Raw genomic sequence first — 72,089 nt, 5'->3', positions numbered from 1 at the left:
GTGCTTCTGATCAGGTAGGTTGAAGTGGAGCCTAAGAACTTGTATTTTTAACAAGTTCTCACATGATGCTGATGTTGCCAGTCCCGAGACCATGCTTTGAGAAACACAGATTTAAAGTGTAGGTAATTATAAAGAACACATGTTAAATTAAAGAAGGCTACAGGGTCATGAGAGAACAGATGGCTTTTTAATTTTCTATCTCTCTTTCCTCATATTTTCTGGCTTTTGATTATTAGGGACTTTTTTTTTTTCCAAATGAAGTTGTCAAGGCAAGCTCTGGCCCCAGTGAGCACAGTTCCCAAGAAATCTCAGTTTTATAAGCTAACAGGCCAGAGAAGCATATAATAGAACAATACCAGCCAGCCTTTGCCTGCAACTTGCCCTGTCCTAGCCCCATGATGTCACACAAAAACCTTCCTTCTGGAGATACCTCTACTTGATCTCTCTTGTCCAGAAGCCAGTAGAACAGAGAGTATAATCCTGCATGTCCTAAAATTGGGTTGGCATCTTGGCTCTGACATGGACAGGCTGTGTCCTTGGAGATCTTTTGCCCTTCTGAACCTCAGCTCTACCACCTGCAAAATGGGAACAATGGTAGCTATAGACCTCATTATGTTGTTATGGAGAGTAGGAGCCTGAGTGGAGTTCTGACATGTAGAATGTTCAAAAATTCCTGTTCCCTTCTCTCTTTCTCTTTTCTCTCTCTCTCCATCCCTCTCTTTCTCCTCCCTTCCTGTCTCTTAGTAGAGATATGAGATGAAAACTACAATCTCTCTCTCCAGAAACAAATGGAAATATGCCAACATTATATAAAGTTGAGGGTGTTTTCCCATCCCGTAGCATTCATCCATGAATTCCAGATTGGAAACTACTGTGACTCCCAGTCACTCTTTGCCCCTGTCCACTACTGTCCACTCTTTGCCCCTGCCTTTCTAGCTGCCCCCAGCACTGGTCTTTACTCAGTTCTTCCAGCATATGATGCTCCAGCCCATCCTTCCTTTTCCAGTCCACCATGAGGTCTTTCCTCTGCTGTTTCTCTGCCTAAAACACATTCACATCGTCTCCTTCCAGTAAGTTAGTCCCAGATGTCCTTCAGATTTCACTCTGGTATGGTATGTCAGATCACAGACATGGGTAAAATGTCTCAGGGGAACCTATGGGAAGTTGCAGAAGTAGCTTTCCCAGAGGAAGAGACATTTGATGAGCACCTTGATGAATAGAATTTTGTGAGACGAACCTAAAGCAGGGGAGAGTCTTTCATTCAGATCAAGAATCATGTGTAAAGGAACACAGTTGAGCAAGTGTCTGCATGGCTGGGGGATACAAAGGCATTCAGTGGTGGCAGGAAATCAGGATGCCTGGGGCAGGGAGGTGGAGATGAAGCCAGACAGTATAATACAGTCAGGCTGTCAAGGACTTTAAACCACTCTACCTTGGTCAAAAGCCCATAGGTCAGGGGTTAAAAACTCAAATGCCTTCACAGTCTGGGCAAAGAAGATCAGTAAACAATAGGACTGAAATAAAATAGAAGGCAAGAAGTAAACTCGGTTAGTAAATGAAGTTTAAAAATACTCAGCTTGAAAATTAAATATGACAATATTTTAAAATCTAAATTTGGCCCATGAAGAGTGGAGTGTCTTTAGGCCGGTCTCTAGAGGTGGATTCTGAGGTGAGGATTCGTATGCAAGTGGGTTATTAAGAAGGTGTTCCCAGGAGAAGCCAGTCTGGGAATGGGGGACGATGTGGGACAGGCCAGGGTGGGAAAGGCAGGAGTGTGTTTGTAGGGAAGGCCTGTGAACAGGAGTTTCAGGCTGTTCCTGCAGAGGAGCTCTGAGTGGAAGTGGTACTTCAGAGTTGTCCTGACCTGAGGCAAGGGGGCTCGCTTTTAGGCTTTCATACTCCATGCCCATTAGTTACTGGCTTAGAGCTGTCCCACAGGATGGAAACCTCTAGGTGCTCCCTGTGCTACTAGGTGAAGGGGCTCCAGTCCCAACTGTAGGGGCAAAAGCACAGGGAAGACAAGATAGGGTCAAGCAGAAACTGCAAAAAGACATGCAAAAACCTGGGGAGAGTACCATCAGCTCCCCTGTAGGCACCCTGCTTGTAAACTCTGCTTCAGATAATGGAGACTACTAAAGATTTTACAAATAGGTATGTCAAGCTCAACTCCATTTTGGAGCTTTGATTGTGGACAGTGCAAAGAACAGCCCGGAAATGGATTAGAATGAAGGCAGTGTGACCCCAAGGAAGGCTGCTTTGCACATCCAGGGTAGAGATGTCTAGGGATAGAATTAAGGCAGGCCAGCGAGTGTTGGCAGAAGAGTGCATTCTGAGCCAGAATTAGCAGCACTTTGTCAGTAGAGCTGAGGGGATGAGGAGATGAATCGTGCCTTGCTCCCTGATTTTTTTTTATTAAAACATTTGTTTCTGAGAAGTAGAAAGACACAAAAATGGAATTGATAAACGAAAGACAAGTGGAAATTCCAAATTAGAAAGTCCCATTGAAGTTTCATTAGGGTTGGGGATCAGGCTTAAGACATCTCCTCAATGGATGGAACATTTCTTAACTGCTGACCCCACCCTGGACCCTGTCTGGCTTATAGCCTTGAGTTCCAGCTTCCACATTTGTGAGGAAAAAAAAAAAAAAAAAGTGTGGCTCTAACCCTACTAGGCAGTGAAAAAATTTTCTTCTAGGTTTTTGGTCTCCCTTGCAAATAGGCAGGAAATACAACCTAGGCAGAGTTCCCATTAGTGTAACAGAAGCCACTGTCCTTCTGCAATGAAGACCAGAGACCCAGCCCTGGACCCCTGGACTGTACTGAGGCTGCTGTGTCATATTTTTGTCACACTGTAACTCTTTAACACACCATTTCTTATCAGAAGTTATATAATTCTCTCAGGCCTTACATTAAAACTAATATTTACAGAGCAATGCCCCAGCGCTAAGCACTCTCTGAGACCATTTCACAAAATGCTGATTGCTTTTCTTTCTGATAACATCATTAACTGAGGCATGTCTTCTTCTTAAGAGTTAGATAAATTCAGTGGTGGCTGGGTGTCTCAGTTGGTTAAGTGTCTGACTCCTGATTTTGGCTCAGGTCAGGATCTCATGGTTCCTGAGTTTGAGCCCCGCATTGGGCTCTGTGCTGACAGCATGGAGCCTGATGGGGATTCTCTCTCTCTGCCCCTCCCCCACTCACACTCTATCTGTCGCTGTCAAAATAAATAAGTAAATAAATCATTTAAAAAGAGTTAGATAAATTCGGGTGTGACCCCAATCCATGATTCTAGGACAGCCCAATTGCCTCTTCAGATTTTCTTAGATTCCTTGAGAGCTATGTTTTCATTGCCAACTTTGACTCAGAGCACTGATATTGGGTCTATTCTTTGTTACACACTGTGTCATTGCATACTTTGATTTTCGCAAAACAAAACCTAAATTCAAGAAAATGGTACATGTGTGTTTCTGTAGCAGGTTTTGATGAGGAATATATAAAACCAACCAAAGCCAACAAGTTATAATTGAATGTTAGAGATTCCTGTTACAAAAGCCTTTTGGATAGCCATTACAAGAGAATTCCCATGGGCTACAGCATCTTGGTATTTCTAAGACCTTTCCCTAGATTATTAATGTCTCTTTTCCAGCTCCTCATCCTCATCTTGCTGCAGTAGTCATTCATGCTGCCGGACATGTATTTCTAACTCTGCTTTCTGAGCAAATAAAAGGACTATGCTTCTTAGCTTCCTTTGAGCAAGTTCCTACCAATGAGTTTTAATGGCCAGGTATCTTGTGACATTTCCAGATCTGAGTATGTATGTATGTATGTATGCATGCATGTATTTTTTAAGTAAGTTCTACGCCCAATGTGGGGCTTGAACTCATGACCCTGGGATCAGGAGTCGCATGCTCTTCCAACTGAGCCAGCCAGGTGCCCTCAGACTTGAACATTTAAATGCCAGTACGAGATCCTCCTAATTCTCCTGCTTGATAGTGGCTGTTCCTACAGCCTGGACTATAAGCAAAACCCTCCTGTTAACTCATGATGGACACACGATATGAGCAAGAAATAAATTCTTGTCTAAGCCACCGAGATTATGAGGTTATTAATTACCACAACACAGCATAGCCTATCCTAATGGACTGACTCATTCCTACCCTATTAGACTTCCCCTTCCCTTATCTGGGCACAAATAGAATCATACAGTATTTACTGGCCTGTTGGGTTTATTTCACTTAACATAACATTTTAAAGATTTGCCCATCTTGTTAAGCATATTAGAGAGCTTGTTCTTTGTCATGACTAACTAGTATTCCAGGATTTCCACTGTATGAATATACCAAAATTCATTTATTCATCTTTCTACTGATGGGAACACTTGGTTGTTTGTAGTTTTGGGCTAATATGAATAAAGATTCCATAGAGCATGCTTGTACACGTCTCTTTAAGGGCGTATGTACTCTTTTCTCTTAACTACCTAGAAGTGGAATGACTGACTCATAGGTTATTTTGCCAGAAACTGCCAGTTTCCAAAGTGGTACATCCATTAGCAATGTATGAGAGTTCTAGCTGGTTTGCATCCTCACCAACACCTGGTATTATCAGACTTCAAAATTTTAGCCATGCTGTGGGGTACCGTGTATTAATGCCCCATGGTGGGTTTAATGCTGAATATTTTCTTTTGTCTTTTGGTTTTATTTCTGAATATTAATTTAACTTAATTTAATTGTTTAATTTTATGTTTCCCTGATGATTAATGGCATTGAACCACTTTTCCTATCCTTATTGACTCTTTTTCTCTCTCAATTTCTCTCTCTCTTTTTTTCCTTTTACATTTAGGCCTCTTGTCTATCTCAAAAAAAAGTATGTATGGTGTTAAGTAAGGGTTAAGACATTTTTTTCCTATGTGAATACCCAGTTACTCCAGCATCATTTACTGAAAAGATCTCCTTTCTATATTGAATCAGGTTGGTATATTTGTATATGTAAACCTACATACATGTGGGTTTATTTCTAAAGTTCCTTCCCAGCTTAATTCATTTGTCTTTTCTCACACTTAGTGAGCACTGTCTTAATTATTGTAGTGTCAACAGTACATTTTAAATTTAAAAGAGTAATTTGTTCCCTTTCTTTTTTAAGAGAGAAAGAAAAAGAGAGCAGGGAAGAGGGGCAGAGGGAGACAGAGAGAGAATCTTAGGCAGGCTCCACACTCAGCATGGAGCCTGATGTGGGACTCAATCTCACGATCCTGGGATGATGACCTGGACCTGAGCTGAAACCAAGAGTCAGATGTTCAACTGACTGAACCACCCAGGCATCCTTAATTGTGTTCACTTTAAATATTGTATTGGCTATTCTAGGTTCTTTGCATTTCTTTGCATTTGTATATAGTTAATTTCTATAAAAAATGTACTGGATTTTGAGTGAAACAATTAATTATAGAGCAATTTGGGGAAAATGATATTTTCAATATCAGGTTATTCTATCCTTGAACATGATATATCTCTGTTCATTTAATTATGTCTCCTTTAATGTGTCTCAATAAATTTAGATTTTAATTTCCCAATTTTTTGTTCCTGTTACATAAGAACACAATTTGTTTTTATATTTTGACCTTCCATGCAGTGACCTTACTAATTTCACTTATTATAGTCTAGTAGTTTATTTGTTGCCTTTTGATTTTTCTATGTACCTAATCATGTCATCTGTAAATAAAAAGATCAACCTCTTATTTTTATAATGGTATGTTTTATATCTTTTTCTTACCTTATTTTCACTGACTGGAGCCTCCAGTACAATGTTGAGTTAAGAGTGAACATATTTGTCTTATTTCTTGTGTAGAGGAGAAAGCATTCAATATTTACTATTAAGTATTATGTTAGCTGTAGTTTGTCTAATGCCTTTTATCAGATTAAGTGATTTACCTCATTCCTAGTCTTCTGAGAGATTTTTTCCCTTATAATGAATGAGTATTGACTTTAACAGAAGTATTTTATGCATTTATTGAAATGTTCGTATATTTTTTCTTCTTTTATTCTGTTAAAATGGTGAATTTAATTGACTGAATACATGGTGACTGACCTATTATAATGGCTTATTTTTCCTTCTAAATTATAGGGTATTTGAACATAGATACAAATATTTAAAAAAGCAATCAGATATTACTATGCCTATTGACCACACTTTTAAAAATTTTTTTGCAGTATTTATTTTTATTTATTTTTTGAGAGAGAGAGAGAGAGAGAGAGAGAGAGAGAGCGTGAGTGCACACAGAGGAAGAGAATCTTAAGCAGGCTCCATGCTCAGTGCAGAGCCTGACACGGGGTTTGATCTCACAACCATGAGATCATGACCTGAGCCAAATCAAGAGTCGGGCACTTAACCAACTGAGCCACCCAGGCGCTGGGCCACATTTTAAACTGTTAATATTCTGCCATGTTTACCTTACCTTTTCTAAAAAGAGATAAAATATTAGAGATACAGCTAAAGACCTACCCACTCTCATTTCATTCTCCTTCCACAGCCCTAAAATTGATGAGAAATCCTCCCATGAATGCTCTCACACTTCAACTTCATATATATGTCCTTACAACTATATTTAGGATTGTTTTAACATGGAGAGTAGTGGCATCAGTCTTTGACGTTGTGTACCTCTGGAAGTTATTTTTGCGTGTTCAGTGTGAGGCAAGTATCTAAATGTATTTGATTTTGTATATGGATGACAATCTGGAACTCCCCTCCCTAACTCAATGCCATTTATTAGACTGTATATCCATGCTCACTCATTATAAAGCCAAATATGAAATATAGCACATACCCATTTATACATGGCCATGCTTTGGGACTCTGTAATTACAACAGTATATTATTCGTACATAGGTAGACTGATCTATTTGTCCATTGCTGCACCAGCCACTATGAAATAATTATTACAGATTCATACTAAATGTTGTTAATTTTTAATCCTCTTTTTGTTTCTCTGTCCTCTATATATATACATATATGTGTGTGTGTGTTTGTGTATGTATATGTGTACATGTATATATATATATATATATATATATATATATATATATATGTAGGTTATTTTGGGTTAAGCTTATCCAGTTTCTCAAGAGAAACCCTTTGGTAGTATTTGATGGGGGTAAAGAATATGTTTTAGCATAAGACTCACATCAGGTTAATTTAAGAAAAATTGGTATATTTAAAATATCAAATCTTTTCATATATTACCATGGTATGTTTCACCTTTTACTTAGGTCTTACTTCACCTCCTTCTATAAGTTTTTAACAAATCTCACATAGTGTTTTATATTTTTGCTTCTACTGTGAATCTTTAAAAATTAAATTTTCTAATTTGTTTCTATTAGTTATAAGAAACTAGTTTTTTAATGTGCATTTTTACATTGATTACTTAACAGTACTGATAAACACTCTCATTAGTTCCAGTAAATTGCCTGTAAATATTCATATTTTCAACAAAGGCAATATCATTTGTGAACACTTTTGATTCTTCCCTTTCAGTGACTTCCATTCCTCCCTTTCTTTCCTTCCTTCCTTCCTTCTTTTGCTGGCTAAGATATGCAGAACAAGGTTGATGTAAAAATGGGAATTCACATCTTGGCCTTGAGTGTAATGGAAAAGTTTCTAAATTTTCATTTACTTTTTATTGGGTTAAAGGAGTCCCCTTCCACTGCTAATTTCCTAAAAGTATTTTTTATTGTTTAAATCATGAATAGGTGTTAAATTTTATTTAATTTTTTTCTGTATCTCTTGGAAAGATTATATAATTTTTCTCCATGAATCATGTAATATGGAGAATTACATTAGCTTGTCTAACATTTAACCATTGTTTCATCCTTCAATACATCCTGTTTGGTCATAACAATCTTGTATTCCTTCTGTTAACGTGTTATGTAGTATCTTTACACCTATATTATTGAGTAAGATCAGCCTATCATTTCTCCTTTAATTGAATTACTGGAAACAGAAATGTATGTATCTTTAATGTTATTACAAATATGAAATAAAAGGTGTATCATGTAACTAGGTGCCCTGTGACTAAATTGCTGATGTATTTCTAAAATTTTTATGGCTAAAAATGGGGTCAGACTTGAAGTTAAAAATCAGTACCATAATTTTTAATTTTTTCTCTATTGCTCTGGAGAAGTAAGTCTGACAAGATTTCCCTTTGTAAGGGCTTCAGGAAAATGTGGGTACAGATTCTGAGAGGGATAAGGAAATAATTAAATAGTTTCTTCCAGTGGTATTGGCGGGGTGGGGGGGTGGTTCCCTAATCTGGCCTCTGCAATATGGCATCAGGCCAGAGGCTGGGTGGAAAGATGGGGAGGGGGTATTCCCCTGTAGAAGCATGGGACCAGTAATTCAATTAAAGGAGTCCAGAGTACACAATCTAGCTTTGAGTTTTATATGCCTTTATGATATTGTCTGCATTATGACCTGAGGTCACAGGCTTATTTTCAGTCTGGTTTCAACTGTGCTTTAGCAGATTAAGAGAGAGTCAACATCTACTCCTTAGGCTCACAGGAATGGGCAGAGCAGCACCATGAAGGAACAGTGAGAAGTGGGTAACAGGTGATCTCTCAGGACAGGAACAGATGTCCAGGAGTGCTGAGGCAAACAGCAAAACAAGAGACTGAAAAGTGTCAGCTGATGCAGGATTGAGCAGAAAACACTGGAGTGTCCATTAGGTCTCTGATAGAAAATCTAATTCTGCTCTCCTCCATGATGGATTATTCTCATACAACACCTGGTGGCAGAATGGCTGCCAGCACTTTAAGGCTCACATCTTTTCAAGTTCTTTTTTTTTTTTTGAAATTGATTGTCAGATTGGTTTCCATACAACACCCAGTGCTCATCCCAACAGGTGCCCTCCTCAATACCCATCACCCACCCTCCCCACCCTCCCACCTCCCATCAACCCTCAGTTTGTTCTCAGTTTTTAACAGTCTCTTCTTATGCTTTGGCTCTCTCACACTCTAACCTCTTTTTTTTTTTCCTTCCCCTCCCCCATGGGTTTCTGTTAAGTTTCTCAGGATCCACATAAGAGTGAAACCATATGGTATCTGTCTTTCTCTGTATGGCTGATTTCACTTAGCATAACACTCTCCAGTTCCATCCATGTTGCTACAAAGGGCCATATTTCATTCTTTCTCATTGACACGTAGTACTCCATTGTGTATATCAACCACAATTTTTTTTATCCATTCATCAGTTGATGGACATTTAGGCTCTTTCCATAATTTGGCTATTGTTGAGAGTGCTGTTATAAACATTGGGGTACAAGTGCCCCTATGCATCAGTACTCCTGTATCCCTTGGGTAAATTCCTAGCAGTGCTACTGCTGGGTCATAGGGTAGGTCTATTTTTAATTTTTTGAGGACCCTCCACACTATTTTCCAGAGCGGCTGCACCAATTTGCATTCCCACCAAAAGTGCAAGAGGGTTCCCGTTTCTCCGCATCCTCTCCAGCATCTATAGTCTCCTGATTTGTTCATTTTGGCCATTCTGACTGGCGCTTTTCAAGTTTTTAAAGAGGACATCTCACCCTAGAAATCCTGGGATTGAAAAGAAGGTTACATGCTGACTTTTGAATCCATGACTGTGGCCTAGGAGTCCACCTGGGTTGATCCTGGAGACCTGGGTTCACACCTGACACTGGAGATGAGATGTAGATAATGTCAACCAAAGCATGTAGACTTCGGCGTTTAACACAATGGGGATGTAGCGTGGTTTCAAAGGAAAGTTGTCGACTTTTTAAAGCTGGGAATTCAGTCTTTTGGATGTTATAAAGAGTTTTACTGCCAAAAACATGCCATAGAGTCAACAAATTATAAAAGTTTAGAAGACCCATTGCAAGGAGATAGGTGGGATCAAATGGTTAAAAAAATCATGAAATAACTGAAGGCTGAGAAGAAACCATTACGTTTGGAAGAGACAGTGACTTGCAATCCTTGAGATAAAGAATTTAAAGATTACAGAGAGAGCACACACTAGATTGAAAAGGTTGTTGAGTGATAACGTGCTATCACTACCCCACATTTTGCTGAATTCCTGGGGGTAATTCTAGTCTGAAAATAATTCCATTAGTGGCATGGGCTTCCTCCACCAAGGTCAGTGGTGTTCGTAGGTCTATTCATAGATGCAAACTGAAAACAACATTGTACCACTGGGACTCAGAGGAGAAAAATAAGGTCCAGCCAAACCAGACTGAATAATAGGCTGAAGAATAGAAATAAGACCATTCTTTTGAGAATAAAGTTCTAGAAGACATGTAAACAAATTGTGCTCTTCACGTGTACAAATGCACTGCCTCTGCTCTGAGGTTTAACTTTTCCTCTGAGCCTTTAATTCAAGGTCTTAACATTACAATGTGCTTCAAAATGGGTTATTAGGGAGAACATAGTGTTAGGGTCATGGGAATTTTTTTTTTTTGGAGCCAACTCAATTGTTTGAGTTCCATAGGAAACTTTATGTACCGTTCTTAAAGAAAACAAACAAAAACCCCCCCAAAAGCCCCCACTTTTTAAAAATTATCTCTCTCTGCCTCTGTCTGTCCCTTCCTGCCTTTCTCCCTGTCTTTGTTTATAGTATATTTTTCCTTTCTTCTGGGTAGGATAAATTTAAAATGGAACATATAGGCTGGAGAAAGCCTGTTTATATTTGAATTTTAGCTAGCTACCTGGTGCTGTTTGACCTTGAACAGTTGGTTTAATGGCTGATAAAAATCTCTGTTTTCTCACTTGTAAAGTGGAGGTCAGATATTCCTTGCCTCCAATGTTTTGAGGATTAAATAAGATTCATATGTGAAATTCTTAGTGCACTGCCTCTCATGTAAGAACTGAATTTGTATATGTTACTGTCTACAGACTCACTCTTACTCTCTTTTTTGATAATTGTTTTGACCATTATCTTTCTGGATAAAGATTGTCTTTTACTCTCAGCTTTGACTTGTCAAAGTATCTCACTTTATGGGTATAAAAGAATTTGTGTAAGGTTGGAGAGAGAGAGATTCTTAAGTAGGCACTGTGGAGTTAACAATAATTTATGGGTAATAATATCCAAATGACTCCAGGGATAATGCTGTTTTGGGTGGGGAAAAAACAACTTGGACGAGCTTTGCTCGTCTGTCTGTAATGCCACCTTTCTCTCCTCCAAACTCTGCAAAAGTTACTCAACTGGCTTTGGGATCATGAAAATATATGTGAGAACTATCATGTATTAGAAGCCAAATATGCATTAGAAGATATGTTTTTTTTTAATTTTATAACATACTCACTTTCCCCCAACCCTGTGAGTTGTATATAACCCTACTGGTTATGTATAATTAGCTTCCTTTTCTGAATAAGAAATTGTTACTTAAAGGGTTTCTTACCCAAAGTTACTGAGTTAGAAACTGGAGTCTTGAGATATTTGACTGCCAAGTCTCTGCTTTATCTACTTCAAATATTGTACTGTCAGTGTTGTTGGTTTGTACTATTATTATCATTATTGTAATAATTATTATTGCTGTTGTTGAAGGTGGTGATGATTCATATTGGTTGTACCAGTATTACTTTTGTCACCATAAGGTTGACAGGTACTTCTTCAAGAAATTAAATATTTCCATATCAACTAGTTCAACTGACAGGAAAAATAGGTGGTCATATCACTGTAAACAGTATTTAAAAATCCACAAAGAGGGCACCTGGGTGGCTCAGTTGGTCTGAGCGTCTGACTTTTAATTTCAGCTCAGGTCATGATCTCACACTTCCTGAGATGGAGAACAGTGTCGTGGTCTAAACTGATAGTATGGATTCTGTCTCTGCTTGGGATTCTCTCTCTCTCTCTCTCTCTCTCTCTCTCTCTCTCTCTCTCCCCCTCTTCCTCTCTCTCTCCCTCTCTCTCTGTTCCTCCCATGCTCACACATGCACACGAATGAATGTGCATGCTCTCACTCTCTCTCTCCCTCTCAAAGTAAATGGACGTAAAAAATCCACAAAGAAAACAGGGGTAGGAGAAATAGTTTTTAGTTTATCAAGACATTACATAAAATATTTGTAATAATGTCTCCTCTTAAAAAAGTATAAAAAGAAAAAAAAATATTTGTGTAGAACTTATCCTCTCCTACGCAAAGAAATGGTCCTAACAACCTTCCAATGACATTTCAGTCTTTCATTCAATATTTTTTGAGAAATATGTATGTGTTATTGCCCTGCTGGCTCCTGTCCTTGCCAACACTGTGCTTTGAAACAAGACCAACCCACCCACGTCCCACTCAGTCAGCATCAGTGCAATGGCACATGGGCCCTTAAGGACATCTAAGTGCACATCCAAGACACATGTGTTTTATTTATTCCCTGTCCCCAACTTCTCTAGCCCTTACTGATTTCTACAACCAGGCAACTCCTGAGTCCTTGCCTTGTTTTCATTACTCACTACTCACTGATTCTCCTTGCAACCAAAGTCTACATTTGAATTATCTGATTTTACAACTGATGTTCCTTTTGACAGGGAAAACACCTTAGGCCTTTCTGGCCATGACTGGTCAAAAAAAAATTAGCCCAGTGCTGGACCCTTGAACGCCTCCCTTAGAATACCACGTGTAGCTGTATAACAGATGCCCAGGTTAAGCTTAGACTTGGTGCCCCATGCTGCCCTCACCTCCTAAATGCCTAAGGGAGAATTAGAAAGCTGTCTCAGTTGACAAAATATTTGTGAATAGCTCAAAAGTGAGTGAAGATATTTCTAATAGTGTTTTCATGTCAGTTCAACCAAAATCACAGCAGGTGGTTTGTTGTGCTGAAGCAGTACAAATATTAATTGTGTGTACGTGTGTGTGCTCTGCTTCAATTTTTACTCCTTGAAAACCCAAAGACTAAATGGACCTCTCTAAAAACATAATTTTTGTTCCTTTACTCTTTTCTACAATTATATATTAATTATAGGTGTTTGTTTGTTTCCAGTTGTAAACATCCAGTCCTCTCTATTGTTTAGTAGACAGGGTCTGAAAGAATGCTTACTTCTTATAAGTTAAAGAGGGCTCACATGTTATTTCCATTTCTCACTTACTGTCTGTCATATTTCTCAGGCCCCAAAGTCTGGGGTTGTGATGAATTGTGGTTTTTCATACTCAACAGGTAGAAGCCAAATAAATCACAAGTACAAGAGTCTGATGATTAGAAATGAAGTTGTCCTACACCTACATAAAACTCAGTTTATGCTCCTTTTCTATGTAGAGCTATTTCAACATGAATTTTGGACACTGGCTCTGGCAGTTGATAATCTTAAAATAGGAGTTCTCAAATGGATGGCCAAAATCTATGGGATGATGGTAAAATGTTGTTTTCCCATTATATCACAGGAACAGGCTTCGAGCCAATTTTTATTTGAGATATCAATAGAAAAGCTGACCCTGAAGGCTAGATAATGTGGTGATCTCTGCAAGTTATAAAGTGAAAGTATAAATAAATGGTGAAATTAAAAGGTGCCCAGTATTCAAAGACAAAGAAGTTCAAGGCAGTAACAAGCTTCACAGAGAGAGTGATGACGGATATCAAATGGTTCAGCAAGTTCCAGGAACATGATGGCTGAGAAGAGGCCATTGATTTTGGTGAGCAAAGGGTCATTTGTGATCTTTGAGAAAGGTATTTCAAGGTTGTGGTAGGAAAAGATAAACAATTGCAAGTGATTGCAGAAAGATTGCATACCATCTGTACTCATAGCTTTGCTGAACTCCTGGTAGGGTAAGAAATAATTGCATTAGTAGGGCTACTTTGAATGCCAAGGCCTGTGGTATATATGGATCTATTCATAAACCTGAACAGAAAACATCCCATAGAGATGAAAGAGACATAATGGTCAGCCATGCCATCATGGCTATGCAATTAATAATATCATTTTGAACACACACACACAACCCCACAAATTATACATAATTTGTCATTGAGGAGAAGTTCAGCCTTTTCTCAGGGGAATTTTAATCAAGTGCTTAGCATTTCAAGGCACTTTGAATAGATATTATTGAAAACAATGAGCTTGAAAGAAAAGTATGGATAGAACAGCTTAAGTATACTGTTCAGGAAATGATGTCCCTGTCTTGTTTTCTCCGTACTGGTCTTTTTCTCTTCCCATTTATCACTTTATATGTCTCTGTGTGCCTCTTAGTAAAGACACACAGTTGAAGTCTGAAGGCCCTAGAGATAGCTTGCATGGCTCTGAACACCAAGTTTACTACTTCCTAGCCAGGTAACATTGGGTAAGCTTCTAATATCTCTAAGCCTTGGTTTTTCTGCACCTGTGAAATAAAATAACAAGTGTTCTTACCTCATAGGGTGTTGTAAGCTCCTAAATGACTAAATCTATGTACAATGTACATAAAAGTCTGGGGCACCTGGATGGCTCATTGGTTGAGCGTCTGATTTTGGCTCAAGTAATAATCTCACGATTCGTGAGTTCAAGCCCCGTGTCAGGCTCTGTGCTGACGGCTTGGAGCCTGCTTCGGATTCTGTGTCTCCCCCTCTCTCTCTGCCCCGCTCATGCTCTTTCTCTCTCTCTCTCAAAAATACATAAACATTAAAAAAATTAAAAAATGTATATTGGTTTGCCTGACATAAATTCAGGACCCAGTGATGGTCCCTTGAACTGCACCAAAATTCACAGTAAAACCACACATGCGTGACAAGTGCAGGTGGCCAAGTAGGAACCACTATAACATTTTGCGCTTTTTTTTGTGGTTATTATTATAATTGGTCCAATCTTTTAGGAAGGTGAGATTAGACCTGGAATTTCTGAATTATACTTACTCTTTTATTCCTTGGTTCATCCAATCATTTTTTGAGTATCTCTTTTGTTCCTCTGTGATAGGCATTAACTCATCTTTTTGGTACAGTGTCCCTCATATTTCCCAAGCAGAGCTCACTGCCAAGTTATAATGACCCATAAATGACTTGTCTGTGCCTCAGTTTCTTCCAAAGTAAGGGCCATAATAGTAGATTCTTTCTGAAATTATTGTGAAGACTAAATATGTAATACATGTGAGGTGCCTGGCAGAAGTGCCCAGTCATAGTGAGTATTTGTTACATCAAATCTATTTATTAGTGCTATTATTCTTTGCTATCATTATCCTAAATGACTAAAACAAAATGTGACAAGAGCTAGTGAATACATATGCATAAAGAATCAAGCAAATTAACAGGCAGAAATAATTAATTCAGGCTCAAACATTTGAGAAATATTTCTCAGGTAATGGTATCTTTGGACTGGGATTTTAACAACGAGAAGCAATTTTCCTGATGGGAAAGGGTATTTCGGGGTTGGTAATAAGCAAGAACAAAAAAATGAAGGATAGATCATGAAAGATCTGGAAGATAGAGAGACACTTGATGATTTGAAATAATTTTATAATCTTACTAATCCATGGTGCGCAGCCCAGTGTCTGACATATAGTTGTTGGATGAATGAATGGATGGATGGAGGGAGGGACAGATGGAGGGAAGGGAAGGGCAGGTGGAGGGATGGAGGAAGAGATGAATGGGGGATGGATGGATGGATGGATGGATGAACTTTACACTGGCCTCAGCCTCCTTTTCATTGATGGTTACTGGAGGCAAATCTGAGATGACTTTTTTGTACCTCAGACTGGGTTAAACATCCCTTCCTAAGGCTTCCTGCACTTTGTTCAAAAGGGCCACATATAATCGATGAGCAAACTTGATCCTACAACCCTCAAGAGGCAACTGTGTGAAGAGTGCCTTTGAATTTGTGGTAATACTACAGACCTCAAGATTCCCATAATGAATCTGGCTGTCAAATTTTAGAGGTTGCCAGAACTAATGGGAGAAGAGAATCCTCACTTGCAAGGAGCCTCACCTAAGTGTTTTCTACCTTCTGGGAGTCAGCCAAACACTGACAGTATAAAACTATGGATTCAGATCCCTGTCCTTTGGTGTTGCTTCTAGCCTTAAACTGCCTCCTCCATTTACGAAGGCCGTCAAGGGAAGAGCCCTGGCTTTGATACATTTTGGAGCATAAGCCCTTAAATGCCTTGCACGATGGACAATGCTAAATGCTTCAGTTGGGTACATTTTTTTCCCTTCTTGTTTCTCTCCCCTTTTGATTTTTTTTTAAACTGCCTGTTGGATGTTTGGTGCCAAGTTAAAAAAAAATCAATAAGCCCAAACATTACAGCAGCAAGTTTAATATAGCTTACCTTCCTGGAACAGGCCTCAGGGAAAGCGAGAAGCATCACGTTAAAACGGTGCTGAGCTCACATCTCAAAAGATACCTGGGATGGAAGGGACTAGCTCAGCAAGATTTTGATACCTTCAGATGCAAATGAGACAGCCCCTGCAGGACCAGGCTTGGTGTAAGAGCATGTTGAGATATTGTGGGGAAATGATTCTCCAATAAGCTCCAATGGCCATCCTGGGAGAAGAAAGATGGCACAGAATGCAGGCAGCTCATAACGTCAGAGTCACTGGAGGCCAGCTGGAAGGTTAAAGACAGATCCTGTGGCTGGAGCCCTGTGAAGACCTGTCCTGCCACAGAGAACAAACTGCCACAGGTTTTACAACACCACAGTTCACTTTACGAGTAACACACCATCATCTGAGTTTCTGCTTTTCTTTCCTTCTTTTGAAGAACGTAGAATTAGAGGGCCAAATATGTTGGCCATTTTGAATAAGGAAGAACAATAACGACTCCGTTCATCCATTCATTGCTTAAACAAATATTGACCGAAAGCCAATATTGTGGTCGCTTTTACTACCATGTGCTGGAGACCCGATGGTGAGCAAACCCAGCTCTGGTGCTGCCTTCACAGGCCTTGTGGTCCGGTTTGGAAGAAAGTGAGTGATCAGGTGATCATCCAACTCAGTGCAACATTACAACTGTGATAAAGAGATAAGGAGGATTGCGGTCAACATTTGTTTAGTATTTACTCCATCACGCTCTTAATAGGCATCATCTTACTTAAATCTCACAAAGACACTTGCACTTGATGTGTTCATACACACCGTAAGTCCGTAAGTCCGTACAAAATGCAGAATTCATTGCAGCCAACCTTCCAACCTAGGTGTTGAAAGGTGCAGACATCATTGACATTGTTGCCTTTCATTCCTGTGCTCCTCACAGTTGCTCTGTATCTCAGCAGCAAATCTGACTATGTGCAAATCATGATTCGCTGATTCTGACTATGTGTTGCTGGGGATGCAACCTCCCACTTCTTGACTGGTCCCGGCCCTTTTGGCCCTCACAAGCTAACAGAGACAGTGTCTAGCATCTGGGGAAGGAGGTGAACAAAAATCAAGCAAAGAAACCATTGCTCTTGGTTATTCCATCTGAGTCTCTGGGTCTCCGCTGAATAGAAATTAAATAGGTGTGACTTAAACACTATGACCATCATGTTTTCAAAATCCTATCACTTTAGCCCACGAGTGATTATTAATTTTTATTAAAAGGGTATGTAGATATCTGATTTATTCTGCAACAGGATATTTACACAGTTTGAAAAGAGAAAACACTTTGTAAATAGGAAGCTCCATCACTGCACTGATTAGCTTGTCCAGCACTCTGTGCAATGGGTGTTTAACAAGTCATATTATAAATCATCTTCTGAAATGTTAATTAAGTGGTAAAACATTTGCTGACAGTTAAAAGTTACCAAGAATTTAATTATAACCTTGCGGACGCCATTTCCAGTTAATTATATACCCTTCTTATATTCTTGATAAACCACGGAATGCATGCTGTTAATGATCAATTGGTATTAAATTAGCTGGAATTAGTTTTTATTAAATCTAAATTAGATTTTTATTTGCGATACAATAAAATAGTGCACCCAGCCCTTGCCACTATGATTTGGGATATTTCTGTAGAGAGCGATTACCAGATGTCTAATTGGGCAATTAATAGATACAGTTTCCAAATTAACATAATTGGGGGACCTAAAAAGAAAACAAAATGACTATTCAGCCAGCAGACCATCTTTTTTGCATCCTGCCATTCAGTCAGGGATGTCAACCAACCCCTCGTTCTTTCGGAAAATTGTGCTTCCCAGAGCTGGCTTCCCACCAAAAAGGGTCATTGTGACCCTAAAGTGAACAGCGTCAAAGTGTTCCAACATAGAGACAGCAACTGCCAAGGCCACCCGGACAGGCACCTTTACCATAACAGGCATTTTTGTTTTGTTTTGCTTTCAGGGTGGGGGGCTGCATCCGTGGGCAGGTACAGGGAGCCTGCATGGGGCTTTCAGGACCGCGGAGATAACCAGCTAGATAATGGGGTGTTTACACAGCTGACAGGAGTCCAAATGCACAAGCTCATCTCTTTCCCAAAACAATTTGCCAGATGAGTTTAGTTTGATGTTCCAAAGCTTTTTCATTTTACCATTTAATATACCACAGAAGAGATCAAGACTTAACCTCTCAATTTTTGCCATCTACTTAAATCCCTTCATAATTGCTTTCCCAACATGTTCGGCGCATAGTTTCAAACTGTGTCCTCCACCATCTGTGTTCTTTTAAGGGATGGTTCTGCCCCGTACATGTAAGTAGGCTCTCTTCAGATCCAATCTGTAATAAGGAACGTCGGCTGCTCTGATCACTCTGGGTACCCAGGCTTCACTTTGATTTTGTTGGTCCAACAGTTTTCTTAAACTCAGGATATTATGTTAATAACAATAACATGAAGATCAATAAATAAACAAAGATTGGTGAGAATTACTGAAAACAAAAAGTATAAACTCTATATATTTTATTTTATATATATTTTAAAAAGAAAGAGAATTCACACTAATGAGTTGCATACAGTTTATAAAGAGGTACTGAGGAGTACATCATTGTCCATTAGTACTCAGACCTCATAAGGACACCCTGCCATTCACTTCTTCCAGGGGCACTGGTGAAATCCTGGGCAGGATGGACTATTACACATCAGTGCTGCTTTTATTGTTAGTACTTTGCTCTTACCTGCTTCCCAACTATATATTGGTCTACCCCCTCCTGCACTCATTCAATGGATCTGTGTTTTCAATCACTTCTCCCTTTCAGAGCTCATTCATTCATTTAGCAAACAGACATGAAGTCACTACCATGCTCAGCTGTTCATCTAGACACTGGAATACAGAAGTAGATAAGGCTGATCACCATTCCTGTACTCATGCGGTGCCATCCGAGCGGGAGAAACAGACTGAAAGGATAAATATATGTAATTATAAATTGTCATAAGTGTTACACAAGGCCAGAAGTGAGAGCTATATGAAAAATAACAAGGAAGTCTTCTTTAATTAGGTGGATAAGAAAGGGGTGTTTGAAGACAGGTGATTTAAGTTGAAGAAAGTGTGCCGGGGGCAGGAGGAACACGGTTCAGAGGCCTCGGGGTAGAAAGGAGCTTGGTTTTTGAAGAAACCTAAGTTAACTGGAAGAATAAGGTGATGGTGGCATGGTGAGAAAGGGCAAGGTGGACCAGTTGAGAATTGGGAGGAAACAGAAAGTGGCAGACAACACAGGTGACTGGGGAGCATGAAAGGAGGTGGATCGCTGGAGAAATTCGAAGTTAAGCAACAGAATGACTTGATATGTCAGTGGAGAATGCACAGGAAGAGGGCCAGAGATGGTGAAGCAGACAGGAGGTTGTTTGAATTCTCCAGACAAGAGAGATGCTGGCCTGGAGTGAGGGATGGGTGGTGGAAGTTGGGGGGGGGGGGACAACTGGAGACACATTAAGGCGGAACTAAAAGGATGGACTAGATATGGGGCTGAGGCTAGAGAAGACTCAAGAAGGCTCCTAGGATCTGGCTTGAGCAACTGACTTGATTTGTTCACTTAACACGTATTCCTTGAGCACTTAGGATAAGCCACATGTTGGCTATTAGGAAGGTGGACCTGACAGCAAATGTGTCATGTTCTTGCAAAGCTAACGTCCCTTGAGTGGGGAGTTGATAGGCTAATTGCAAAGAATTCCTTCTCTTTCCAGTCATTCAGGAACTGGTTTTTGGAGTATAGAACTTTCATCAGCTACAATTCTGACACAATTGGCTTTGGCAACGATTGTGACTTGCTCTCATCCAATATGAATTTAGTTTCCTCCAAAATGACTGCTTCTCTCCTGCAGGTAGAGGGAGGATTTCAGAGGCTTATGTGGCACTGTCATATTACAAATGATTACTAGGTGAGGGTCACCTCTATGAGTGTGATTGGGGTGGTACCATCAAATAACTTCCACTTCCCCCCCCCCCCAAACTGCTAAAGCCACACATAAGACTCTTCATTTGGGGCCTCACTGATGATCTATCATATAAGGACTTCACAATGGATTCTACATTTTTGTTTTAAATAGTTTCTTCCTAATTAATTCAGTGATATGGACTGCCTATATAAAATCTAGAAAATTAAAAAAAAAACCTGAAAAGAAGCGTGATCACTTATGATCCCAATCAAGGTTTTGTAAAATAGTTTTAGAATTCTGATGCATTCTTTATATGCATATTTCAAGGAAGTTTTGATTCTAAAAAAAATCAGTTTGAATCTAACAATAACAAAATTTGTTTTTAAGATATCTTTCATAGATACAACTTTAATTCTCTGGATGTGTAAGGTCTTTTCAGTGGATCACTATCATAAGTATAATTTCCATAAAGGTCTTTATTCATGAACTTCTTATGTTCATTTTTACGTGTATCCTGGAAGTAGAATTAATGGGTCAAAAGGTAGGAGTGTTTTAAAGGCACATGATACATATTGCTAAAATGTTCCTAAAAGGGTTGTGCTAATTAACACTCCCTAGTGAAACGGAGAAAGGAAGTTAAGCCAAACACTTTCAAGCATCATTTTCTCTTCTCTCCTGTCTTTTAAATTTCTCATGTGTGTTAATTAGATGGGTGAAAAACCGCCTCTCATTTTTGCAATTGCCTCCTTTTTTAATTTTTATTAGAGAGTTTGAAAATCCTCCCCTCAGCCCGCAATTGCCTGTTAATGATTTCAAATTCCTCTTTTGTGAATTGTTTTCTTTATGTCCTTTACTTCTCTATTAGGGGCTTAGTTTTAGTTTTTCTTTCCTTATTTGTTTATATGAAATCTTTATATATGTGGCATCACAGAGTTCTTTTCTCATTTACCAGCTTTTTCCTTCCTAGCCTCGCCCCTGGTGAAGAGGAGTATGTTTAAATGTCCTGGCACATTGATATCTATAACAATGATCAATGTAAGCAAGAGAAAGTTTTCTTTTTTTCAATAAATTAATCTACTCTTTAAAAAACTCTGAAAGTTAAAAGTCTATCCCACCAAGAACAGGAGGGAAGCACATGCAGTAATATGACGTGGATCCCATCCTGGGATCCAGGACGACACTGCACTGCTCTGGGGCACACCCTCTCCGTCACTGACGATGGAGGGAGGCAGGTGGAATACACAAGCACTGGATATTTGCAGGAGGAACAAAACCAGGCAACTGAGTTTGACACCTGACACAGAGTTTCTGGAGATTAAATGATCTTGTGATATACCTGTGGTTCCTAAGCATCCTGATGCTGTTGCTTAATTTTGGCATGTATGTGCACAATGACCCAGTTAGCTTGCAAATGACCGAGAATGAACCCTCCACTGGGGGTGCTAGAGGACTCTTAGCAGATCTGGATTGTATATGGAGTATCTGCAAGAGGAAAATCAGACTGCGCCTGTGCACAGTAGCTAACGTCAAGCATGCATAATATCATGCAGAGTTCACAGGAAACACCACTTATTCCCAGAACCCCACATGAATATTTTGTGCCCAAATTATAACCACCCTTAAGAACTGGAGCCCCCATATCTGCCCTGGGTGACTCAGAAACTCTGAGTGCACTTCCTCTTCTGGAGTGTGCGCTTTCCACTTGGCAATAAAGCTTCCTCTGCTGTACTTTACTCTGACTCATCTTTGAATGCTTCCTTGGGCAAAGTCAAGAACCTGGTACCTGCTGGTGGTTAATGACTCAAACACCAAGAACTCCCCCCACTCTCCGGTATCAGGAGGGCACTATTAGGGTTGAGGCCAGGGCTTGTAATGATCCAGAGAATATGGCCTCAGGAACTGTACCTCTCCGAAACCAATGAAAAGCAGTAAGAATTCAAATAAGCAAACACAGTCAACAAAATGCACACACACACATAAACTAAGAGCTATTAACATGTCTTTTAAAGACTAAGTCATTTAATGACTAGCCACCAGCAGTCAGTGTTTTTTCCAGGAATAGGCAAAGCTAGACTATCCTTCCAACCTTGGTGCCCATACAGGTTCCTTTTTGTCCAAAATCAAGCGAACAACATTGAGTGTAGATTGCTTTTTTTCTTTCTATCTCCAGAAATGTTGCCTTTAGCTGAGTCTAACTAACAGGTAAAGTCAGTTGTCAGGATTCCTCTGGTTTCCTTTATATACCTATCTGTCTGTCTGTCTGTCTATCTGTCAACTTATCGATATATCTGTTGGTTTATCTTTGATAGCTAATTTTATGTGTTAACTTGACTGGGCCATGTGGTCCAGATATCTGGTTAAACATCGTTCTGGATATGTCTCTGAGGGGGTTTCTAGAAGGGATTACCATTTGATTAAGTAGACAGAGTAAACCAAGTTGATCTCCCTAATATGGATGGGCCTCATCCAATCCTTGAAGGCCTAAATAGAACAAAAAGTCTGAGTAAGGGAGAACTTGCTCTCTCAGCCTATCTTCAAGCTGGGACATTGGCCTTCTTCAACCCTTCAGTTATAATTTACACCATCAGGTCTCCTAGATCTCAGGCCTTCAGACCCAGACTGCTATGGACAGGTCATTCTGTTTTGTTGATGATCTATTTATGAAGGTATGTGCTTTGAGTGTTTATGCTCCAGGTGTGGTATCATTTAGATGCAACAAAATGCCATTTTTGCAATATTTCCACGGAGTGAATCCTGACCCTTGTGAGGGTAATTGGCCATTGCAGTGTGGCAGGCTGGGGCCACTGAACACAGCCACCTAAACTCATGTTACCCTGAGTCACATGATTCCTACTACGCCCACCATACAACTTAAATGTAGAGTTCTTCCTGTAAGGTGTAACAGTTTTCTATTATTGCTGTAATACACTATGACAAACATGATGGCTTCAAACAACACAAATTTATTATTCTACAGTTTTGTAGGGTAGACGTCTGACATAGATCTAGCTGGTATAAAAGTAAGGTGTCAGCAAGGCAGTGTCCTTCTGGAGGCTGTAAGAAAGAATCTGTTTCCTTTGACTTTTCCAGCTTCTAGAAGCTTCTCACATTCTTTGGCTCATGGCTCTCTTCCTGCATCTTCAAAGACAGCTATGTTACATCCCTCTGACAATTCCATAGTCTCATCTCCCCCTGAACACAGCCAGCAAAGGCTTTCCACTTATAAGAGCTCTGTGATAGTTTGGACCCACATGCATGACGTTGGATGATCTCGCTCTCTCGAAGTCCTTAACCACATCTGCAGAGTCCCTTTTGCTATGTAAGGTAACATATTCACGGTTTCCTGGAATTGGGATGTGGACATCTTGTGGGGCAGGAATGTTTTGTTCTGCCTACTGGTCTTAGTTCAGGCAAAATGCCACAGACTGGGTGGCTTATAAACAATGGAAATTTACTTCTCACAGTTCTGGAGGCTGAAAGTCCGAGATCAGGGTGCCAGTATGGTCAGGTTTTGTTGAGGGTCCTCTTCTGGGTTGCAGATTGCTGACTTCTCCTTAGACCCTCACATGACAGAGAGCAGAGAGAGGGGAGCAGCAAGCTCTCAAGTGATCCTTTAGAGGGCACTAATCCCATTCATGAGGGTTCCACCCCCATTACTTCATCCAATCCTAAGTACCTCCCCAAAGCCCTAGCTCTCAATACCATCACATTGTGGGGTGTGGTTTCAATGTGTGAATTTTGGAGAGACACAAACATTCAGTCTGTAACACTACCACAGGAGGTGAAGTCCATTAAGAAGGAAAAAAGAGGCATTCTATATTTAAGGTAGATTCGTGGTGTAAGGTCATCAAGTTTTGGACCTGAGCAAGACTTATGACCTCCTAAGATCTCATGTACTGGAGTACTAAATTATATAGAAGAAAAATCATGGACTTGATTTAAATCTGAAACTCCTTTCTGTGTGGCTTTAGAAGAATGGCCCCAACTCCATGAGTGACACCTCAAAGAATGGCACCACTCCAGTCCTCCTTAGAGTGGGGTAATAAGCCTGCTTATGGAAAACTCCTAGTATAGTAGGAGTCTAGAAAATATGAAGCAGTTCCTCACTCAGTCAAGAGACTTCCATTCTCCTCTGAACTTCCCTGGACTATAGGCCAGTCTGACGCTACATTTCTGCATATACCCTTATGCCCTCCCTAATTTCCTGGAGAAGGGATAACATTGAGGATTTAGATTACCCTGACCCAATGACTCAAATCTGCACATACCCTGAAATCAAGGTTTATTTAGGTTTCTGCCTATCCAAAATCTCAAAATTGCCATGTCCAAAATCAAACTCATGATTCTTCCCAAACTACCTGCCCAACCTGGTCTCCTTCTGGGACCTACTAAGACTCCTATCACAGTTAATGGCACTGGCAGTTACGTTTGTCTCTCATAGGCCATCTGCCTCCTACATAATTGTGGAATTCTTCCACTTATTCAGCACCCTCCTGGTCTGAGCAGCAATCCTCACCTGTTACCTTTGGTGGCCACCTAAATGGTGTCTCCACACTACCTCTCACTCTTGTCAACCCATTTTCCAGAAAAAATCCAGAATGATTTTTTTTTCAAAATAACGACCTAGTTGTGTCATCTCCTCTGATTAAAAACAAAATTCAATACCTCTTCATGTTGGCTGGCCATGCTTGATCTGGGCATGCCCTGGAGTCACCTTCAGTGAGCATCCCTTCATTCAGTGCCTTCAGCCATACAGAATGTGGTGTGTAGCTCACAGAATGCCCCGTGTCCCTGCTAAGAGAAGCTGTTTGCGCACCCCTGTCTAACGTCCTCCTCCACTACCCTCATCCTCTGCCAACCGTCTTTATCTAAGGGGCACAACTTTGTCTTCAGGTATTGATATCTGGAAAGTCTCCTTATTGAAGTCTTTCTTCAAACCCCTAAGCAGGATCAGATTTTGTTGTCCTTCATGCAGTCTGTGATTGTGTTCCCATGCGGGTGAGGCAATCTGTCTGCTTAGGATTGTATCTTCTGTACATAATACAGGTGTGGCAGGCAGAGGCCCTCACATCTGTGTTACTATGTATTGTTTGCGTAATAGATGCATGAAATCTATAGTTTCAACTAAAGTTGCCCTATTTCACCTTCACATATATTATTGCATATATATAGTACTGCAGAAGCTTAGTAATTTGCTTCCTTTTGCACAGGCTTCTCTCTCTCTCCCTCTCTCTCTCTCTCTCTCTCTCTCTCTCTCTCCCCACACTGCCACTAGAATGCACTCTCAAATGCAAAAATCTGATGATGCTACTATGCATATATTGGGTATGGTTTCCCATCACCTATCGAGAGTATCCTAATATCCCTTGGCTTCATTGATAGCATTGCCTACCTGACTGTCCTCCTTTCTCCTCCATATACCCATAATTTTGGCCAATCTGAGCTGGTCACTGTTGCTGGGATTTGATGCTGTACGTCTCAATCTCACCTTTCCCTCTGCTGCCTTAGTTGCCTTTCTTTCCCGCTCTGCATGCCCCTGGCGTACCCACAGGCTGAGCCCACAAACCGACTCTGCTAGTAGTCTGTTTTCATCTTCCCCAGTTGGTCATCCTCTTTCCAGCCCACAAATTCTCACATCTCTCTCCACCACTCACACAGGGCAGCAGGATTAGAGCTGTAACATTCACACGTCTCATTCATGCAGATCTTCCAGCCAGTTAATACATGTTCACCGAGCTTCTAGAAGCTTCTATTATATAGCAGGCACTATGGATATAAGGAAAGATGCACATAATTCCTGCCCTCAAGGAGCCTACACTTTAGCAAGCAATAGATAGGCAAGTAGTAACTGAACATAGTCTTCAAAGTATTACGATCAGCCCAAATTTTCTATAAACCCTAGAAGAAAAAACTCACTCATATCTTTGACATCTCTCTCACTTATGTATACCTTAGTGAAGAAGTGTTGTCCAAATAATAATCAAACCCTCAGGGGCTTGTGGTAAGAAATGTGACTCTCTCTGTGTCTAAATGCAACAAGATGTAGCAAAGACCATAGCATTTTATAAGGTCCTGCATTTTAGAAGTATTTCTGCATCAAGAATGGAGCCAGACTCAGTCCCTGCAGGCCCATTCCATATCTGTCATTAATAGCCAAATAACTACACTCTTTACTCAGAATAATGAGCAGCGATGTTGACTGCCATCCTAACACGACAGCCAAAACATTCTGAGAGGCATTTTGAAAATACTGCCTTAATGCAGTGTTGTCTTAATCAGATACTTCTTTATCGATTACTTATGGTTAAAAAAAAATGATGTTTGTATAACTGCCCCTAAGGAGAGGTGTTAGCCGTGGCAGCCTGATTATGCTTTTGTCCAAGTCAACCGTGATGACCCAGATCCTGCTGGAATCATATTTAGAGAAAGAATGCAAAAATATGATTGACAAATTTGATCATATATATGCACTTCAAAATATTAAGTAAGTTTTTGCAAGGCAAAAATGAGAAAAACTATTTACAGCAAATGTGAGAGATGAGACAGTATATTTATTTCTTATATTTTCTAAATATTTGCCTCCCTAACTTTGATTCTCCTGTTTCATCTACCGAGACTGCTCTCTCCACACTGTTTCTGAGGCAGGCACATGGCATCCTCAGCTCATCCCCCACCATGTCCACACCAGTCTTCTCAAGCTCATTATAGCCTGCACTGTAATATCTTGTGAATTCAAAACAGGCAATGGTCAGGTCCTTCCCTGCTCTCTGTCCCACAACATGCTTGCTGTAGGTGTGTGTCTAATGAAGAAAGATTTCACGCCGCTTGGTTAGAAAACTAATAACTAAGTTGTAAAAGAAGAGAAGATATCAATACTCCCCACAATATATAACACAATATCATGGTAAACATTGGAAATACAATATTTAAAGTTATTAATAAAAATTGTAATGGAAACACACTTATCACTACTAAATAAACATGGTCTAAAATGAAAATGCCAAATGCTGTAGAACTCGTGGTAAAACTGGGGTGGATCACCACTGCAGTAGCATGATGATGTGTATAGAGTTTTATTTATGCTAGGGAAGCAGTTGGAAATGAATTAGTGAATTGTGGTGTATCAATTCAATAGAAAACTCCACAACAATTACAAATGATCGTTATGAAGACTATTCTCACATGAAACTGTTTATGAAACTGTATATTTCATAATACACAAGAGTTGTAAAGAAGACAGAAACAGTTTGATTTTGGATATCACACTATGGGTGAATTTTTAATATGTTTTATGTTTATTATTGTGTTGTACTGCTTTAAGAGCATAAAAATTGATCATCTCTTTTAGGGCTATGTTCTAAAGTTCCATATTAAACTACAAATGATCTCTAACAATTTCATTTTTGCATGATACTGTGACTCAACACAGTTTTTTAATTTTGAAAATATCCCTTTCACTTCCTCACATAAATACTGTATGTATGTGGTTATGAATCTGTGTGACTACGACTAGTTTATTGTATTTACATAAAGAATAAGAAGTTACAGGTGGATTCCAATAAAGATGGGAGATTGAAGATTTACATATATTTTCTTTCCTTCTCCAAATCCAATTAAAATGACAATAAAGGGTTTCTTTAAAAGGCATAAATAAGAAACAGAGAAAGAAATATGTGACAACCTCCACAAAATTTTGGAAGGTGGAAAGCAGGTGGATAAATACTAATAGGCTTGGTAGTACTGAGAAAAGCATCAAGCTGGTAACAGGGAAAATTGAGAGGTAACCCAAGTTCGACCAAGTAGACCAAGCTAATGGATCAGGATTAGACAACATGTTTGAAAGTAAAGGTGAAGACAGTGCTTTTAAGGAGTAGGACCACTGTTAAACGTGTGCTTAAGAAACAGTTGGATTTCCAGATTGCTTCCCCCACCCTGCTGGGCAACTTTCTCTCCCACATGACAGCATAAGATTTGAGTTTTATTCTCTATAAAATACAAAGCAAAGGGTCTTCTGTGTAAAATAAGGAACCTTATAAAATATAAGAACTTATAAAGTAAATGAGTATGTTTGCCTTTTAGAGCCAGCACCCAGCGCCTGGGGTGAAATGTTGGAAGGTGAGGTGGACCCAGAAGGAAGGGAAAACAGCCAACTCGTGAAAACTGGGTAAGAGGTCCTTTGGATAGGGAAGCACTGGGGAGGTATTTTTTGGGAGACATAGATCACAGGCCTTTGTAAGTGATTGGTTGCAGAGGAGGAATAGAGAGGAGTAAGTCAAGGACAATCCCCAGAGCACTGGATGACTTCTGTATGGTCTCTCCCTTTTTCTCTCTCCTTCCCCCTAATTATTTTAATTGTCTCAACATTTTTGTGATAAGCCCTGGTAGCTCAACTCTTTGGAAAGGAAGTAGAAAAAGCCTGCCTCTGCAATCATTTCCCCATCCTGCCTCTACTCCAAGCTCCATAGCAGGGGTGGGTTTTAAGGAGAGAGTAGGGAGAGAGAGAGTAGACTATCATTTTGGATGAAGTGCTCTTAAACCAGGTGGTAGGAGCTTTACTGCACACGTAAATGCAAAATTATGGCTTTATCTGTGCAAAGTAGCCATTCCTACTATGTGCTATCTGGAGCAATGATTCCCTTTGTCTTTGCTCTTCAAGTCATTTGGAGAATAACAACTCACCCTAGCATCAAACCTGCCCCCAGTATACTTCTCCATCCGTGTTGTGGATAGTTCCTCTTGGATAATATTGTTGAAGGGCACAGGGAGAGAGAAAGATCAAGTGAATTCTTGCTTGCCTTAATCTGGGCAACACTTCTTTTAAGTGGCATTTACTGGTATTTGACAGTAGAATGAGACACATTTTAATGTCATGTAACCTTTTAAAAACACCATTTTCTATATTTTTATACGTCTTTCAGTAATTGCAGATGGAATCAAGAAATGAAGACACTGACCTTAACGATGGCTGAGTATGGCACCTGGACTCAGTTTAGCCATCACAAAGATAACAGATCTTTACTGTGACCAGTTTCTGGAAGCCACATGCAATTGAGCCTTAAACAAAGAGAAAAGATCCCTTTTCATTGTGGCCAGGGAACAACTGCAGAATATCTGCATGGCTAATGCTGCCACATCTGTTTTTAGGAGAACAGCTGGTAGCTCGATGGCTTTCTTTCTTTAAAACGAAAAAAGTGCCTCTTGCTCTGAAGTTTTAGCAGGAAGTTGCTGCTTCGAGTCATGTCACATATTTTACGGTGCTAAACTTTGCCGTAGGAGTTGAGAAACAAAAATGAAAGAAAATTGATGCACTATATGAACTGGTGGCAGTGAACGGAAAGTAATGGGTGGGCATAAAACTCAGCATCTACTGAGAGTGAAGGGTGCGCAGTCCCCATTGACATTTGGAACTTGAACATTAGAACCATTTCAGATGCCTGGAGGAACAATAACGCTCAGCACAGGGTTTATCGGTGGTGGTATGATGTGATCATGGGTTTCTGGTGCAGTTTCAGGGGAATGGAGTGTGGAAGAGAATAAACTCAGATGAAAAGGTTTTGACTCTGAAAGAAGATCAGAAATGATGTGACAGATTCCTCAGAAATGAGAAACAAAAGTCAGCTACGATACTTTCCACATGGTCACAGGCATGAATGTGACAACATGTATCTGCCTTTAATAGTAAGAGGAGAAATAACTGTTCCATGGTTTCAAAGGGAGACAGTACACCTGAGGAATTAATTAAAAAGTATCAATATAATTTACATGTAAAGAGTGTTTACAAATAATTAAGAAAACATCCTAATGATACATAAAGAACTGACAGAAATACTGAACACTATACAAGAGGAAATCCACCACTAAATAAACATTTAAAAGGTTTGGCCTGAGTAATAAACAAAGACTGCTAAGTAGAACAACCATGAGTTATCACTTTGCATCTGTTATTTTGATAGAAAATGATAACACAAAACGTGTGTTGGAATGGCCATGCTTTTGTATTGCTGATGGCAATTAATTTTCATAAATCTCTTTTTGGGAGGAATTTGTCAAGAGCTATAAATACATTCCTATGTGGTAATCAACATCTGGGAGTCCTTCCTGGATTTAATAATCCAAAATGCAGGAGGAGGTGCATGAATGAAAATTGCTAATTTATGTGTGTGTTTATTGCTTTTAAAGTTTAAAGTTGGAGGCAGCCTTAATATCCAACACAGAACAGGTTAAATAAATGGTGACATATCCATTGCCTAGACAAATTACTGAACATTCTAATGCTGACAACTTTGTAGCAACATGAAAAGTATTCATAATATCTAATTAGGTAGAAAATAAATAAAAATATTTAATGGGAACTATACTGTGATTACAGACTTAAAAAATAATAGCTAAGATTTATACAGTATTCTTTATTGCCAGCCAATTTATTGAGCACTTTGCATTGACTATCCTACTGAATCTTCATAACAGCCCCATGAGGTTTGTTAGCATCCCATTTACAGAGGAGCCAACTTTGACTTGGAGGGATTAAGTAATTTGCCTAAGGTGACAGAGGGAGAAAGGAGACTTAGGTATTCTCGTCTTAGCTCTGGAGTTCTTAACCAATACTCCGTATCACCTTTCTGTGAGAAAAGAAGAAAGAACTGTACAAGAACATGAAAAAAATTAAAATAACTATATTCAACTGGTGGAACTGTCACCCAAATTTCCTAGGTATTAGATCTTCATTCTAGCAATACACATCATTCTTTAAAATCCATATTTCTGATGAAAAGAAGATGGAACCAAATGATTGCACTAAATGGACATTAGGAAGGGAAATGGCATCTTGGTCTCATTCATTCTTCCCCAAGTGTTGGGGGAAAAGAAACTCTAGCCGTCAGTTTCAACCATATGTTACAGTGCAGAGGGATGTGCAGCTAGCTACCCTACTGCAGGGATCTCAATTTCAGCACTCTGACCTTGTTTTAAAAACAGTTTATTCATTTTTGAGAGAGAGAGAGAGGAGAGAGAGAGAGAGAGAGAGAGAGAGAGAGAGAGAGAGAAAGAAAGAAAGGGAGTGGGGGAAGGGCAGAGAGAGAGGGAGACACAGAATCCAAAGCAGGCTCCAGGCTCTGAGCTGTCAGCACAGAGCCCAATGTGGGGCTTGAACCCATGAATCGCAAGATCATTAATTGAACTGAAGTTGGATGCTTAACAAACTGAGCCACCCAGGCACCCCAACACTATGAAATTTTGAATTGGAAAATTCCAATTTGTGGGGGTGTCCTAGCCTGTGACTTGTAGGATGTCTAGTAGCACACAAGCCTCTATCCATTAAATATCAGTAAATATCAGTAGCACGCTCCCTCCAATTTGTAACAACCAAAAATACCTCCAGACTTTGCCAAATGTCTCCTTGGGGGTAAAACTGTCCCTGACTGAGAAGCACTGCCCTAGGTATTCATTACCTTTCACTTAGCCTCTATGGTCTCCACATGGACTTTTGATATTAGTATAGTTAACTAGAGTGGTTTTCCTATTGAAAAGAGGACATCCAATCAGTTAACACAAAGATAACCCTTAGAACAAGGATATTTCTGTTTCTTAATGAAAGTTGACCACCTGACATTTATATGGATCAATTAGCCTAATGGGAATTTCTCACTTTTAGGTTCATTCTTCAGAGACAGTATGGCACACTACACAGCACTTGGAACCTGGCATCAGGTGAACCATGTTTTTGCATTTACTAGGTGGAAGTAGTCTTCTTTGAACCTCAATTTTATCATCTCAAAATGAGAATGAAAATAGCAACTTTGATGGATTATAGGATTAGAAAACAAAGTATGCAAAATCCTTAAGAAATTTTAGGGTAACCCCAATGAGTTTACAAGGTGGAATGGGAAGGACACAGAGATATATAAACATAAAGGCCATTCTGGGTGAGAGGGTCTGAGGATTTCCCTGCTTCAGATTAGGTCAGCTTTTCCCAGCAGATGTTTCCTTAGCTAGCTCCCAGTACCTCTCTCAGCATTACACTCATAATGGTTTAAGTGACTTTCCATCAAGACTCGAGGTTTCAAGGGCAAGGACTCTTGTTGCAACATCTCTAGTATCTGGCACTATGTCTGGCTTACATTAGGCACTGAAAAAAATTTTTTTAGAATAATCAAGTGATGGGGCACCTGGGTAGCTCAGTCAGTTGCATGTCTGACTCTTGATTTCAGCTCAGGTCATTCAGGTCATGATCTCACGGTCTGTGGGATCAAGTCCCGCGAAGGGCTCTGCGCTGGCAGTGCGGAGCCTGCTTGGGATTCTCTCTCTGTGTCTTTCTCTCTCTGTCTCTGTCTCTCTCTGTCCCCCTCCTTCTCTCTCTGTCTCAAAATAAATAAATAAACTTAAAAAAAAGAATTAGAATAATTAAGTGAAGACATAACTGTTGAATGTACAGGGTATGGTAAAAAGAAGGGAGGCGAGAGTAATTAATTCTACTAAATAAGGGGCAGAAAATGCAGTCAAGAAAAAGGTTACATTTGTGTTGTGTCTTGAAATATGAGCAGAATTTCTTCAGGCAGAACGAAATATGAAGAATGTTCCAGGCAACAGAGAGTACATGCAATGGCCTGAGTGTGGAAAGTCTGCGTCCCATGTTAAATGGTTTGGAATTCAACCTGAAAACCACAGAGGAACTCGCTGAGAGGTTTAACGTAGAACTGTCACTCTCAAATTCATAAATGCTACCATGCAGTCTCTGATTATTTTTTTATAAAGAGTTTTTAAATATAGAAAAGATCAAGCATATATAAGAGTAGGAGGAATAATATAATAAACCCCCACGTATCCATCACTTAGTTTCAAAATACATTAGCTCATAGCAATCTTTACCTCATTTATATCCCTACCCACCTTCCCTACCCTAATTAACTTTGAAGCAGGTTCCAGACAATTTATTTCATGTGTAAATATCTTATTATGTATCTCTAAAAGTAAAGAACTATGACTTCAGCACTACCATAATACCATTATCAAACTCTTCTCCCCTCCTCCCTCTCTCTCTCTCTCTCTCTCCCTCCATCATTCACTATCTTCTTTCTTCTTCTATTTCTGTCTCTTTCTCCAATTCTTCAATTTATTTGATGAAGAAACCAAATCCTTTTGTCATACAGAATTTGCCACATTCTAGATTTTGTTGATTTTATCGCTATGATGTCGTTGAACATTTTCTACATTTCTCTAAGTTGGAAGTTAGATCCAGAAGCTTGATGAGATTCAGATTTGGTTTTTACTTATTTTATATATATAATATAAATATATATTTTTTACAAGACAACTTCACAGGGAATATTCTACAAAGAGAAATTGTTCCTTATAGACTACTGAGATACAGTTTATACAGGAAAGGCTTTATTCCTTTCCTTTATTTACCAATATGCAGAATAAATCGATAGGTTCCCTAATATCATCCAAAAGTAATCAAAGTGTTGTGTATCTTAAATATAATTACAACCTCAAGGACGAACCTAAGTTTATTTGGTATATTTCATTCCACTGCAGTTATTATCCTTATTGTCTTTGACTAGTGGAGTCAATTTGACTCCTGAGTTGTTTTGCCATGACAGGCTGACTAGAAGTCTTTGAGAGCTCCCTTGTTTTGTGGTATGATAAGGTGATTCAGACTTCATCTTTTACCAAGAATCTTTCTTGTTTTTTTTTAATGGAAAATAGTATTTAGAGACCACACTCAGTATACCTAACGACATCATTGTATGTAGCTGACCATTGTTTCAATTTCTTTGAAAATAACATAACTAAGATATGCGTTGCTTTATAGGTGAAATACAGCATGAATTTTAATTTAGGACTGCAAAGTTTTTACTTAATTTCTTCAACAATACATCTTTATCTTCTTACTTTTATGTTGAAACTCCTGGTTCCCAGTATCATTATATCCTTAATTTCCCCACCATATGCAAGAGTCTCATAATATGGTTACCAACATTACCACAAAATAAGATTACCAAAAAGAACCAAAGATGTTTTGGAGTTAACCTCATATGTCTTATTAGAGATGTACAGTTAAATCACTGTGTTTTAAAGTTACTGAAATTACTCCTGTCTATGCTAATGTTAACAACTTAATACACCAATAGTATTAAGTTGTCTTACTTTAATTTGTTTCACTTTTCATATCACTTTTAGAAAGGCCTTTCTAAGAGTTAATTTTGTTTTATAATTATTAAGATAATGATATGCTTCAAGAGTCAGGCTATACAGCAAGACATGTTCAATCCAGAGAGAGTTTAGATTTATTGCTGGGTCTTCTCTCCTCTTTATCCCCTTGTGTAGCTTTTTCAAAAAATCTGATCAAACTATGTGTGTATCTGTATTTGTATCTCTTCCTTTTCTTATATACTATGCACCTTTTTGTTACCTTGCTTTTTCACTTTAAAGTACATTTTATATATCATATATTTCTCATACTGGCATTACACCTGCATTATATGGATACATATTAGTGTTCAAAGTCCAACCTTTACTGTGATTTACCCCCATCCTTTTCTATTATAAATAATGCTGCAAAAATTGTTATTTTTTTAGGGCACCTGGGTGGCTTAGTCAGTTAAGTGTCCAACTCCTGATTTCAGCTCAGGTCATGATCTCACAGTTTGTGAGTTTGAGCCCCACATTGGGCTCTGTGCTGACATTGTGGAGCCTGCTTGAGATTCTCTCTCTCCCTCTCCCCCAGCCCCTCCCCTGTTTGTGCACTCTCTCTCCAAATAAATAAATAAACTTAAAAAAATTGGTCTTTTGCATATTTTTTGGCTTATGTTTTTGTCTGTGTATCTTGGAGACAGACACTCAGGAGCGGAGTTGCTGGGTTGATGTTAAATGGTTAGCAATTCTGCCAGACATTGCCAAGCTCTCCTCCATACCAGTTACACACTGCTGCATTTCCTCCAACAATGCAGAAGAATGCCTATTTCTCCACAGAGATGCCAATAGACAATGTTATCATTCGGAACTCTGACAACAGATAGGTGAGAGATTGTATCTCATTGTAGTTTTATTTTGCATTTCTGTGATCAAGGTCAAGCATCTTTTCACATATTTATGGAACTTTCCATTTCTTTTTCTTTTTTTTTTCTTTGTGAACTGCCTCATTATATTTCTTGTCCATATTTCTAAAGAATTGTTATTTTTATTCTCTATTTTTAAAATATTGTTTCTCTATAAGGGATATCAATCCTGCTTGTGTGATTTCAGGTGCAAATATTTTTTTCTAATTGGTCATTTGATTTGTGACTATCTTTTAAAACAAATCTATACAGGCATTTGCAATTTCTAAGCCAAGTTTATGTTACAGATTTCATACTGATGTGTTGAAAGCCTACAACATAGTCGTCTTAAATCCTTGAAAAATAAGAGGTTCCTATAGAGGTTATTGCATCACCTGGAGCCAGATAAATTATTTCAAACATTATTTAAGTTTTCTACCATTTGCAAGGTATTTCTAAGACAAAGAGCATAGAGAAAGCAGAATTTTATGATTCCCCAACCACTATTTTGCTTGGATACCATCAAAAATATAGTGATTTACAATCCATACGTTATTTTCAGGTCTTTTAATCATTAACATTTAAAACACCTGGAAACTGACTTTTGGTAATTAACCTTTTAAAAATGAATAGTCTATTTGCCCATGTGTTTCAAAGGTCTTGGCACATCACAATACTTCAAAAATGTTTAAAGGTAGAGCATAAAAGAGAAAAATAAAGAGGAAAAAGAGAAAGACTAAATAAATGGGGAGTGAACAATAACTAGAGAGTCAGGCCCATTTTCTCATGTAACATGACATTTTCCACCAAGATGCCTGTAGCAAAGAGGAATTTTATTTTCTAACTCTCTGAATCTTTTCCCTAAGAAAAAAGCATCAAAGAAAGTCCAGAGTGAAGATATTCCTAATAAGACACTATATCAAGGTAAATATTTATGCTGGTGGTGTCCAGAAGTACAGAACATAGGGAGGAATCACTGCTTTTTAAATTGGAGCGGATATGGATTTGAGATTGGACACAGCCATCTGTTCTTGAGAAAGTTTGTCTCCCTTTGTCTGTCAAGGATTCTGGCAGTGGATTAATTATGAGAAGGACCTTGCCGAGCCTGGGAAGGTGAAAGGGAGGACAACCAATGATTCATCGAATCTTTGCTCATGTGAGTTATAGAAGAATATTATACAGGTTGAACTGTTATAAGTAGACAGAAAGAGATGAATTTTAAAGAACATTAAATTTGAAAGAGACAGACTTATAAATTCCATATAAAGTAGAAATCTTCATTTGTAAGACATATAGATAGATATGAATACACATTTAGTATGTAAATAAATACATAGATGTGGTGAATTACTCTTTAAAAATCTAGCAGAAAGTTGTAATATTCGAGCTCAGAAGATAAAGGAATAAATACTATGTATTGGATACTACCTTATGCAAAATATTTTACATGCTTGATCTTATTTCCGTCCTTCTAAAGATCCTATAAGGGTTAGCCCATTTTATAGCTGAAGAAACAAAGACTCCACGCAGTTAAATAACTTTCCAAAGTTTACTCACAAGAGGTCAGGAAGCTAGAACCCAAAGCTGAGTCTCCAGCCTTTCATTATTTTTTTTTCCACTATACCAGCTGACTTTAAAATATATTGATGGTTTCCCACACTACTGCAATGGATTTGTGTCTCAAATCCATTAGTTCTCAACAAAGAGCCACAAGACACTAAGAATCCAGACCAAGTTCTATTTTTCATTAAGTGGAGTTATGAGAATCAACAAGAAATATTGCTAACGTAAAACACAATGCACCCTTCTTCTCAGGAATGAGTTAGAAATCCAAGGAAAAACCTAACGGAGCCACAACTAATAACTAGATATTCTTTTGGCCGAAGCAAGAATACAAGGATTACTTACTATTGATGCTCTTATTTATGGTGTGGAGGCAGAGCCTGGAGAAGTCTTGGATCTTTTATTGGAATAGTACATAATTAGCCTGTAAGAGACAGATCTCTTGTTTGTAAGAAAAATTACTTGGATTACCTTATCATGACTCTATAGGGATCTTGGAAATATGATCTTAATATTATTGTAAAATGAAGATGTAAGTTGAGGATACTCCATTATGTTGTAAAGTCTCCTTCTACATTACTCAAAGTATTTTGTGAACAGTAACTGAATTATTTAAGAATTGAATGAAATCCCGTCTCCATCTATTCTCTAACAAATGATCTTATCCAATGTTTAAAAAAATCTTTGGATACAGATTAAACTAATAAAATATTTTGAACATTAAAACTGAGTAATCCTCCATGTTTCTAGATATTTTCAAGATCAAATCTGAGGTACAATTTTTGCAGGGATAAAAATAAAAATAAATCTCATTTTGACTGCAAGGTTTTTACTTGATCCCTTCAGTCTTACATCTTCATGTTCTTTCTTTCATACTGAAAATCCTGCTTCCTGACATAACTATCATTATTTCTCATTTATTTTTCCATAATACTTAACAGTCTGCATGAGAATCTCAACTCCATCTCTCTATTATTTGATTGTGTAAGAGACAGTGGCACAGTTCTGATCCTTAAAAGTAAGAGAATAATTCCCAGATATTTGGGCACAGTGTTTGGAGTTTGGACTCAGGGGACCCGCATGGGGTTCCCAGCTCTACCACTCAGGCACAGGATGAAGTCACTTAACCTCTCTGATCATCAGTGTTCTTACCTTCAGAGCTGTACCAACCACATACAATTGTGTGGATTAAGTAACATCTTTGAAGTAAAAGCAGTTAGCTGGATGTTAAGTTAGTATGGATGCTCTTGGTGAAAGGATGCATTTGTCTAGAAGTCTTTCTACAAACTATATTTCTTTAAAAATTAATGACTTAATCCTAGGCTTTACATAGGTACCTTGGTTCAAAGCTTCATGAGCATGGACACCATTTCTTTTATGCCCACCCAGAAACCGCAGTGCTTAGCACACTGCCTGGTGTAGCACAGGATCATAGCTTTTGAGTAAGGAAAAACATTAATTAATCAATCAATAATTCAGTCAATCATCAGGTATTTACTGCGTGCATATAATGCACATGTGTGTGGAACAGAAGGGAAATATATGGATGCATTATTATTCTATTAAAAGTTCTATGGGAACAGTTACCAGTCTGGTTCTATGTCTATAGTTCTCAGGTATGGAAAGCAGTTTCTGCTCAATAAATATGGGCAGAGAGTGAATGTGTATGAGCATGAAGGATATGTGACAATAGTAGGGAGAAGGTAGATTCACAAAAACACTGTGAGAACCGCTCATCTCAATCTGGGGGCATCTCAATTTTGGAGATGCAGAGGTGGTCAAAGCTCTCATTGAAGGGCTTCACAGAGGAGGTGAGAATCAGATACATGCTAAAATGAGAGGGCTTTTAGGAAGTAGAAAAGAATCAGGATAACTTTGTCCGGCAGGAATAAGCAGGAGCAGACACAGAGAAGTGGGTGCAAGCAGAGTGTGGATGGAAAGAGATGTACGACAATAGGACTACTCCACAGCATTGCTCAGAGGGGGCTTCACCACTGCTGAAGAGCTCACTCTGTTCTGGCATGGATTGATGGATTGATGATGGTCAGCCATTTAGATTCTCTCAATCTCAGCAGTTCTGGGATGTCCTAGTTGTAGTACTTATCACAGACAGCTCTGGATATGACAGTGTCTAAGAGTTTTGAAACGTGAAAATTGCCATTTCAAACCTTTAAATTGTTTTCTGTCTCTCAGACTGAACTTTGCATTTATCATTGTAGCAGATTGTCTCTTTTTCCATGGAAATCACTTCAAGGGTCTCTTAGACACTACACTAGAATATTAAACAACGTCCCACCCAAAGACCCTAAAGAAAATGGAAACCTTGAGCCACTTGAGTGCAGGTGATTTAGGCAGAGAGTAAATCACACTGAGGTTGCACAATTCTTTTCTAATGTATTTTAATTGTAGGGAGGGACTGGGTTTCCCTGAAAGAACTGGACATGGACATTGTCAGCCATCCTGGAAGGAGGCTGAAGGTATGACCACAGCCAATGAATAAGGACATTAGGCTGGAGTGAAGGAAAATCATTTTCATCTCTCTGGTCCTCACTGCATTTAGGGCCTGGATCCCTGAAGAGCAGACATGCTCAGGATGCTGTTTATGTGGGAGGCCAGCTGTCCCACTGTCCAACTGCACATGGTAGCCACAAACAAGGCAAGTTGTCACTCCTGCCCGGACCACTGACATTGGTTGTGGGGGTACACTGTGGTTGACAGCATGGACTCTGAAGTCAGATGGCCTGAATTCAAATTCTAACTTGATTCTTTGCTAGTTGGGCAAATTACTTCCCCTCTCTGTGCTTCAGTTTTTTCAGTTAAGAACACTATAGAATCTGTCTACTCAATGATGGCTACTGAGGTAATACAAAACACCCTCCTTATGGTGCTCTATTTCCTTTTATGCTCTTTAGCACATATCATAATCTGTAGGTTTTTATGCTTTTTATTGTTTTTATTTTAAATTATTTTTTAGAGAGAGAATGGGCGGGAGAGGAGGAGAGGGAGAGACAGACAGAATCTTGAGCAGGCTCCAGGCTCAGCACAGAGCACAATGCAGGGCTCAATCCCAGAACCCTGGGATCATGACCTGAGCCTAAGTCAAGAGTCAGAAGCTCAACCAACTGAGCCACCTAGGCGCCCTGCTTATTATTGTTTTTATTTACTCTTTCTCCCTATGGGAATGTAAACTACCTAAGTACAGGGATTTTTGACTAATCATTAGTATAACATTTTTTGTATCATGTATAGTAGATGCCTTCCCCACAGTAGGTGCTTAATAAATATTTCTTGACTGGATAAAGAGTGTAGAAGGCTGTTCAATCAATGTAAATGGTTATAATCATTGCTCTTTATTCTCCTTTCTCACCCAGAATGTCCATTAAAGTCTTTTACATTTGAGCCTGGTCTCTGGTATTCAGTGGTCAATACAGAGCAATCTTTTTCATGGTTGAGGCACAATGTGCTGATACCTCTCCTGTGGCTCTCTTCTGCCTGTACCATGAGAGAACCATCAGCAGTCACAGGAACCTCACATGGAATTGAGTTCTGGTTTACAGGCCAGCAAAGTCTGGACATTTATCTTATATAAAGTAAGAGGGAGAAAAGAAAAGTAATGCTACTTTATTTTTTTTCTACCAAGGATGTAGACCTTATCCGAAGAGCCTTACAAGGAGGTAAGGTCTATAGTGATCTAATGTCCCTTTGTGGCAGGCATTATGTTTCACCCTTGAGATAACAAGATAAGGGAATGATAATATTGATAACAACAAAAGTGTGACTAGTATTTATTGAGTACCCTTCTAAGCCCTTCACATGTATTATCACATTTAGTCCCAAAAAAGGAAAGTTGGGGAGTGATTAGTGATGTAGTCATTTTAGATAACAAAACCAAGGCCCAGGGAGATACATGGATATATCCATTGTCACTCAGTGAGAAAGCCACAGAGAAGAAGCATACTACATGAGCCCATGGCTCAAAAACCACAGTATTGTACTGACTTTAAATCCACACATGGTTCCAACTTATGGTGGACTTATGGGGGTGACTTATGGGGGTTGGAGGAACAGCATGTAAATCAACATTCACAGAACAGTGCTTTAGGAGGTAAGGTAAGGCACCTTGAGTGGGGGAAACTGAACATGCCTATACGAAACGAAGTTTTCTAGAAGCAGTGACATCTCCTAGACAGCAAGAGGGAAGCAAAAGTATTTCATAGGGCAAGAGTGTGCCCATGGGGGAAATGAGGAGGTTCCATGGGAACAAGATGAGAAAGACGCTGCTGCTTCCAGGGGATGCTGACATGGACAACTGGCCCGTATTTAAGTTGTGGTTGCTTAAACTTTTGTGTGCATAGGGGTGCCTGGGCGGCTCAGCTGGCTGGGCGTCCGAATTAGGCTCAGGTCATGATCTCAAGGTTTGTGGGTCCAGGCCCCGCGTCACACTCTGTGTTGACAGCTAGGAGCCTGGAGCCTGCTTCAGATTCTGTGTCTCCCTCTCTCTCTGCCCCTCCCCCATTCATGCTCTGTCTCTCTGTCTCTCAAAATTAAATAAAGTTAAAAAAAACCCTTTGGTGTGCACAGAAATCACCTTTGAAGCTATTGAAAAATGCTGTCTGCCAGGACTTATTGGGTCCAGGACAGAGCTCAGGAATCAGCGTTTTACCAAGCTCTCCAAGTGCTTCTGATAATTCTGTGGATCAAATTTTGGGAAATGTGGCTAATGATGGCTTTTAAGAAAGGATAAAATAAATAATGTGGTCACATCCCTGTTATATAAAACCCTACTCAGGGGGCTTTGAAGGATGGCCAAGTAGAGAAGAGATGAGGCAGGGTTAGCTTAGAAGGCTGACCCCAGTAATCCAGGTATGAGAGCCAAGTGGTCCAACCTAGGCAGAGCTGAGGAGGGGGAAGTACCACAGAGCCAAGCTCAGAGCTATGGGCAGCTTACCTTGTCTGGGATTCTTCATTCAGTAGACTCGTGACCCACAGGCTGGGGCCAGAGCGGCATGACGGCCAACAACCTGCTGGAGAAAAACTCCAGGTCAACAATAGGAATGAAATATAACCTGGAATAAAATGAGGTTGACATGCAAGCACTGTATGATTCAATCAAAAATATTTTGAGAAAGGCCTGTTCACCTTTCATGACATTTTAGCTTTCAAATACCATTTGTTGGTATCTCACAGTCAGGTATCCTTGATTAACTCAGCAATGGCAATGCCAAAGTGGTGGCATCACATCATCATTTCAAGGGATGAAGTGAGTTGTAACTTATTCAACATTTACTGGGAACCTACCATGGTACATAGGGATAGAGGCAAGGGAAAAAAATGGCTCAGATTCAGCATGCCCGTTAGGGTGGGAGAAATGGAATAGAATAGCACAATTAATGCTGCAACCAGGTTCTGGGAAAGGCCCAGGTACAAGTCTACAAATGCTCAGAGGTAGGAGGGATGGCTCTTGGCTGAGATGATAATTCAGGAGGCCATGAGTCCTGGAAGAGGGACCTGGTTGAACATGCAGAAATGAGATGGCAAAGGGATTTTAGGCTGAGGAAATAGTTTTAAGGTCATGACTAGAGATAGATAAATGAGGAAGGAAAACACTGGGCAGAGAAGCTCATGTAAACTGAAGCTTAGGGTTCAGAAATGGGTGAAGGATTGGAAACAAGCAAACTCGATTAACTGAGCACTTACCATGTACTGGAAGTGCTCTAAGTCCTTGAGTGTATTGACTCCGAATCTTACGGCAACCCTATGGGGTGGCTCTTAAGCCCACTATACAGAAGGGCTGAAGGTCCGTGAATATTGTACTAATGACCTGGGATTTTTTCTCAGGCTAGTGATCTCAAACTGCAACGTGTTTGAGTGTTTACATGGAGGTGCCTTGGATGTGCTCGGGGCCTAAGGAAGGGGGAATCCAAAGGGCAAGGGCCCCCAATTCTCAGGTCTAAACTAAAGATGATCTGCTCTCACCTGTTTTGTTTCTAAGCTTCTAAGCAAGATTCTTTGTTTTGAGAAAATATTATTTACATTCTTTTTAAGTGTGTAAATCATTTGGAGACAGAGAGTGTCATGATAAAGGCTGAATTTATAAACACAAGATTAATCTGGGTGTACGTGTAGTATGAAACAAAGAAGGATGTCAGCTTCAAAGTTGTTTAAATAGTCCAGAAAAGAGATAATACAACCAAGTGCTGGGGTAATGGCAGTGGTTATGGTTACATGGGGCAGGGCTACATACGGATTTAGAGCTGAGGCACAGGTAGGCTCTAGGTGGCTTGGAAACTGAGGGGGAGGAGAACCAGAAGGTTCTGATGTTAGCAGAGCAAGCAGGGCTCAAGGGATGAGGGGAAGAGCTCAGGTCTGGCTGTAATCAGGTTCTGTCTCATCATACTCAACATCTCTCTCTGCAGAAGAGCCAACTTTCCCACTGGGAAGGACTCTGCAGTTATTTTACACCCAGCATAGCATTTCCAATGAAGTAAGACCTTGATCAATCTGTACTGATTTAATTTGACTACCCCATGACATCATCTCAAGTTCAAGTTTTAGACAAGGTGGAAACAGAAGGTGCCTTTGCTTTTGACTTGAAATAGATGGAAGGAATGAGACAAGCTTCCAGACAGCTGTTGGGGCACGGATTTATAAGGCAGAGTGATGCCACACAGAAAGCAATGGTTTTTGCAACTAGAAGGACCTAGTTTCCAATCCTGCCTTGTCCAGTTTCAGATGTACCACTTTGGGAAAGTTTCTTTAAGTGCTCAGCATCTGTTTTTGCATTTTTTTTAAATGAGGGGAATAATATATGTCTTCTTAAAATGTTGTGATAATACAGTGTGATAATTTATGTAATGCTCAGAATCTTGTGTGGGTATTCAGTAAGTGCTATGCAAATATTAGCACACCTGTTCCCTGCCACCCCCCCAGACCATGTTAAAGAATTCTTCCCTCTTATACTATCTGTGTCCAAGGTCCTACAGCTCAATCTCCTTAAAGAGTGTTTGTGCATATGGAAGACATTTAGGTAAATTAATGCTAATACCCATGATATGTTGGAAGTGAAGATGATAATCTACTAGGCCAAGCTGTGAAAAGGTAAAGGGAAAAGGTAAAACCTTCAATTAGAGTCAAAGGAACCACCCCCGCAAAGGCATGACATTTTATCATAGGTGCCATGCGGGAGGTCAGAAACCTCAGAGGACTGAGGTCATTTTGATAAAGTGCTTTTTTCCTATGAGCAGTTAAGGTTAATTAGTATACTTTAGATGTGATTTGTTTCCTCACTTTTGTTTTCTGAAGAAGGGTATACATACATATATAAACTGATTTTGTAAAAAGAAAATACAAAACAAAAAAAAAACCCCAAAACACAAAAAAATCCAGCTTCTTGATTTAAAAACAATAATTGTGAAGCACTTGGAGGTGAAGTCAAATACTAAGGGTTTAGTAATACCAATGCCATCTGTAATTTGCATAGACTACAAAAGTAATCAATCTTGTATTGTTTTGAGTTCAATGAGTACACAGCAGTTGATGACTTTGCCCCTGATAATCCTTTTCAAATGTTATTTTCAATTCAAAGGTGCCTGGTGAATAATACTGGATTTCCCAAGTATGACAATGGTGTGCTGCCCACGGAGGGTGGGTCTTCTGTGGAGATGAAAATGATGATGCGGAAGCCAGGAGCGCCTGGGCTACCACCAGGTGCTCCCCATGAGTGGTGGAGGAGGCAGGCATCTACTGAGACGCCTGTATTTTGGGTTTCTCCAGGCACAATCAAGGCCTGGCAGCAACCCAGAGGGAGGGCAGGTAGGACACGAACATGCTCCTCCTGTGGTTTTTCGAAGCTGGCTTGTATTGGCTTGCAATGTTTAATTGTTATACTTTGGGGAGCTAGCTGATGAACTGTCATTGCTTGAATCAGAACATGGTGGGGGTACTTATAGCAGGAAAATAGGCAAACTCTACAGTAAAGTGGCCAGGAAAGAACTGAAACTGAGTTCTGCCTAAACACATACCCTCAGGATCAGCGATACTCTTGAGAAACATTTCTTTTCAGGGAGATGTCTCTGAATGAGCAAAGGAGTCCAAGATCATTTTCTGCACGTCTCAACTTTCCATTTCTCTTGACTCTTGGAAACAGAGGAAAGAAACAGCCTCTCCTCCTCCTGCGTCTTCCTTAGGGGGAATGAAACCTGAATCATCAGACTCTGCTTCTCTTTGAAGCGCGGCTACGTTCTGCAATGGCCATTTTGATGAGTTATTTCTACATTTTGACAGATTTTCTCAGAATATGATCTACCTCTGAAGAGCAATAACATCCCAGATGGCATCTTCAATGAGGTATCTGAATGGCCGTTAATTCCGAATCAATACGATTACTCAGAGTGAGTTGTGTGTGTTTGTAGAGAGCGTCTGTGGGTGTTCCCAGCAGCAAGCTTTCACGATTTAAAGAGCAGAGATTCTGAGATTCTTTGAGAAGGCAGCTGCAGGGTGGGAAAGTGGTTCGCGGGATGGGAAGGGTAGAAGGAGGAACATGTTATCTTGTATTACATGGTACCCATTTCATCCCCAAAGGAATCGTTATTTATTCATTCATTCACTTATTCCTTTTCTTTTGTCCAAAAATATACATTTTTTTCCAACAAATAGCATTGAACATTAATGACACCGTGTTGTGTGCTGAGGAGGGAGTAGTGAAAAAGACAGGCAGTCTCTGCCCCTGGGAGGAGGCCAAATAGGGGAGAGAGTTATCCAACTAATTATTGTACTCATAATGATTTAATTTCATCTGTAATAGGTGCTCCAGTGGAGAACTATGGAATGCAACAGATAACAGATAACAGATCCCACTGGGGCTTATGGGATCAGGTGAGACTTCCTGGAGGAAGTGATATCTAGCAGTGATTTGAAGGAGGAGGAGCTGGCCAGATGAAGAGAGAAGGGTAAAGCTCCAGAAGGAGGAGTGTGGGTCACGACGGTTCTAGGCATGTTCACGGAGGGGAGAGAGTCAATGTAACTGTTGTGTAGTGAGAGAAGAGGTGAGTTGTGGGGGAAGACGTCAGAGCAATAGGTTGGGGGCAATCTTGCAAGGCCTGGTAGGTATTTTCCGGTGGGATGTTTAATAATTTAATTAGAAAGTTCTAATAATTAGGAGTAACATGTTGAGGGATTTGTATTTACTTTTATTTATTCACTTATTTTTTAATTTTTTTATGTTTATTAATTTTTGAACGAGACAGAGACAGAGTGTGAGTGGGGGAGGAGCAGAGAGAGGGAGACACAGAATCCGAAGCAGGATCCAGGATCTGAGCTGTCAGCACAGGGCTCGAAGTGGGGCTTGAACCCACGAACTGTGAGGTCATGACCTGAGCTGAAGTCAGACGCTTAACTGACCGAGTCACCCAGGCACCCCTTAATTTTTATTTTTTTTAATTTTATTTATTTTTGAGAGAGAGAGAGAGTGAATGGGGAAGGGCAAAGAGAGAGAGAGAGAGAGAGAGAGAGAGAGAGAGAGAGAATCCCAAGCAGGCTCTGTGCTGACAGCGCAGAGCCCATGAACTGTGAGCTTGTAACCTGAGCAAAATCCAACTGTCAGACACTTAACTGACTGAGCCACCCAGGGTTCCTGAGGGATTTGTTTTGAAAAGACATCTTGGGCTACTGAGGAAAACGAGAAAGAAGCAGGAGAGGAATGTGAGAGGATCCTGGATTCCTGAACCCACTCTCATCCATTCATTCACCAATTCCTAGACATGCCTTAACTTCTCTTCAGGCTGCCTCGATGCTGCCATGCTAAAACATTCTATAAGAAAGTGTGATGCACAGAAGTACAGGCACTGACCAAACAATAGAGGAATATGACATCTTAGAAAAAGAACGTGTAACGATTTATCAAATCCTGGTTTCTTTTTTTCTCTAAGCTGCATGACACACAGATGCAGATTTTCAGCACCTTCCACAGACTATCCCCAACCTTGTTTCTATTATGTGTTTGGGGGAATTAGTCATCCAATTTTTAATAAAGCGAGCTAGACTGCTTTCTTCCTCATATGCCCCACCACTTAAAATATTTTGATTGCAGTTACTAGTGTAGAGAAGCAAAGGGTCTCTGCTTATAGAGGGGACAAGTAAATTTTAGCAATCCACATGGGGCATGGGATTCATGCAACAGTCCTGTTATCAGTGCTAGCCTTGAGGATCTAAAGATGAAAAGGCTATTACCTGTCCTTGGGGAGCTCATTATCTAATGGCCTATGTGATATTGATATGTAATGGCATAAATGCAACGATAAAGGGAAACATGGGGTCTAGGGGAGCAGAGAGTAAGAAGCCAGTAATTGGTATTAAGAGTTCTTCTTTAAGAACTGATGTTTGTGTTGAAGCTTAATTCACGAGTAGGAGTTAACCGCAGAAAATGTTGTGGTAGATAGGGAGGGGACCACTCCAGCTATAAGCAAAGGTAGAGAGGAACAGACCGCTGGTGTCCAGACCTCTATGAGGCACTAGATCAAATGCATTTAACTATGTATCTTCATATTTGTTCTTTCCCTTGAGAGTGTCAGTTTCAGAAGAGTGCAACATTTCTTCCATGGTTGTACCTTGAGGCAGTGTCACGTGACAGAAAGAGAGCGATGACATGGATATCACAGAACTTGATTTGCTTCTCACTGCTCCCAATAGCCATGTGACCTAGGACAAAGCGCTGTAACCTTTAGGCTTCAGATTCCTCATATTTGAGGCTGGGCAATGGGGTTTGTGAGTGTTCTCTTACATGAGATCCTCTAGGTAAGGCAGCAACAACAAGACATTCAATGAATGTTGAAGTGGACTGAGGTCTTTTCTTTTAACTTTTTTTAAACATTTATTCATTTTTTGATAGAGAGACCCAGCGCGTAAGCGGGGGAGGGGCAGAGAGAGGGAAACACAGAATCCGAAGCAGGCTCCAGGCTCTGAACTGACAACACAGAACCCAATGTGGGGCTCGAACTCACGGACCGTGAGATCATGACCTGAGCTGAAGTCGGACGCTTAAGCAACTGAGCCACCCAGGCTCCCCTAAGTGGACTGAAGTCTTTTGATGATCCATGATTCAGCTGATATTTATGTTATTTTTGAATGTATATTTTTCTTTCATGTTTCTGGTGTGTAAGCACAGTCTTAGATTGAGAACAACCTTGTGAGTGACTTAAGCATCAGAATCAACCCTGTGACAATTCCTTCATCTGTACAGTGAAGAGCTCTGTTTAGGTGCTCTTTTATTTTTGAATTTTGTTAAATGTTTATTTAGTTTTTGAGGGAGTGAGGGAGAGAGAGAGAGCAAGCTGGGGAGGGCAGAGAGAGAAGGAGGCAGGGAATCCCAAGCAGGCTCCATGCTGTCAGCACAGAGCCTGACGTGGGGCTCAAACTCACTAACCACATGATCATGACCTGAGCCAAAACCAAGAGTTGGATGTTTAACTGACTCAGCCACCCAGGTGCCCTACCCTTCTACTTTTGAAACCTGAAGCTTTTGATTCAAAGACAATCCTAATTATAAGCACCAAGTAGTGTATGGAGTTGTTGAATCACTATATTCTACACCTGAAACTAATATAACACTGTATGTTAACTATACTGGAATTAAAATAAAAAACCTAATAGTAATTAAAAAACGAAGACAATCCTAGTTAATGGAGCAATGTGCTACTCCTTCCAGGGGAGGGTTGTGTCCCTATGCTCAGGGGACTCAAGAGATACATTTACTACGTTATTATTAACTTTTTGGGGGGGCTCTTCAATGTAATATGGGTAATTTCCATTTTTGCTATATATCATTTGAATTTCTATTTTCAATGAAATTAAACTTTAAAAACTTTTCTCTCTCCAACTATTGGATATTGACAGTAATTGCTTGCAGAAAGTGGTTTTAGGTCACTCCTCTAATTGGTTTTACATAATTGATTTGGGAATATGTTTTATAAACTTGAATTTTGACACTTGTACCCAGAACACAATTTATTTCATTGTATCCAGCAACCGTCAATTTTAAGGTGTATCATTATTATATAGACAACTAGAAAACAAAAATTGCTTCCAATTAAACTATGGCACAGTAATTTCTTATCACTCTGAGTCTTTAAAAAACTCATCGAAAAGAGCTCCTTTAGACTTATTTAGACATAAGCTTTTGTCACATATAATTCTTGTGCATTTATTTTTTAAAAGTGAAATTAATTGATTAAGGTACTAATAAAACTTCTTCACATTCAAAGTAAAACTTTTCAGGTTCACTATTCAATTCAAAGCTATTGATATCTGGTCTTTCCCATACCAAGGCCACTGGTGATACAGCGTTTCTTGAAAGAGGGGAACATTATTGCAATGGGTATCTCCTGAGGTACTGATCCTAATTCTGCAAATTTTTAACAAAATTTTTTTAATGTTTATTTATTTTGAGAGAGAGAGATAGAAAGAGACAGCAGTGGAGGGGCAGAGATGGGGAGAAAGAATCTCAAGCAGGCTGCAGGCTCTCAGTGCAGAGCCTGATGCAGGGCTTGAACTCACGGACCGTGAGATCATGACCTGAGCCGAAATCAAGAGTCAGATGCTTAACCGACTAAGCCACCCAAGCGCCCCCATCACTCTGCAACTTTTAATACCTATGGATAGGCAATGACAACTACATCAAGCTTTCTACCTACCAAACCAACAGCATTCTAATTTTAAAGTTAATATGTGAAAGAAAGAAAGGTAAGTCAAATATGCCTGAAAAACAGTAAAAGTATGGTGTAGAATGTACCTGAGGCTCATCAACTGGTCTGGAGCTTGTTTTGATCACTAGGCATCTGTATAATGTGCACTGATAAGCCGGGAGTCCCATTTTCAACTCCAGGACCAATATTTCACTTCATGAAGTTACAAAAGGTCCATCACAACTGTTTTATTGTTTCTGTTAAAATTCCATTCTGAACCCCAAAGTCTACGGCATCACTTAATGCTGATCAAATTGCACCTTGGTGACATGCCCAGTGCCATATGACTCTTCCAAGAAAATAGGAACATTCATTTCCCAATAACAGTAACTGCAAGAGTCCATATGATACAAAAGAAAAGTTTCTTTTTTTCCCTCTGATTTTATATTTTATCTCATCAATTTTCCCTTTCTATTTCACTTCGAAAATTGCTGCACAAATCTCTGGTGGAACTATGTGTGTGAGAAAGGCTTTTTACTTACTTTCAGTTCCTACCATTTGTACTTCCCATTATGCACCTGACATACCAGGTAAGTGAAATGACCTGCGGAAGAGGGCCTCTGGGAACAGACTGGGCATCATGCGGCAGCCCCTGAAACTATAGCAACATTACCCTGGGTCTCCCTGGTGAGTTATCCACAGGTTTCTTACTAGCAAGCTCACTATATTTATTATAGCTTACTCATGTATTCTTCTATATATTCAGCAAAAATTTATGGACCAGACTCCATACAGTTACCTGAGATACAGTGCATACAGGAAATATCCCTGCCTTCTAGGAGTTCAGAGTCTAGCAATAAGATATAAAAGATAATGGAAGAAATCGGAACAGGCTTTAAGTGCCAAGATCGAGGTAAGTGTTGGGTATTATGAGAGTAGTGAAGGGGGCTGGGTCGCTCCGGGCTGGGTCACTCCGATAAGAACAAGGTGGGGAGGGGCGCCTGGGTGGCTAAGTCAGTTAAGCCTCGACTTCAGCTCAAGTCATGATCTCGTGGTTTGTGAGTTCGAGCCCCACATTGGGCTCTGTGCTGACAGCTCAGAGCCTAAAGCCTGCTTCAGATTGTGTCTCCCTCTCTGCCCCTCCCCTGCTGGAGCTCTGTCTGTATGTCTCTCTCTCAAAAACAGACATTAAAAAAAAAAAAAAAAAAAAAGAACAAGGGGGGAAAGTAACATGAAATGAAAGAGTACGTATTAGGTTCCAACAATAGTACAGAAGATCCCATGTACACATCCCTCAAACCCCCTCCAATGGTGGCATGTTATAGAACCACTCTACATTGTCAAAAGCAGGAAATTGATATTGGCACATTACAATAACAAGTCCACAGATGTGAGTCAAAAGTCACCAATTTTCACATGCACTCATTTTATCTTTGTATAAAATGAGTGGATTTAAAAATTTTTTTGATGTTTAATTTTTTGAGAGGGAGGGACAGAGTGCGAGTAGGGAAGGGGCAGAGAGACAGGGAGACACAGAATCCGAAGCAGAGGCTACAGGCTCTGAGCTGTCAGCACAGATCCCGACACGGGGCTGGAACTCACAAACCATGAGATCATAACCTGAGCCGAAGTCGGACACCTAACCAACTGAGCCTCCCAGGCAGCCCTAAAACGAATAGATTTTAAACCTGAGAATTTTAACGGAGCAACTTGCAGAGCATGTGGGAAGAAGACAAGTTCAGAATTGAATCACAAGTTGCCTTCTTTCTCCAATATGCTCATTAGTTTCCTTCTGTGTCCACTGAGCAGAGGTGACCTCACTCCAAAGAGTGGCACTGACATAGGAGACAGACAAACTGAGAGCAATCAATCAATCAGTCCCAACCTCCATCTGGGTGTTGTGCCAGTCAGGAGATGAGCCAGCTGTTGAGCATTGCCAGTGGCATCCAGCTATATGTATTTCATGATACGTCACTGGTGTCAGGTGACACAAAGTTTTTATTTGAATTTTGATGAAAATGCTAAGGTGGTACCCTGGAAACATACGTGGGCCTTGGGGTCAGACCAACTAGTATCTGAATTCAAACTGCCACTTACCAGCTCTGTAACCATGAATAAATCACCTTATCTGAGTGGCAGCCTCTTCATCTGTGAAATGGGCATGCAAATAGTACCTCCCTGGAAGGAAATAATACCTGGCAATTAGTAGGTGCTCACTGAAAGGGGAATGTGATTCTATTTATCATTAACATTCTCCTGTGACTGTGACTTGTACTTTCTGTATCTTAATGGTATGACCCATCAATGTTTACTCTTTTCCTTTTAAATTATAGAGTGCCTGTCAGTTTGCAAAATGCTTACACATACCTATTTCTTGTTTGCTCCTCTCAACAGTCTGGTAAGACTCCTAAGGATGAGTCGCCTGAGGTTACACAGGTAGTAAGTGGTGGGGCCAGATCTAATCTCCGGTCTAATGATTTCAAATTCCGTGTTCTTCCTGCTGTACCTGGCCATCTCCCAGGTGCCAAAGGGGTTGTCAAGATTCTTCTGAGGAAGAGAGATGAAATAGCTCTGGATAATTTAGGGGCAAAGGAAAGATAGCTTTCAAGTTTATAACATCAGCCAAACCTGGACTGTGAGTTTGTCCCTTCAGGGGAGCACCCAGGAGCACTTGACAGTGATATTGAGTTTTGTTTTGCTTTATGTATTTCCTGTGGCAGAGAGAGGATATTTTTTGTCCTTTCTCCTGTTCTCTGCCAAGTCATCTGTTTGGTTGCCCATTAACTGAGGATATACAGTGTGTTTCTCTTTTCTTCTCTAACCCAGAGTGAAAAGGTACCTAGATAATAGATCACTTTTTTGTTTCTGTTGGGGACCTGTTGTTTCTGGGGTAATTAGCAAACAGCTTGGCAAACGTTATTGGGCAGAGGACAAACAGGAAACACACATAATTATTTCTCCTAGTTAGAGACCAGAAGCTACATTTATCCCCTTGGGAAAGGAATATAAAACATCTCCAGTAAATATATCTTGTCAGGTAGCTGTTCTCCACCAGGGAAAATCTCCACAGCTCCTGGTACAGAAACACCAAGAAGCATAGCTAGTCCATCATCATTATTAGCCTTCCCTCCATCCTGTCTTCACTCATAAAAGTGTGGTCTCTCTGCCTCATGGAGTCAGTTCGAATTGGAGCCTGGTATGGAATGTGCTTTGTTGTGAGGAGACAGTGTGGGATTTGGGTAGGGGAAGCAGGTAGACTGGAGTGGATTCCCAAATCCTTGATTGCCTGTGTGACCCCGGGCAAGCCTTCATAATCGTGGATTCTCATAATCTTTTTGTAACTGTAATTCTCATTTACATAATGTGGGTTCCAATATATCCTTTAAAGTGTTAATGTGATGATTCAATAAGACAATATATGTTAAATGCATAAAATAATGGTCTGACATATAGTAGATACTGGATAAATGTCAACCTCAACTCTTTATTCCTCTGATGTTCCTGTTCGTCCCTAAAGGCAAGCAGTAAAAAAATATATCTATTATGTCTTAAAGAGCTGCTCAATCTTGCCTGATTACCTACATTATTGCACCTCTCAGGGCCCCGGCCCTCTTGGCAATGAGGTTCAGACGTCCTTTGCCTGCTGAGCACTGGGCTGCCATCTTGGGAGGGCTCTTGGAGCCTCTGCTGGGTCACTATGCCCCAAGCATTTGCCCCTACCCACCATGGGAGGTATGGGAGCAATTCTCCAGCTAATTTGACAGTTACATGGAAGAGTGTTTCCCAAATCACAAGGTTGTTGAGATTAAACTGGTAATTACCACATGCAGATTTCCCCGAGTGTTCACTTGTCTGTATCCAACACTGACTGAGTGACTGGGATTTTGAGTGGCCTTTGAGACAGATTTAAATTGTGGCAGATGTGAACAAACATCAAGACTAGGGAGAAGTTATTAGTGATGACACAGTACTCTGCCACGGGGTGTGGGATGTGTCAGTCAGGGCTGCAGACCTTGGAATACAGGTCCTTTCTTCAACGTGGCTGAAGCCCATTATCCTGCCTTACTGAGCACAGACACCTTCCTGGCAAAGCCTTCCTGAACCCTCCTTTCCTCAACTCAAGCTAGAGTAATTGCTCTAGATCTATATACTGATGGCATCCACAGTGATCTCCATACCCTGTGACAATTCTTGATGAATGTATGAGTTTTATGCCTCTCCCAGACTGTTCTGCTCTATGACACAGAACTACACTGTCACCACCTGTGCCACCTCCTAAGAGAAAAGCTGACTGACTCCTTTTAGGGAAAGTGGATCAGGAAACTTTGTTTCCAACACTCTTCTCCCTGGAACACCCACCTCCCCCCCCTCCCCCCCACACACACTGCTTCTTGGTTAGCATTAGAGTTGGCTACAAACAAGAGGGAAAATCAATAGCAGTGGCTGAACCCAAGATACAGCTTTATTTCTCTCCCAAGTGAAAGAAGTGTCAGACTGAGAAGTCAAAATGTCATGGTGGCTCCTTTCTTTGGGGCCACAGAGACTCAGGGTCCTATCTTTATTCTCTACCATGTCTTCAAGGTTACTTTATGATCCAGGATTGGTACTGGTGCTGTAGGTGGCAAGGACAAGGTTCAAGCTGGAAGAAGGAGGACAGTCGAGAAGAGCAAACTGGAGGCACGCCTCAGCTAAGTTGGCTCTCTTTAAGTATGAATCAGTCTACACCATTCTTGTATATACCTCTTGGGCCAGAACGTTAAGTGCATGGCAGCATTTGGCTGCCCTGTTTTTTCCCTAAGAAGGCAAAGTGCCCTGCCAAAAATTGGGGTTCTGATATTAAGTAGTTCGGAGAGAATGTGCCTTGAGCTGGGCAACTAACACCCACAGCATCCAGGATAAACATTTAAAACAAACACACAAACAAAACAATGCAAGTGAAGGGAGTTACATTTCCCTCCTCTATGAAGACTCAAACCCTAAAAGCTATTTCTCCTGACAAAGCACAATTCAGATGTCTGTCTTGGGGAGAGAGACAAAGATGGGAAAAAATGATGCCTCCTTTTCAGTTTCATGGAAACAGCCCAACGAAATCAACGAGTGAGAAAAAATTAACACATTAATATGTATTAAATCCCTACTTGCTGCAGGCACCAGCACACATTTCATCTTATTTAAATTCTCGCAACATCCCCCAGAGGTAAATACTATTACTTTCATTTTGTATATGGAGGCTCAAGTTCAGAGAGGGTAAATAACTTGCTGTAGGTTGCAGAGCTGGTAAGTCATGAAGCTGAAATTTAAACTGAATCCCCTTACAAATAGCTGCTGCTCCCTGTTTAATAGTAACTCTCAACACAAAAGTAGAAGAGGGAAGAAGAGGCATGACAACATCTCCGATTCAAAGAACAAAATGCCCTTGAATTTTGGTTGCAACATTTGGTGTAGAATATTAAATGTTCATAGTTCCTTTCAAGTACAGACACTTGTCTGATAGACAACATTTTCTGCATACATGAATTCTGAAAATATTTTAAATCTCAACCAAGATGCTCTATACTGGTGGTGGAGGGGGAGAGGAGAGCTGAATGCACGACTTCAAAGTCTGAATGTGCGTGGCCTGCTGGCCACAGAACTTGGAACTCTGGAGGACTCATCCCATGCTAAAGCAATGCTAATGCCTGTTGAGAGTTGGGCCACTCCAGGCTTCTAGGATGGGTGGAGGGGCAAGTAAGGGAGACAGTGTCGGAGCTTCTGAAGGCAGCTGTGAGTGCAATCCCTTAGGGGCCAAAGGGAAGTTAGAGGACACTATGGCCAGCCTCCCACATATAGCCAAATGTTTTCTGATACCCCTTATGAGTAAGCATCCAGCCCTTAAAGGAAGATTAACATAGGAGGCTTGCTGTTTTCCAAAGTAAGACATTCAACTGATGGACATCTCCTTTTAAAATAAAGCCAAAGTCCAAACTCCCGAATTTAACGGCCAATAGTATTGAGGGTCTTCCATGCATGGTGCCTTTCTATACATTATCTTCAATAATCCTAATGTTGTACCTCTAAGCCTATGAGAGAGGTAGAGATCATTCCTTTATATATATATATTTATATATGTATTATATTTACATATAATATATATATATAAATAGATTTTTTTTGAGAGAGAGAGAGAGACCGAGTGTGAGTGGGGGAGGGGCAGAGAGAGAGAGGGAGACACAGAATTTGAAGCAGGCTCCAGGCTCCGAATTTTCAGCACAGAGCCCAATGTGGGGCTCGAACTCATGAACCAAGAGATCATGATCTGAGCTGAAGTCAGATTCTCAACTGACTGAGCCACTCAGGCACCCCATCCTTCCCTTTTGTAACTGATTTCATGGTTGGGTATGTAGGACTCTCCAGAAACCACACAGCTAGGATGATTAGCCAGGCTATCTGGCTTCAAAGTGAATGTTCTTTCCTTGCATGGTCACTGCATCCTTGTCCTGGTTCTTGCTCCATACTTCACTTGTTCTGGCTGGCTAGATGGCAATGGTACCACCATCTCTTCCACACAGGACATAATCGGCACACCATTCATCATTTAATTGACTTCTCCAGGATACTGGTCAGCTTCTTCAATGGTTTTCCGGACCATGGCTCCCCAAACTGAGCATACCCTTCTGGCTGTGGTCAGGATGGAATGGGGTTTGCCCTCTTTGCATTTAAAGACCCACATGTACTTTCTACTGAGCTTGTTCTTCAGTTGACGTCAGTCACAAATGCTCTGCAGCAGCTGGGTCCCCCAAGTTAACCCATCACAATGTGGATTCAACTGACAAATACAAGCTAATGGCCCAAACCCTGTTTGCCTAGAGTTTAGCCTCATGCAGTTGATAGTGAACATTAAGGATTTCTAAGTTTATTCAGCAGGGTACATTCAACGAGGGATTGGAGGGTCTGCTTTCAAAATAGCTTGCTCACATGGCTTGTAAGTTGGTGTTGTTAGCTGAGAAGCCAGCTAGGACTGTGGGTCAGGCCAGGGGCTCTGGTTTCTCTCAACATGTGTCTCTCCATGGGCTTTAACTTCATCACAACGTGGTGGTTGGCTCCCAAGAGCGAGTAACCCAAAGGAACCAGCCAGAAGCTGCATGGCCATGGAAGTGGTGCATGGTCTGCACCACTTCCACGATTCTCCATCGATGACAGGTCACAAAGCTTGACTCAGACTCAAGGGACAAGGACATAGATCCCACTTCCCAATAAGAGGTGCGTCAAGGAATCTGTGGCCCACAGACCTACCTCAAAAAGCCATCAACTCTAATATGTACTGTTGTGTGATCTGGAGCAAGTAATCTTCCTACTCACACCCCACTTTTAATCCTTTTTGGGGTGAGAAAAGGAGTAGAATCTGTGAACGAGTGTATTGCAGTGCCTGCCACCATCCCTTCTCAGACTTGCAAGCTGGTTCTCTCCGGTCCACTCAATTTCTTGTTTTTATTCATTTCATGTTATCAGAATAAGTCAGTTCATTTGAAAGGATCAGTTCATTTTCTCCAGCTTCTCCCAAGTTTGTAATAAAACTTTCAGCCAGCTCAGAGTGCTGGGGCACACCACCCGAGGCTTCTTTTCAGGCTGGCCAACCAAACTCTTGAGAGGCAGTACTCAGCCCGCTAGGAGTCCTTGTTGGCCTCTTGGAGTTTGTATGGTCTTCTTAACTGTTCTCTTCCGAATGTGCCATGCTTGAGGGAGTAGTGGTGAATGGCAGGCAAATAAACACATGGAACCTATGTGGATAAGCAAATACTAGTTTTGTGACAATGGATTCAAATCATAATTTCAAGATGCAAGCTGAGACTTTATTTTATGGGTACTCATATTAGGTGAGTTTAGCTAGGAAGACTTTCCAGAGAGAAAGCTTTGAAATCCTAAACAAAAACAATAGGGGCACCTGGATGGCACAGTCAGTTAAGCATCCGACTCCTGATTTCAGCTTAGGTCATGATCTCAGAATTCTTGAGTTCAAGCCCCACATCAGGCTCTGTGCTTAAAGTACAGAGCCTGCTTGGGACTCTCTCTTCCCCTCTCTCTCTGCCCCTAGCTCTCTCTCTCTCTCTCAATAAGTAATAAGTAAAAACTTTTTTTTTAAGAAAATTAAAAAAAAAACAAAAATCACTTTTTTAAAACCAAAAATCATGTTGGATTTTTTTTTTCTTTCGGCAGTATAATTTGGTCCCAAGTCAACTTCACATCAGGTCACCCAGTCTTTTCCCCAGTGTAAGTGATTACTACAGAGAACGCTCTTGATAAAATATCTCCAAAAGATTCACTTTCCTTTGTCTCTTGATATCTCGATATTAAAACACTTGATATTTGGAGTACTTGAAGTAGTTAGAAATCTTCAAGGAATCATTTTATATATTTAAATAAAACTGTTAATTATTGCATTCTGTTGTGAAGGCATGAACCAGGGAAAAGATAAAAGCATCTTTCAAATTTAATGTCCCAATTAATTAATTTTTACTTATAAAATTGGAGTCTTTGCCAAGGCTTCTGGAAGCATTATAAAAGATTGATGTCATAAAGATAAGAATTTAACTGGGTCAAGCCCAGCCATCAGATTATTCTTAATTAGGAACGAACCTCTCTATAATTTCTATAAAATTGGCTGAATAACAGATGACACACTAAATTACCAATGTAATTCAAGGGGTATATGATTTGAAAAGGAGTTGCTCCTTTTTTTGCTGATTTCTTCCATGGTGCTCTCTGCCCTGATTCATTCAGCAGGTTTTTGTTTATTTTCCAAGTTCAGAAAAATGTCATCTTTAATTGTAGATGGTGCCCAGGACATGTATCCCCCTTCGTGCCTACTCTCAGGATTGAATGTAAAGTATTGGCCTGGATTGGAAAACATGTGCTTGTGTCAGAAGAGGCATCATTTCCAAAAGGTCACATCTGAAACTTGTTCAGTGAGTCAGCTTGGAACTTGCGGGCTGTGTGCTGTGGTTTTCAAGTCTCAGAAAGGTCGGTCCCTCTAGGCAACTGGAATACTGCTGAGGAAGGTAGCTTTCCTTGGGTAAAGCGAGAGAGCATGTTTGAGAGATTTAATGTATATCATGTCACAACATCAGGGGTGAATCTGATAAATGTTGAGGATACAGAATGTATTATTCCACTTATATGAACTTAAATAACAGGTAAAACTAGGCTATGATGATAAATGTAAAGATAGTGGTTAGCTCTAAGGTGGGTATTCCTGGCAAGACACATACGGAAAGTTTTTGGATGAATGGAAATGGTCTACGTCTTGATCTGAATAGTGGTTAGACACAGGTACACACACATAATTGAATACATAAGTAAAATATTACATTTGTGTCTCTCTATATGAATTACACATCAATACAATGACACACGTGCAAAGGTTTGGTATGACAATAAAAAGTATAAATGTCAAGCAATCCTAAATATAGTGTCTTGAGTTTCCAATCTTAGAATAAGGATTACCTCTGCAAGGTCCTGTTTGTTAGAATGTGTTCCCTACACTTCTGCATCAGAATCAGCAGGATTATTTGTTAAAAGTACAGATTCCTGGACTTCCCCTAGTCGACCTCACACACACACACACAATTAGTGGAAACGGAGGATGGAGAAATCTGTCTTTTTGCTAAACCTCCCATGTGATCCTATCTCCAAAAAGAAATCCTTGCTAAAGTGTATTTTAAAAGAGTGCTCCATGAACTGCTAATGTATTTCCTGCTAACACTGATGGGCTCATCAGAATTATCAGTGGATTTCAAGGAGGCTCAGTTCAGAACCAGTATATAAGGCTGGGTTAAGGAGTTATGAAACTTGTTATTGATCATATGCCACGAGTCTTTGTTTACACTATCTTTTAATTTTCACAAATATGTTGTAAGACTTACAGTACTATCATTCTGTATTCAAGCAGTGCTAACTGAAGTTAAGCTGGATAAGTCAGCACTCTAAAGTCACACTCAGAAAGGGAGACTCATCAAGATGTGGCTGACTCCACATCTCAAACTTTTAGCCATTCTGCCTCCCTAAACATGCAAAGCCTATGGTGTTCCAGGCTTTCACATGGGAGGGTCCAGGGCAAGACAGGTCTCAAGAGAGGACCCATTCTGAACCTTCAAGGAAGGTTGAGTGGGATTCAGATGGTTAAGGAGGGGCTAAGATAGGCACCAGGATGAGAAAGGGGAGCTGAATGGACACCCGTAACTCAACTCCACAGGAGTCAAGCTACGATAAAGAATGGGTGTGTACTGGATTTTACAGGGAAAGGAGGAATAATAAAACATGGACAGGGAGCCTGGGACAGGCTGGGGAGAATCTTGACTGCCAAGTCATTAGGTTGCCCTTTCCCTCTGGGCTATAGGGAAATAATGAAGGTTACTAAACAGGAGCCTTAAGAGATGACACCAGATACTATGGAAGGTCACTCCGAGCATAGAACTAAGAATAAACTGATGAGCCACTGCCTGTGAATACTCTTGCCTTTTCTCTCCACTAGGATCTTCTCTTACTCCTATTTTTCTTAATCTCTCTCCTTCCTTTTCAGCATCAGGGCCAGACCCTGTTTCAACAATATGGCTAGTCTAATCTTTCGAGAGTGAAAGTTTGTATTGCTTGACTAAATCCTACTTTACAGAAAGCACATTCAGCTATTCAACTATGGATTGAATTGATACATGCATATCGTATATAATTTGATTCCATACATTTCTTTTTATATCACTTACTTTTTTTGTTGTTATGGACTCTTAAGGGTATCTATTTTTATGTTCAGATACGTAGGTAGGTGAGGTTAGCCCATTTTGCAGTATACAGATGAGTTTAGTCATTCACACATTCATTTCCCTATAAAGTGGCAAATATCAGAAAGGGGCAATGGAAAACCAACTTTGATTTGGAGTTAGCTAGGGCACATTTAATTCTGCCAAAGCTTAGGTCAAATTTAGAATCTCTTACACTGCTGAATTGCAATGTTGCACCTAAAGAGTGTGACAGGCCACCTAGAGCTAGGGTAGAAGAGAGAACACATCTCAGAAAGAATTATCTTCCAAGCCAAAGGAGTGACCTATGCAAAATTTGTAATTGTAAAATTTGACCTTATGAATCACATCGCATCATGGCCACTGGGAACATGAGGTTTTGTTTATGCCTGCGTCTGTCCAAATATCTTTTTTTTTTTTTTTTTTTTTACTCTTTCTCAGTGAGATAAATTTCAGCTTTGCACTGTTCTTCTGTTCTTAAGTGCAAATGACATTTACTGCTCAGTTGTAAATGAGTACAGGTGGACTTCAGGACGTACACATCGCTACTTTGCTTTGTGCTCAGAGCAACTCCTCATTTCTAGAAATCACCATTATAAACAGCCCAGGAAAATTCTACAGCGAGTCGTAACCCACAGGTTTATTTCTCCCGGCTCCATTTCTCCAGGCTGAGGGAAGGGTAACTACAGCTCACATCCCATCAGAAGAGTTTACCGAACACACAATTAGTCAGAAGGTTTTTAGTGCGGCAGTGAATAAACACATCTCGAATAGCGTGCTGGATAATTTACGCGCATTTTCTTAGATAGCCACCCAGAAACCCAGCATCCGGAAAATGAGGCTCAGACATGGCGTTTCTTGTGCAAGGACATAAAGGTAGTCAAGGAGGGTGATGAGAAGTATGGGATAGGAAAAGAGAATCAGGTGCTCATAGAAATTAAGAACCGTGAGACAAAAATGGGTAAAAACTGAAAAGCAGCAATAAGATGCAAACAAATGCAAACAAAGGAGCCAAGATGGTAGAGTGCAGTGATTCTGGAAAATTATCTGAGTCCATTATATAAATATGAATATGAAAAATAGAATATGCCTTCAGTAATAACCATAACCATTACCTCTAGGACATACCTGCCAGCTGCCACGCATGAAGTAAGTTTGGGGCATGGCAAGGAAGAAAGCAGATTTACTCTCTGTCCCTGTGGAGCTTACAGGCTTGGGGGAAATAGTGCTGAAAAATGGCTGCCAGTTAGTAAATTTTAAATGCTTAATGGTGCCTTTAAGACAGATCAAAAGGAAACAGAACCAGTGACAATGAGCCTGCTTGCGAAAACTTTGTGAGTGGGACCAGGGGCCCCACTTTGTGAGAGGGACCGTCTCTTCTCCCTGTTTGGCCTCAACCCGTCATGGATTTGCCCAGAACTCATATTATGTGCTTCCCCTCTTCTACGGAAAACTTGACCTCCAAGGGCCAATCAGGTATCTATCCCTAAGTGTGCATGGGGTGCAACATTTGATCTCTGTTCCTTTGAAGCTAACTTCTGCCAAGTCTCTAGTTTCGGTTTGAGGACACTGAGCAGCTGATGAGCATCTGGACTGGAATTCCAGCTCAGTTCCTTAGAATCCGTGTCTGTCCTGTGCCTTCCCTAGGACATCAAGCAGGAAGCAAATTTACAGTTACCCATCGACCTCAGTTCTAGATACTGTACAAACAACAGCTTTCTCCCATCCACATGACTACCTCACCAGGTTTGTACACAGCTATATTTCTTTTAATAAATAGAGAAATAATAAACAATACTAAATTTAATAAACAAGCCAAACTGAGAAAATCACATTCATAGAAACATTTCTGCATCTTAGAAAAATAAGGGGTTTGGGTGAACTTGGTCCCAAAGGACTGAAAATAAGTAGTTGCTCAACTATAATTAAGGCTCTCCAGAAGAGCAGTTAGGCCTTTGACTCAGGAGAGTAATTTAGCTTTGGGAGTTTCCCAAAGTGGTTTATACCAACATTGCAGCATTAGTCATTTCAGGAAGATCATTGTGTCATGCCTGGAAGTCTTGTTTTGATACTTAAAATTGAAGACCCCAGAGGCTCTATGTGGAAGTAAGTATCTCAACTATCACAGGGGGTCCTTATACTTTGATCAGTTGTTATACTTTATCAATATGCAGTTTAGAAGCCAAAGGGACAAGCTGTGCAAAGGGATAGGCAGTTAGCAGATTTGTTAAGATGGATTCTGGCTGTAGTCCTTTGGGCAGTGAGAGCTAGCATCATAGAGATAACGATGGACTTCCATGTCAGAATTACTTGGGTTCAAAGCTGGGCACGGAACCTTACTAGCTGTGTGCTATTAGACAAGCAATTCATGTCTCCAAGTCTCACATGATATAAATACAGACAGTAACTCAGATACTATGGTATTGCCTGTATTGAATAATTAGACTTAGAACAAAAGAACACACGCTAGGGAAGTAATTACACACCCTGACTTTTTCAGAATTAGCTCTCTTTTCAGTACTAATTGCTCACATCCCCCAGTCCATGTCATCCCCAACCTAGGACACTGGTTGGCTTATGACAAGCAGAAAGATCTTGGATGGGTAAGATCCTTTTCTGAAGAAGATCCTTTTCAGATGCTATTGACATTCTCCCAATAAGTATCTTAAGTGAGCATGCAAGAAACATGTCAAAAATGAGCACTGGTGAGGAGTCAAGAGACATAATTCCAAATCCCAGCACTGTCACATGGGGCACAGGTCAGGGTAAGTCATGTGACCATGTGGGTCTCAGTTTCATGAAAACAAGAATGGTGGCAGTCAGGAGAGCAGAGTGCAGTCAAAACAAACCTCAAAGTTTTCTCAGTTTTCACCGTCAGTAATTAAAAGAATACACACCTCAGCCATTTGTTTCTTCAGGAGGCTGACTCTTAACATATATGTCTGTCCAGCAAAATAATGAATAAACTAAATATAAATAGATATATAGACAAATACATGGAAAGTAAACAATAAATATTCCAGACTGATGTATAATATGCTATTTTTTTCCACAAAGAATAAATTGGTATCTTGGTGTATTGGCATAGCAGGATGTTTTCTGTTCCTTTTATGAAAGAATGGTTTTAAGGTGCATAAGTACATGGTCTTTGTCAAACATGTATGTCTGCATTTTCATTTAAATGTAAATGCAGCAGTGAGTTTTAGGAAACCCACATACACACGCTGAAGCCTTTGCAGAGAAGCACCAGGAACAGTGAGCTTTTCAAATTGAAATTCCTTCTTAAATTATTTTTTAAGTCTCTCAAGATTACCTTGATAATTAATTTCTTTTATATTTTAAACATTCCTTTTTTCTTCCTGCAAAGAGGGAGAAAGCACCAACATCAGTGGAAGAACTCTGTCAAGACAACACAATGTGCTGCTAGCTGGGGAGACATTTGTGCAACTTACATGGAGATATAAATATATTAGTTTGGGGATTCCTACTTTCAGAGCAAATATTACATTGTCACAAATATCATACCCTCAAGCCAAGGTATGTATTAATGGCTTCATTATTAAAATTTGGTTACTGTTTCAGAACCGTAAATCCATCAGTTATGATAATTTTATAAAATGAAAACACAAATACTAATAAAAGTTTTCAGTTCAGTAGAGCATCAACAATAACCAGATATATTATAATTCTGGGAAAGTTAGGAAACAATGTTTTTAAAGCGTGAGAAAATATTCCCTAATTCAAAACTTTCACTGTGTTTTCAAGCACTAGCCTGAACAATAAATTTCCCCTGCTCCCCTCCCTACCAAAATGCAGCATTTCTCACTGTCTACAGAATAAAGCCCATGTTTTCTTAGCCTGGCATTCAAGACCTTTACCTTCTTGCTCTAGATTAATTTTCAGATTGCTTTCCAGATACTCTCCTTCATGAACACGGAGTCCAGATGCAGACTCATCCTCAAAGCCTGCCTCCCCTATGACAGTACAATGTCCTTACTTAGAGCAGGCCCTCACCTGACATGCCCTCCCTTTCCACTATTATCCTCAAATATCCAAATGAAATTCTGGTTGGTTTTTGAACTCTTCATCCACTATCTTGCATATAGTAGGTTCTTTTATTTAAAAAAAATTAATGTTTATTTTTTGAGACAGAGAGCAAGCAAGTGGGAGAGGGACAGAAAGAGGGGAGACACAAAATCTGAAGCAGGTTCCAGGCTCTGAGCTATCAGCACTGAGCCTGACATGGGGCTTGAACTCATGAGCCATGAGAACATGACCTGAGTCAAAGTCAGTTGCTTAACCAACTGAGCCATCCAGGCACCCTGCACATAGCAGGTTCATAATACTATATCTATGATGAATAAGAGGTACATAAAACAAAAGTGTTTCTGGATTCTATGTTACAATCATAGATTTTATATCTCTAAGGTAGTCAAAAAAGGTTTTAAACATAAAGGACTATTAAAGCTCATTAGGGAAATCTCATCAGAAGAAAATCTGGAGAATGGGCAGGTCTGCTTTGCACCAGGAAATTTTTTCTTTTTAATCAAATGTACAATCATTTATGCAGTTGTTAAGCAGTTAGATTGTTAGAAGGGAGTTGGCTGGTCCCTTTCAGGTTGAAGGCCATTGACTGTAACACTTGCATCCCAGATTGAACAGAATTTCACTGGACCCATAGAAGGAAACAACAGCCTACTTTCTTTTCTAAATTGCAAAGAAGTCAATCTTTCCCCTTTTTATCTCCATTCTCCTCTTAGTCTCATTTGCTAAGATTACACACAGAGCCCCGCCAGTCCAGCGCACCACATATGCCCTGGCTTCCTCATAAGTATTTCAAAGTACACTATTAAGGCAAAAAGAAAATCGAATCTTATTAACAGGATTAACTTCTGAACAACAAGTCTCAAAATCCATTAGAAATAGAAGTGACGGTGTCAGCAATAAGGCTCTGAGAAATCATTTAATTAAAACTCCTTTATTTTTAAAAGCTGACTACTTATGTGTTCTGGTGGCTTTTAGCATTAAAACCTGGCAGAGGGGGTATTCCATGGTGGGCCACAATCCCTCTTAGTCTGTTTGCTTAAGACCATTTCTTATGGTCACGTATCCAATACTCTATCTGGCCCTAGCAAGTTGATTTACCCTCTGAAGAAAACACATATAAGGACCAGGCACCCAAGAGGAGGAAATGAATGCCATAAACCTGTCATGAAACGTTTCAAGTCAAAATAAGATCTGGTAAAACGAGAGTTCTCTACAGTGGATGATGGAAACTGTAGCCCACAGTTACAAAACCAAGCATCCAGCTCTAAACTTGTTCAAAATAAAATGTCAAAATCTTTCTTAGAAAGGGACAGGTTCTTTTTTGTTTGTTTCCATGATTTCTACCCTTCCCACCAAACTTAAGGTAATTTACTTGTTCATTCACTTATTTTTCACTAATAAACATTTGACGCATGGAAGACCTGGAGGCTACTCAACAAACAAGGCAACGTCCCCAAATCTAGACAACAGTGATGCTCTTTCCAAATAAGTGGATCAAATTTAATGGCCATTTTTTGGAAGAGCAACCTCTGGTTGACCTCTGGGGTTGATGCAGGATGGCTGGCAAGGTGAAGTTTTATAATTAAAGAATTTATAACTTCGCTATTGTAAATAGGCTAATAAGGTAAGAAGGATCAGTATTTTGACTTCTTGTGGGTGGGATTCCTAGAGTTCTCCTTCATGAAGTATCAATTTTGGGGGGAAAAGTTGGTTATTTGTTTCATAAGTCCAGGTTCTAGAAGGAAAGCAGTGAAGTTATTGTATTAGATTTCAATCAGGAGTATTTTGGTCATCTTAAAAGTGCACTGAAATACTGCCCACAACCTACTTGGCATGGGCTGTGATAATCAGTGGTGGATGGATTCACATGGATAAGTCCAATCCAAAGCCATTGGTTGTTCCTGTTCTCTTAAACAAGCAGTGACTTTGGGATTGAGGTCTTTGGAAATGAGTGATTTCCTTTACTTTGACTTCTAGACTTGATCTGAAGAAAAAAAAATGTTCCAAGTAGCCTGGGAGCTAATAATTTTTAGGAATTTTGTATTGCAATTTACAATAACCTATTTCTGAGTTCTCTTGGAATAAACATTAAAACAATTCTGCAAGCATTTATATTGCTATTAATATTACACTGACATCTGACCTTTAACTGTGGACTGTTGTTCATTTGGTGATACTACTTATATTTTAACAGTTTTCTACCTATGTATATTTTTGCTGATACCCATGGATTTTTACTTAGAGCAAAATTCTACAACCTTTGCTAGTATTTTTTAAATATAACACAGAAAGTAAATAAAGAAAAACATCTATTTAACAATAAATTGTGCTTTGGATATGTTTCAAGGAATTATTAATGTTTTAGTTGTGGTAATGTGTTTCCAATTTGGGTTAAAATAGTTTATGAGAGGAATATATCTGTATATCTATAATTTCTTTTTCTCACACATTCACACATAAATTAACAAGTATTCATTAAGTTTCACCTATATTACAGGAAAGTTTTCTTCATAGAAGAGTTGAATCCAAACATCAGTTTACTATTTTCATAGAGGTAATAGTTGAATCCTACTATCAATGAGCAAATTTCAATTAACTAATTGGTCTACATTTGTTGGCAGATTTTTCTCTCACTCTTCTGTCCTTTCTTTCCATGTGACTGAATGGTGGATGGTAATATTCAAAGGCTAGATTTTAAGGTGGGAGGAAAGGCTAATATTGACCCTGAACTGCAATCCAGCTTACCAGAGTTTTCTGTACTGAGATCTGGGGTTCAAGCCCAGCTGAATATTAGGGCTCTTCCACTTTTGTTTCTCCTATTCCCCTTATTTTCATCTTCCCTGGAGGGGGTAGAGAAAAGGAAGGAGGTATAGGGAACGAGCTCAGAAAATCTTGGTCCAAATGCCACCTTAACATCATTGGAGACTGAATCTTAACATCGTTTTTCATATCTGCTTTCTTCTCTAAACCAATGGGTGCAAGTTCTCCTGGATGAGAAGCAGCCCTTGAATTGGGCATCAAGCAGGTAACACAATGTATCTGGTGTCAGTTCCAGTTTTAGATTTTCACCAGATGCTGATCACAGTAGACCCTGTGTTCTCAGCAGGACACCCAGTGGACTCAGCTTCTGAAAGCGAGAGATCAGAGAGCAGGAGGTGGCATGGCTTCGGGCCATAAGTAGGAAATAGCTTCATGTGGAAAAGTGATTCTGACCTCACAAAATGGTTTGGGTGCCAACCATGCTCTCTTTTGAGCATTTCCCTTGAATTTGATCTTGCTTATTGGGTTTTGTGATGAAAGGCTTTTATTGATTAGTACTGAGTACTTGAAAGTTAAGTGGCTCTGTAGAAAATAGGGAATTAGATGATCATTATTTTTTATCTTTTCTGAAAAGTGCAATTTCTAGTTAGACGTCTGACTAAATAAAACCCAGAGCGTCTTTATACCAGAAAGTAAATGAAGAAGTGAAAAGTGGAATCTGAAATGCAACATTTCAATGTGATTGGATTTAATTAAATACTTCATATGAACTAGGGGGAGGAAGCAAGATCTCACTGGAAGTGGGGTAGGCATTTTCTTTTATGAAGTGGTCTAGGGTGGAATAGGCAAATCCTGTGGACCAAGGTTCCCTTCCCCTACACTCTATCACATCTCAGCAGGTTCTTAGGTTAATGCTTAGTGTCAGTCTGTTTCTGTCCCCAGGTACTCCCTAAAGGTATTAGGGAGCTTCTCTAAAGTAAGTCTTGCTCCACTGAGTCTCTATGTCAAACTTCAGAGAAGTCAATCAAGAACTATAAGCAAGTGAACTTGATACACCACAGTCTGGGAGTCTTCATTTTGCCATAGGTAGTTCATCTTTATTTTTTACTCCCAGCCACTGGCTGATGCTCACCAAATGTCTTTGCTGCTGACCATGGCCATGGCCATGTCACTTTTGGAGTGAAAAGATTACCTACAGAAGACCCTTTTTATCTGGACTCCAGGATGGGTAGATGTGGCAACACTCTGGGTAAAATGGTCTCTTTGTGTTCCCACGCACAAGATAGACAAGATCTCTGCTTACCTGGAGCTTACACTTTAGATGGAAAAAAACTCATCAACTAAAGAGATCAGTATGGTAGAAGAATGAAAATTGTGAGAAGTTCTAAAACAAAAAAAAAACCCTACAGGGATTTTCACCCACAGAATTTCAAGTGGGTTTGTAAGGGCAGGTAAGCAACATCATGGTTCATCAAAGTTCTCTATCACTCTTACAGATTAAATGAAAAATCATACCCTGGGAGGTCTGGAGGCATAGCCTGAAAGTCCACTGAAATGACTAAAGTATTTTGAAGCCTTTTGGTTAAAATATATATACGTGTATACACACACACACACACACACACACACAGACACAGAGACACAGAAACACACACACACACACACACACACACACACACACACACACACATATATAGTTACTGTTCCTTTTCTATATTCCTGTTAATTTCAACATATAATTTATTTTAAAAGTGGTCAAGGAAAGTTCAGAACAGAGGGCTATGTGCCATATTTTCCCTACTACTTTGTGTCTGTGGGCATATAATGTGCTCTAACCTGAGAACAAATTTGAGACTAGTACTGTGTCACCCTCCCCAGTGAGGGAATCTATGGAGCATTAACAATAATGGAACCAGATCCCAGGTTTTCCCACCTCCTTGGATATGGTGACTTGGATTGCTTGACCTACCTTACTCACATTATTGCTTGGCTAGTGTGCCCATCCCTAGCCTCCCCCACTGGCTCTCTTATCTTGAGAGGTCTCCAATGTGTTACAACTGAACTCAGATAAGTTATGACTCCTAGAGGCCTGGGTTGTTACCTTTAACCCTGCTTAACTCTATAGTTAAAGACATGGACTTGTAGGAGGTTCTGGGAACACGGTGCTGTTCAGTTCTTCTCCCATTCAAATTCTATTGGTCTCACCTGCATTATGGAGTATCTGAATATCTGGGCAGCTGGATATATGCATGGTTTCCCTTGGTTCCCCTTCATTCCCAGGTAATCACTTCAAAATACGTCTTCTAAAGACTGGAAGTTACTTTCATTGGGACCAAGGATAGTCCCTAGAAATCTAAGGTTCAGAAAGGGTAAATTGATTAATATTTGTTCCTCGTATGTAGTTAATAAAATAGTGTGATTTAAGATTTCTGATAAATCTCCTGGTGCGCAGAGGAGTCTAGCCATGGCTTACTGGTTGAGGCTGTGAATGAATGGCTGTTGGAAGAAACATGAATCCTGGACAAGATAACTGTCAGAATCCCTGCTCATTTGTCTCTACGTGGACCCTCGGGGTGATGGAAGTGTTGAACTGGAAGGAGACTGGAGATACTGGGATTCAGAAATGAATGTGAGCAGAGCTTGACTCTCTGAGCATGACAAGAAGACAGTCAACATAATATCTTGCATTTCAGTGAAAAGGTAAATAAATGAAAATGAAGTCATAGCATTAGGAGTCAGCAATGTAGGTTCAAATCAAAGCCCTTCCATGAACTGGGGAAATTGCTCAGCCTCTTTGATCCTCACTCTTTTTGTCTGCTAAGTGGGTGTAAATGGGTACAGAAACCCTTGTCCTGTGAGATGACCATAAGCAATGAATGAGAACCCATGTAAAACATGTAGCACTTAGGGATCTACATCTAGTATATTCTTCTGCATGGCAATAAGTGTCTTGGGAGGAAGTGTCCTGGCCTCAAATGCCAAGAGTGAATGGGGAAGCTCAGTATACAATGAAATCTCCCTGGAGTATGTTTGAAAAGGTTCCAATGCAAACGGACACTAAGTGGCAAACAAAACGCCTTGTCAGCCTTAGCCCAGAAGATGCTGGTAAGGAAGTCATTAATTACTTGCCAGTCAGCCATAAGGTGTTATGGAGCCTGCTAAGTTTAAATATGCTTTACTATCTGACATCCAACATATGGCACATGGTTATGAGGTGGATGACACTAGTTTTAAAGGTCATCGTAACCCAAATGAGCAGATCTGAAATGGAGAAATTAGTTAATGCTTTCATCTGCTGATTTAGTGTGAACACATCCAAGAGAGCTGAAGCACTCCAGATGGCAGGCAGCAAAAATAGCTAAGAAAGATGATGTGTGTTAACTGTTTCCTAATGACACCAGTGGTTCACCAGGGGGGAAGAGAGAGAAGTCTTCTCTAAGTGCTGGCTGAACTCACGGGAAAGACAGAGATCTCTTTACCTGGTTCTCAGGAGATTCAATCCCACCTGTAACAAATGATAAAATCTCTAGCATTGTTGATGATTGTCTTTAATATTATTACTATTATCATTATTCATTGCTTCAACTAATATTTAATAAGCACTTTCATGTGCCAGGCACCATTTTGTGTTTTACTTATTTCACTCAGCAACTCATTGAGTTGTTTATTGCAGCACTGTTGACAACAGCCAAGAAATGGAAGCAACTCAAGTGTCCATTAATAGATGAATGGATAAAGAAGATGTCACACACACACACACACACACACACCCCACAATGGAATGTTACTCAGTCATAAAAAAGGATAAGGTGGCTCAGCTTGTTAAATATCTGACTCTTGGTTTCTGTTCAGGTCATTATCTCATGGTTTGTGAATTCAAGTCCCATTTTTGGCTCTGTGCTGATGGTGCAGAGCCTGCTTGGGATTCTCTCTTTCTCCCTCTCTCTGCCCCTCCCCTGCCCATGCTTGCGTGCTCTCTCTCTCTCAAAATAAATAAATAAACTTTTAAAAAAAGGATGAAATCCTGCCATTTTCAATAACACTAATAGATCTAGACGGTATTATGCTAAGTAAAACAAGTCAGTGAGAGAAAGAAATACTATATGATTTCACTCATATGTGGAATTTAAGAAACAAAACAAACAAACAAAGAAGAAAAGAGATAAACCTCAAAACATACTCTTAAGTAGAGAGAACAAACTGATGGTTACCAGACCAGAGAGGAGGTGGGTGGGGGAATGGGTGAAATAGGTGATGGGGATCAAGAGTGCACTTCTCATGTTGAGCACTGAGTAATGTATAGAATTGTTTAATTAATGTACATCCAAAACTAACATAACACTGTATGTTAATTATACTGGGATCTCTTTTAAAAAAAAGAATTCTTGCTTGGTAGTCAGACTTTGTGGATTCCACTCTTATTTGTGTGACTTCTCTGTGACAGGAGACAGTATTACTACCTACCTCACAGGTAAACTGAGGCCTGCATGAGCTAACATAGAAAATATTTGGAAGAATGTCTGGGACACAGTAAATGCTCAATAAATGTTAGCATCTCCTCCCATGATAATTTCCCCCTCTTTCTGCATATAAGGTAAAAGAAGATTCCACATGTTAAACATGCCTAAGGTTCATGACTCAAATTTGCAGACAGATTCCAGGCTGACTTTGAGATCATATTACAGCAGACCTTTCTCTAGGAAAAGCACTTAAGTCACACCCTTCAAGAAAGGGTAGGCAATTCAGGAGAGGGGTAAACAACTGGAAATCCTTAGAAGACTGACACAGCACAAGTAGGAAAATTATGAGCTCAAGCAAGGCGAACCCCAAGTCATTTTGTCTTCTATCAAAAATAAAAAATAAAAAGCAAACAAAACAATTCAGACTCTGAGTTGGATCCTGAAGAACTATGTTGGAAAAGTAATCTTAGGTCTTTAAATTATAATCACGACAAATAGCGCTTACCAAGTCCCTACTATGTGTCAGGTATTGGGTTAAATGTTTTACCAACATTTTTCATCTTCACAGTGACCTGGGTTTGTTGTCATTATGGCACTTTACACAGGAGGGAAT

The 72,089-nt window shown here is 39.9% G+C and overlaps 1 long non-coding RNA gene across 1 annotated transcript; it reads right to left on the bottom strand.

The window, feature by feature from the left end:
* Positions 1–16,398: 16,398 nt before the first annotated feature.
* LOC122234377 lies at positions 16,399–41,788 on the bottom strand. Its single transcript, XR_006212157.1, has 3 exons — positions 41,712–41,788; positions 37,109–37,187; positions 16,399–16,888 (listed from the first exon to the last, which is right to left on the bottom strand). It is a non-coding gene; the product is annotated as an uncharacterized LOC122234377 (long non-coding RNA).
* Positions 41,789–72,089: the final 30,301 nt, after the last annotated feature.

This window comes from Panthera tigris, chromosome E2 (assembly GCF_018350195.1).
Source record: "Panthera tigris isolate Pti1 chromosome E2, P.tigris_Pti1_mat1.1, whole genome shotgun sequence".
NCBI classification, from domain to species: Eukaryota; Metazoa; Chordata; class Mammalia; order Carnivora; family Felidae; genus Panthera; species Panthera tigris.
The sequence above is the reverse complement of the archived record's forward strand: the minus strand, read 5'-3'. Positions and strand labels throughout refer to the sequence as shown.